A 72,089-nucleotide genomic window follows, 5' to 3' on the forward strand; every position below is an offset into this window, starting at 1 on the left:
AAAGGTAGGAGCATGATGCAGGTTCTGACCAAGAGCTAACTCTGCAGGCTTTGGAAGAGTTTGAGAGAAAGTGGACCAAAACGCCATGAAAGCACTATCCCCATCTTCACCGGATTCAGGCTCTTCGGGTTCTTGCTCCGACCCGCTTTCATTATCCCAAGTTACAGTGTAGACTTTCTTTCGATTCTTTTTTGAAGGGCATTCAAGGGCAATGTGGCAAAACCCTTGACACTCATAACACTTAACCCCTGGTCCCCTTACAATCTTTTTTTCAGTAGTTTGAGCAAATTTTGGTGGAACAGTTTTGGGTTTGTCATTACTCTTATCTTTTGAAATAGGGGCTCTGAAATTCGGCTTCTTTTTCAAAAAAATTTTAAACTTTTTTGTAAGCATAGCCGTCATCTCAGACTCTAAATCAAATTCAGTCTCCGGAGGTTTTGCAGTCTCATGGGCACTCGTGAAAGCCATATTTTCTTTTTGCTTTTTCTTAGAAATTTGGTGGGCTTCATAAGTCTGCAAATTTCCAACCAATTGATCGAGCTTAAAGGTATCAACATTCTGAGCCTCCTCAATGGCTGTCACCTTTGGTTGGAACCTCTCGGAAAGAGAGAGAGAGAGAGAGAGAGAGAGAGAGAGAGAACCATCATTAACCAAAAAGGTATAAACCTTTGTCTTCAACATTTATATATATATATATATATATATGTACATGCATCAATTATTTCATGGAGGTTTGAATTTTTGTTTAATTTTGTTTGAATTTTTGTTTGTGAAAATCTACGTGATTTGTGATTAGATCAAGATAAACATATTCCAAAACCCAATTAATTCAAAACCCTCAACCTAAAATCATCAAACACTTACGAGAGTGATTTTAGTTTGTTTGTTTTTGAGAATAAATAATAAATCGACACAAACGATTTTTTACGTGGAAAAAACCACAATTGAAGAACCTTCAATTGTAATCAAAAACCACAGGCGAAACGCCACAATCAATCCACTACTGAAGAACAAAAAAGATTACAAAGATACAATACAAATTACCCAACTCAGTCAATTTGTCTCTGAATCTTCTGTAACTCTTTTCACCACACCTTCGTTACGGAATTGATCCTGAAGTTGATTCCACACCACAACTCCACTTGTCGAATTAACGACTGCGTAGACTCAAACGCCTTTTGGATCCTACGCTTCAATCTTCGGAATCCACCGAAGGGAACTCACTTGAAACTTAAGAAGCAACCTCCTTGATGTATGAATCTAAATATATAAGTTCAGAACTCTCTCAAGAACATCAAGGAAAACTATGAAAAACCTCCAAAGAAAACTCCAAACACAACCCTAGTTCGTTTAGATTAGATCTCCAAAAAACACCCTCACAAAAACACCCTTATCAGCTTTAAATAGGAATCTGGAACCGCGATCTCCGCTCGAGCTCACCACAGCCCGCTCGAGCGGACGGACCAAAACTGCGTGCGAAACAAACTGAGATGCGCTCGAGCGTAGGATAATCCGCTCGAGCGTAAAATCAGATCCACCAGTATATGTTGCTTGCCCTGAAGAACTACTGAGACCTGCGAAACTACGCTCGAGCTCACAAGTATACGCTCGAGCGTACAGAACAAAAATACAAAAAATTACATTTGAACCAACACACTGTTTTGTCTCCGGATTTGACAACATAGGGACCTAACAGTTTGATTTTGTCTTATTTGGATTTCAATGTCAATTTTGATTTGTGGTTGTGGGTGTAGTTTTGGTTTTGGTTTTGGGTTTGGTGTAAAATTCTGATCTCTCTCTCTGTATTGTTTTTTTTGTTTTGCCTCATTTAACTGTCTAGAAAGAAGAAGAAAAAAGAAGGAAAAAAACAGAGGAAGGAAAAAGAGGAAGAAGAGAGAAAGGAATGAAGGAAAAAAAGGAACAAAAAAAAAAGAGGTGCCAAAATCTGCTCCGACTTTCCCACCCAACACAGAGAAGAGAGAGATGAGCGAGTTCAGAGAGGAGAAAATGTTGGTTCTAAGAAAGAGAATGAGAAAGAGAGATACAAAATAAAGGGGGAAAGAGAGTGAGTCAAGGAGAGAGTGAGTGTTATAATTTTCGAGCCATTCGGGACGGAGCATTTCGAGCTACGAAGCGTTAGTGTAAAATAAATCACATCTCCACCCACCCTGCTACTCCTTTACCCTTCTTTCATCCATTTCCGGTCAACCCCACTCATTTCTAAAACATTACCACTGCTCCCTACTTATTTTCATCACCCAGTCAGTTCTCAACCCACCTCGACCACACTTGGACCATCCTTACCTAACTCAATACCCCAGTTGACCCAAATCTTAATTACTAATACCACTCAAAAACCCCTAGTCCTTCTCATTGCCACCATACACCTCTTGCATCCTACAAAATTATAAGTAGCATGGGAGATGAGGTGCGAGGTAGCAACATAGAGGCTAGAGGGTTTTGGGGGATATTAGTGGCTAGGATTTGGATTTTCTACTATGTTGTATTGGGGTGAGGATGAGCTGAGTGCGATGGAGGTGGATAAGGAAATAGTGAAGTGTTAAGGATGAGTGGGTAAGAGAAGGGTGTGGGGGGTTTGGACCGCAGATAGTAAGGAAATAATGAGAGTGACAAGAGATGATAGAGAAAATGGTAAGTTTCAAGGGTTTTTTTTTTTAGGAAATATTATTTTGCCTTCCAAATTTTTACATATTTTTCAATTTGATCCCCAAATTTCAATTAATATCCAATTTACACCTAAACTTTCGAAATTTTGATCAATTTAGCAGTTGCCGTCACATTTCGTCTACAATTGGACGGAATGTGTTGACAAATTATCTTGAGATTATAAAGAGTGGATAATTCGACAAATATGTTGTACCCGTACCAAGTATTAGAGGTGCAACTTGGGCGGGTTCGGTCAGGTTGGAAGGTTATCCAAGTTTAACCCAAGTTGTGCTGAGTAGGGGTGAGCAGTGGATATACCGATCCTTCAAAACTAACTGAACCGAACCGATCTACCGCATTTTGGACGGATGCGTAATGACGAGTGGACGATTGCGGATTGATTTTTTCGAATTTGCCAATCTGGTGGACAGATGACGGATTTGAGATTCCTTTGGCCACAACCGAACCACCAAACCGGGAGCACCCCTAGTAATTTATAAGACTTTGTGTTTTCAGTTTATTTAAATATTTTGTTTGTGTTTTCAATTAAAAAAGAGTTTAAATATTCTGTTGAAAAAAAGTTTTCAACTTTAATATATTTTTTGGTTTTTAAATCTATCTCTAAAAATAATAAATAGAAAATATGATATATGCTGGTTGGTTTTTGTTTTCAAAAACAAATATAGATGTAACAATACAGAGACATGCAATCTCTACTACTGCTCTGTTCATGGTTTTGGTGGTTTGAATTGTTTTTATATTTTAACAAACCACATATTGTAATACTTTATTTGGATGAGGCATGCTGTGATTGTAGTATGTGCATGAGGTATGCAATGATTATAATATTCTAAAGTTTCAAACTTTCTTACTTTGGATGAGGCATGCAATGATTGTAATATTTTTTTAAGTCATTGACTGTAATACTTTCTTTTCTTTTTCTTTTTCTTTTTTTTTTTTGAGGAAGTGCACAAGTTGAATTATGTTGAAAATTTATAAAATTTTAAACCGCCAAACTGATTCGCATCCATCCGCCAAACCGCCAATCCGCTCAATCCATATCCGCCGGATTGACGGACGGATGCGAATTGATTTTCTTCAATCCGCCAATCTAGAGGACAGATGGCAGATTGAAAGTTCCGTGGCTGCAACTAACCCGCGCCCACCCCTAGTGCTGAGACTTGCCCAGGTCCACCAAGGCACGAATTGTAACCTGAGATTGCCTGTCCAAACCTAACTCGAGTTAAACCCGAATTGCCTGAATTGTAAATGAATTTCAGTTTTTTTTTTTTTTTCGCAACTACATTATTAAATTATTAAAATTTGACTCTATTTACATTTTTTTATTTATAAAAAATTATTAATACCATCAAAACAAATAATTTATATAATGTAAGAGAGATGCCACCATAGTAGTCATTACAATTTATGAGTAAAAAAAAAAGTAAGATTTTATATTATTTGTATATATAATAATATATATTCAATATGATTTATAATCTAAATTACTTTAATATCATGTAATGACTAATAATTTATGTGTATTTAATATTTTTATATATCTATATATGTATAATTCGGGTTTCAGGTTACTCGGGTTGTTTGATAATTTTTTCCAAGCCTGCCCAAATTTAATTCGGGCTTTAGAATTTTTGCCCAAACCCATACCAAATTTGAAAATATCTTGTCCAAGTTCTAAAAAAACTCGGGCTGAGCTCTGGTTGAGCCACCCAAGTTGCACCGCTACCAAGTACCTACCAACGTATGGTATTTCTACATATGTATCGAGTACAAAAAACACGTACTCAAATTTTTTCTTTTTAATTTTTGGCATATCTAAACATATCTAGTATATACCTAAAATGTGTCGTATCTCAGTTGAAACAATATTTTCTTCTACTACAAGGATAAAATTCATTTTATTAAACTTGTTTTTCATTTTTAGTATTGTGCATAGCATGGTTTTAAAATTAAATTATGGTTTGTAGGTTATTTAATATAATAATATTTAATTTTAGTTTATCTTATACATGTACTTTTGGGATTAAATGGGATTAAATGTTAATTGTATGTCGGATTTAACAAATTAAACCATTTAACCAATTTTTGTATTATTTCAAATCAAAAACAAATATTTTTTTGCAAACGTATTAAGCCATACTCATACCTTTTCTTCTTCTTTTTTTTTAAGATTTTACCGTGTCGACATACCCATATCGTACCAATACTAATACTCGTACCCGTCCCTATACTTAATAGGTCTCAAATTATCTTGATTCAATTATGGAGAAACTTATTAAACCAAAAATTTCTTGGCTACTCTATGTGTATGCACACGTAATTCTAACTAGTTTATTATCCAAATTAATTTGAATAGAATTGATCAACTAATAGTAATTTCAAAATTGAATGGGAAAAAAATTTCAAGATTCGGTAAATATCCGGTACGAGTATGACATGTTTATTGAAATACCTATGCTTCATAGTCTCAAGATAATTCTAAATAACAATTTATATATATATATATATATATATATATTTGCAAAGCATATATTATTTAAAATTTGATTTTTTTCATTGTTGTGATAAAAAACTATTTATTAAATATTTAAATTTAATTTTTTTTTTTTATATTTAGGAGGCAAATTGATTTTTAAGGTATAGTTTAAGGGATAAAATGAAATTCCAAATAAATTTTAGTGCAACGTCAGCACATTCCGTCTAATTGTAGACAAAATGTGACGGCATGGGACAAATTGATCAAAATTTAAAAAATTTAAATGTAAAATTGATATTTATCGAAATCTAAGAGTCAAATTGACAAACGCGTAAAGATTTAAGGAACAAAATGATATTTTCTCTTCTTTTTTTTATTTTATTTTTAGAATAGACTAAAAGAGATCTTCTTTTTCTTCACCTCCTACTAATTTTTTATGATTTTGTGTTTTTTTTTGGTTTTTTTTTTTTTTCATTAGTATTTTAATTTCTATGAAGCCTCCACTGAATTGCAAATTCTTACCCCGTTTCCACCACTTTTCAATTTGCACCAGACAAGCACCGAGTCGAGGTGGAGCCATGTTTTTCACTTTTTCCCTCTTGGTAGATTTTTCCACTTGTTCAAACAAAGGAACATTATTATTGTGTTTTGCAACAAAGCAAAACCCACTTGTAAAGTGTGCTGTCGTTTGTTACTAATGGATGGCCCTGGTATTTATTTTAGAATATGCTTATTTTTATTTACAACTCATCCTTAAATTGTCTCAAGGTAGTTGTGTCATTTTCTTCACCGTCATCACCATATAAAAACACATTTTTAATGTCAAACATTTGAATACAATGACTTTGGTATCGTTTGCCATGTGCAAGTGCATCCCCCCATCAACATCCAACAGACTTTCTCACTCTTCATCTTTGAAAATGCATTTTATATCATATATATGTATAGTGGGAAAAGAATTAAATTTCCTACACAATCCAAGAATTATAAGAATGAATAATGACCTACATGCCTTACAACAAGATATATTAACATATGGACTATCTATAATCCTATCATCTGCCATTTGATCTTCCCAAGCTATCCTCAACCACATGATCAGTTGATGGAAGCCCAAAATATCGCTACTACTACAGTGGAACCAATTGCACCGAATCTCTGCCCCATTGTTGTCGTCGTCACCAAAGCCCATTTATATTGACAAAATGCGAAGCTCCTAAAGACTAAAAATGTCACCCACACGTGTGCAGGATGGGATGTATGCATGTATGAATATTTCATATATGATTTAAGTGATAAAAATGTTTTTGGGCCTACAATTAGGATTTTCATCGGACGGACGGACGGACGGACTAAATTGGGTGTTTTTTTTTTTTTTTTTTTTAATTGGACGGCTAGAATGGCTTCGGCATGAACATGAACATGTCCTGCAATGGGGAGAGCTGGTCCTGCTGAAACTCCTGCATTTGAGAGGCAAAAGAGTCATCTAGGAAGGCATCCATGTAATTAAACTGAAAATCGAGGGCATTTTCCAAGTCATTATTCCATCTCGGCTCGCTCTGCACTTCTTTGTCACACATGAAGTCGGGTGACCCCGCATGCTCGGAGCCACTCGAGTCCGTATGCAACCTCGGCACCGAATCCGATGTCTCAAAATGCAGCAAGTCATTAGACATTAGTGGTTGTGATGGTGGTGGCCGCGGCGGCGGCATTGAGATGGCCTCGTATCCCGATAAAATTTCGGGTTTTCTCTCTTCAATTTCTAAATATTGAGTTGGCTTTGGACCTGTCGAATTTAAATGCTTCTCAATAGCACCCTTCTTGTTGTATATTCGACATAACACCCAATCATCAAGCTGCAATGGCAAAATAGGTATATATCGATCAGAGTAATGTCATAAATATGCTTTATAATTATACTTTTCCTTTAATGATAACTAATCCATTGATGATAATAATTGTAAAATTTCACATAAATAGCCCCATCTTGGGCAAAAATAAAATTTTGTTACAGTTTTAAGAGGGGGAATTATTAAGATTCGAAAAAATAATAAATAAAAAAATTGGGGGAGAATTAGACAATTACCCTTAAATTGTTTTTCTTGCCGGCGGACCTATCCACATTGGCTAACCGATATTCATGCATAATCCAATTGGTCTTCACCCCTTTGGGTGCTTTTCCGGCGTAAAAAACCAGAGCCTTCTTGATTCCCGCCGCCTTCGGCCGCCCTATTGGCTTATCGGCTCCGGTCGCCTTCCAGTACCCCGTCCCCGCCGCCCTGTTGGGCCTCGAACCGTTCGGATACTTCCGATCTCTCGGAGAGAAAAAATACCACTCCTTTTCACCATACATCGCCATTCCTGCACAATTAAGCAAATTATTAACAAATTGAAATCAAAATTAGCTGATTGAGAAGATTTTCCCCAAATTTTTCTGCACAATTATTGAAATGAAATCAAATTCTACTGATTGAGAAGATTTGTCCCAAAATTGAGTCCAATTCTGTTTTTGAAACCTAAGATTTGATGGTTGAATTAAAAAAATAATAATAATAATTTGAAGTACCTGGAAGTTGCCATGGATCGAACTTGTAGAGATCGATCTCGGCGATGATCGGGACAGAAATCGGCTGAGCTGCGCATTTACGGCACAGGTAGTGCATCACGAGCTCCTCATCCGTCGGATGGAATCTGAATCCAGGAGGTAACTCCAACTGACTGCTACTGCTCGTCATTCACACCAACCCTTTTTTCTCTCTAACTTCTCGGAAAATTTTTCTTCTCTTCTCTCTCTCTCTCTCTCTCTCTCTCTCTATGTTCTTGTTCTGGATTGAGTCTGAAACATGGAGAATAATCGATGGGGTTGCATTATATAGGGGTCTCACACAATAAAAGATATATACATAAGACTAGTATATTGACACGTGGATAACAACAGGGGACGTATTACTAAATGGGGTCGTATTACTATTTTGAAAACGTGCTTTAGGCCTTGAAAGAGAGAGAGTGAGAGACTTTGAGAGAGAAAGGGTTTTTTTACTAACTTTTTTTTTTATTATTATTTATTTTACTCACTTACGAGTATTGGTATTTACTAATTTTGAAATGTATAAGTAATTTTTGTTTTACATATATTAAATAATTGTTGAGTTTAAATTTTACTAAAATATATTTTTAATTATTAAACATGTACATTTTTTAGCTATAATTTAATAATTAAAATATATTAAAATAAGAAATAAGTAATTTTCAATATAGAAAATTTAGTAATTTTAAATTTTCGTTCTTTTATCAAAACAATATATTAGTTGTTTGCTCATCTAATAATAAAATTATATATTTTTATAATTAAAAAAATGGGCGAATCACAAAATATTATTAGTCAAATTTATATAATCATTTGATAATTCAAAACCAAGTGATAATTTTTATTTAGATAAAATAGTAAAGAATAAAACTTTAACCAGTATCAATAGTTTAGAATTCATAAAACTCCTAACATTTTTGTTTGGGACTGATGATAGGTTCAATTGAGGGAACAATATTGTATTATGATAATTATATTCTTTTTATCATTAAATCTGCCAATATTATACTGATCCGAGTGGAGAGAACAAAAAATTATAAATGGTCAAGAAATTTTTTTAGAGTGAAAATTTGCACTTACAAAAATTCTCATAAATTTATAAATTATGTTCTATCTCATTGATATGATATTTATTTTTAATTTAATGCTTATTCGATTCTTGTTACTAATTCAATATTAACACATAAAATAATTTTAAAAAATAATAGAAAAACAGTGTCTGAATTTTTTTAAAGTGAATTTCTAGAATTATTTTACAATAATTTTTTGTATAATTGAGATTTTTCTAAGTGACTATCAGTTGGTTCGTTTGAAAATTAATTTTTTTTAGAAATTTTACGAAATTACATATAAAAAAAATAAAAGAACAGACTAATTTTTTTGAAATGCATTTTTAACTAATTGAGTATTATTAATTTTTATAAAATTAAATTTCAATAAAAAAAACCTCTTTTTGTAGGATTTAAATTCAGAAAAATGTGATATGTGACATAAGAGTATTTTGAAAAAAATAATTAAAAGTTAATTTTTTATTTTTTTTTGGCATATTCCCAAACGAATCCATAAAAAAAAAGAGATTACTTGGGGAGGAGGGACTGACCGCAGCCTCGTCCATACCAATCCAGGGTCAAATGATGGTGGGACACGTGTGGGTGTCCAACCCCCTTGTAGATGATTTTGTCATTGCTTGCGTCACCTAGTTGGACACAAATTAAAGTCGGCTGTGATCCAACGGTTTTCGTCTCTGCCCATCGTTGACTCCTCTGCTCTCCCAGCTTCCAAGTCGGCGTCTTCACCACGTTCTTCTGCTGCTCTCGATACCATAAATTTATCATACAAGTCTCCACTAATATGGCCCTCTTTGGCAATATTTTTTATATTAAAATAATCAATAATAATAAAATGAGTTAAAACATTTAATAAAATAAAATATTATACTCAAATTATAATTATTTTTTTTTTTCACAACTATCAAATTTAAAAAAATCAATCAATTTTTTAAACACGATTTTTTTTAAATGGTTAAAAAAATTAAAAAAGTTAACTAAAATAATTAATTTCTCAAATGAACCATATATTGACATGTTACCTTACTATGGTTATTTTGGTCATTTAAATGTCATGGAATTGGTTTTTGAGTACTGAGAGTAGGGGCAACACCAACGAGACATAGCAGAGGATTGAAAAAAATTTCAACGATGGATTTGAATTACACGTCAGCCGATTTGCATCAACGTGTGGCTGACGTCATATATCCTGCTTACCTGGCATTCACCGAGAATATGCTTGGTTAACTGGAAGTGTCATCCCCGTGGATTCCATTATTTTTACGTGTTCTGGGGGTTTAAATTTTTTTTTTCTTTTTTATTTTTTAACTTGAACTTTCAGTAAAAAATTCAAAAGCCAAAACTAAGAAATTGAACCTTTTGAGGGTTGTCTTGTGTGGTTTGGTTAGTGAATATGCCACTTATATAATTGTTCATGATTTAATTCTTAGGGTCAAATTGTGATTAAATTTTTTCTTGAATTCTTTGGTTCTGACATGGATGGTCTGTCTTTGATCGGATCAATAAGAGAATTAATCAAGGTGTGCGTAAACTGGCCTGAATACACTTTTATTGTTAAATTTTAAAAAAAAAAACTAAAAAAATTGTTTTGAGAAGAAACTATTTTAATTACTTTTTAATATTTTATAATAAAAAAACGTACCAAAAACATATAATAGAGTTGATTTTTTATAATGAATTTTTTATATTTTTTTATATTTACTTTTACACTATTTCAACTACTTGCAAAATAGGCCTAAAACGTATAAAAAGATATAAATTGAATTTTAGTTGAAAATACATATGTCAGAGTTCAAAGTAAAATTAAAAGTCCATAAAAAATTGAAAAAATTAGTAAAATATCTCTTTCCAACTTTGTATAATAGGAAAGATCGAAGATGTTTTTTTTTTTATTAACTAAGATTCCTCGATAAAATTTCTCTGTAAAAATTAAAATTTCTCTGTGTCGAAGTCATAATTTCTTTGAGTTGAGCAAAATTTTTCTTAGTCGAATTTTTTCTACAAAAATTTTGAGGGACCTTAACTATTATAAAAATATTATATGTCATTTATCTAATAAAATTTAATAGCAGAGATCTTAAAAACAATTCTAAAAAATTATTCCTGCATTTTTTTAAAAATAAATGAAAGAATATAAGTACAAATTAGTTAAGAACTTCTATATATCATTTGTTTTTTCAACCTTTTATATCATTGGAATACATGATAAAGTATTATTTATTTTTATTAATTACTTAATAATTATTGTCAAATAAGAGAACTAATAGTAAATATTTAAGGGTAAATTAAAAATACACCCCCTCAGGTTTGATTAAAATACGATTCACCCCTTGTGATTCTAAAAATTACATTTCATCTTCTGAGATTTTTAATTTTATAACAAATCGCTTATTTTATTAATAAATTATGAAGTCAATTAACAGTTTTTAATGATGTTAGAAATATGTTTCAATTAATAATTTAGGCAATTTTATTATTATATAGGATAGCAATTATGAATTTCATTTTTTTAGTTAATTTTCTTAAATAAAAAAATTCTAACAATGGGATATTTGTAATTTTTTAAAACACAGGGAACAATCTGTACTTTAAGCAAACCTTCGGAGTGCATTTGTAATTTACCCAAAAATTTATGTAAAAAGTAATATAAAATGGTGATAAAAAAATGATAATATATAAAAAAAATTCAAATACTTTAATTTTGAAAATTCTCATTTACTTTAATTTATTATATAGCTAGGGGTGTAAATTTGGTCCAGCCCAGGCTCGAGTTGGCCTATGTCAGGCCGCGTGGGCTCCCGCCAAAATTCGAGCAGGGCCGAGTTGCCAGGCTTGGGTTTGGGCTCGAGCTTGGACCAGGCTTTGAACATTTTTTTCTATTTTTTTCACCAAAATTTTATTTTTTTCCACAAAAAATAACATTGGGCCTCGGGCGGGCCGAGTCTCGGGCCAAGCTTTGAGTGGGCCTTGAGCAGACTGATAGACAGGGTCGGGTTTCAATATGACAGCCCAAGCCTAGGGTCCTGGGTTGCGCCCGAGTCGTAAGCCATTTTTACACCCCTATATACAGCGTTGAAAAGGTCAATGGCATTGTTGTCGTTAAGTTTTTAGGGACATGAGAAGGTAGTGACTAGGGTTTTTAAGGCGAGAGAAGGTAGTGGCTAGGATCTTTAGGGTGGGAGAGGTAGTAGAGCTATGGTTTTTAGGGATACGAGAGGTGGAAGTTATGGCAATCAGAAGTGGCTATAATGAATCCCATATTTTCATTACTTTTTAGTACAATTTTACTTTTGACTGAAATTACTAACAAGGACTCCATATTTTGGGACTCGTACTTTCTCCGTAAATTCACTTTCTTCTTCCTTACCTTGTCAAAAAATACAAACACTCTCACCATTGTCCACCTCCATTTCACCACCACCACCAACCCCTTCCCAACCACCTTAGCCCTTTCCTAGCCTTTATAGCCTCCCTCACCTTTGTTCATATAACTACCCACATATAGAAGGTAGTGTTCAGGAGTGAGGATCCTCTCATTGCAGCTCCTGTGCTTGCGTCCGTCCTTGCAGGCTTTCGGGTCTACTTTTAGGCCCAATTTTGATAATTCGAACCGTTCATATTTTATGATTTATTCAGTATATCATACCTGTAAAAAATCAAGTTGATCGGATATTAGAAAGCATGTGTTCGGAAAACTGTTTATTAAATTTTTTAAAAAATAGTGTTTAGTTCAATTTTTCAAACACATACTTTCTGATATCCGATCAACTTGATTTTTTACAGGTATGATATACTGAATAAATCATAAAATATTAATGGTTCGAATTATTAAAATTGGACCTAAAAGTAGACCCGAAAGCCTGCAAGGACGGACGCAAGCACAGGCTTGCAAGGAGAGGCTCTTGACTCAGTGTTCAGTTGCCTAAAACTGAATAAATGGGATACGCTTCGATGTAGACTATTGGAGAGGTAGTGTCTGACCTTATAACAAAATAACTTTTTTTAATTTTTTTCAATTTAAATCTTAATCTTCTAACTTAATACAAATTCTAACCATTTGTCAATCTTCATTAATAATTTTAGTCTCAACTTCTACCTTAATCATACCAAATTACCTACACCCTCATCAAATATCCTAACCACCATCCATCACAAAATTTTGACCTATCAACGATTTTGCTTATTTTTAGTGTTGTTCATATCTCTCTTTTCCTCTAGAATTGCTCAAATTCTTACAACAAGGACATAATTCAATGGTCTAAGTTTGAAAATTAAAGCAAAAAAAAACAAAAAATCGAAATATTATTGTTCCATTTAAAACTACACATCTTAAACAGCTTTAATTTAAACCTATATTGTTAAATTATCGTAACAAAAACAGAGAAAAAAAAAAAAAAGGGTTGAGAATCTTGATCCCATTACAATATTGAGAAAATAACTATAGTTAATTAATCAAGATTCCCAATAATTAATAGAAACTTAAGCTCTCAGGTGTTGTCAACTACGTATTGCTGATCTCAGCAAACTTATATATATATATATATATATGAACATACATGCATCCAGTTGTTTCTTATCGTTTGAACTTGTTTAAACCCCAACGTATAAAATTTTGTAGAGCAATTATTTATTTATTTATTTTAAAAGACTTAGTTACATAAGGAAATGTGTTGGTTTGAATTCAATTTGTCTGAGATCATCTGCACTTGGTATGAATAAGGCTGTGTTTGGTTCTACACATAATTTGTCTTTTGTATTAATTTAGTATTTGTATCAATTAAACCCTTAAATTTTATACAAGTCCAATTGATATTGAACTAATTTCTTAACGGATATTATCAATTGAATTAAATTGATATGATATAAAAATTAATACAATTAAAATTACAAAGATTACATTGGCACAAGATGAGGTAAATTACAGAGGCCACAAGTATACCCTGCCTTTTTTTATGGTAAACTCACAAACAAAATCACAAACTTAAGCAGTTGTACTTCAAAAAGTTAGATATTTGGTTCTCTTACTGTGCAACTTATTTAGCGTAAAATTTAAAATCACTGTTGAAGTAACTAAATTTGAAAAAAAAAAAAAATTTGGTTCCACATTTTAGTTTTTCATTTTTTTTTTTTTCACTTAAAACTCTCAAAATAAACTTTACAAAAATAAATAAAATAAAATAAAATAAAAAACACCCAACTCTTTTAAAGATGTGTTTTAGATGTTTATTAAGCTAGAGCCAACTATTTTGATGTGTTACTAGGTAGCCTTTGGTTAACTTGAAGATTAACCCATTAATTAATTAATCATCTATAGTACTTTGGAAACTTCCATTTACCAAAATATTGAAAGAGTAATTAATCTTTCTTTTTTAAAAAAAAAAAAGAAAGAAAAAAAAAGAAATAGTCACTAGATGAGCTCTGGCCTAGATAAATATTAAATTTAATCCGGGTCAAAGAAGAGAGAGAGAGAGAGCATAAAAATGAAAGTGTAGTTGGGAATTCTAGTCTACAAAACTCAAGGTTAGGTTAAGTCCTTGTTGACCTCCTCCTAATTTAGAAAGAAAAAAAGGAAAAAAAAAAAAGTAGTGAATTAATAGCAAGATATCTTTGATCAATGGGGCATGCAATTATATATGTGACGAGTCGGATGATGTTTTTTGTCATTTGGAGATATGACGTGCTGAGTGACCTCTTCATATGTATATATACACATATGTGTGCATGCATGGATAAGGATGGGTGTTGGGAGGAACATGGTGATTGCACAAACTTAACCTGGGTAGGGATTACTTGTCTGAACCAATCCAAATACCAAACACTCTTTTTTTGTGGGTCCTAATTAGACCAGGATCTTATGACCAGGCCAAAAGCCTTTCATGGGATTATGCCCCGTAGGATCTTATTCCTTTTATATTCTTTTATATCCAACTGGGGTAGTGACTCTCTCTCTCTCTCCACATATATATATATATATATATATGGGATTTTTATTGATAAGTTTAATTTAGAAGTGTTTTAACCCAAGAAGTTTATGAAAGAATTTTTTAACCCATTTAGTCCCATGTATGTATAGTTTTATTCCATAAAGTCCATTTTCTTAATTTACACTATTTTCTTGGACACTTATACCCTTATATTTAATTTTGATACCCTTATAAATATTTTTTGAACGATTAGCAATTTAATGATGTGAACATTCATATTTTAAAATTCACATTGGTAGGAATGTAAAATTGGCCCGTGGGCGGTCCGAAACCCGGCCGCGAGCCGGGGCGGGCTCCGCCCGTTGACAATGTGAATATTCATATTGACATATTAACATTCACATTAATAGAAGTGTAAAATTGACCCCCGTTCCGTGGCGGCGCGAAACCCGCCCGCGACCCATAGCCGGCCCGGGGCGGTCCCGGTCCGGCCCGTTGACAATGTGAATATTCACATTGACATGTTAACATTCACATTGATAAGAGCATAAAATTGGGTCGTGGCCCATGGGCGGCCAAAAACCCGCTCGAGGCCCGGGACGGGCCCGACCCGGCCCGTTGACAATGTGAATATTCACATTGACATGTTAACATTCACATTGATAGGAGTATAAAATTAGCCCGCGCCTCGTGGCTGCCCAAAACCTGCCCACGGCCCGGCCTTGCCTGTTGACAATGTGAATGTTCATATTGACATGTTAACATTCACATTGATAAGAGTATAAAACTGAACAGTAGCCCAGGGCGGGCCCGACCAGGCCCGGCCCGTTGACAATGTGAATATTCACATTGACATGTTAACATTCACATTAATAGGAGTGTAAAATTGGCCCCCGTCCCGTGACGGCGCGAAACTTGCCCGCGGCCCATATGCGGCCCGGGGCGGGCCCATTCCGGCCCATTGACAATGTGAATGTTCACATTGACACGTTAACATTCACATTGATAAGAGTATAAAATTGGGCCGCGGCCCATGGGCGGCCAAAAGCCCGCCCGCGGCTCGGGGCGGGCCCGGCCCGGCCCGTTGACAATGTGAATATTCACATTGACATGTTAACATTCACATTGATAGGAGTGTAAAATTAGCCCGCACCTCATGGCTGCCCGAAACCCGCCCACAGGCCGTGGGCGGGCCCGGCCCTGCCTGTTGACAATGTGAATGTTCACATTGACAATGTGAATATTCACATTGACATGTTAACATTCACATTAATAGGAGTGTAAAATTGGCCCCCGTCCCGTGGTGGAGCGAAACCCGCCCGCGGCCCATGGGCAGCCCGGGGCGGGCGCAGTCCGGCCCGTTGACAATGTGAATATTCACATTGATATGTTAACATTCACATTGATAAGAGTATAAAATTGGCCCGCGGCCCATGGATGGCCAAAAGCCCGCCCGCTGCCCAGAGCGGGCCCGGCCCGGCCTGTTGACAATGTGAATATTCACATTGACATGTTAACATTCACATTGATAAGAGTGTAAAATTGGCCCGCAGTCCGTGGACGGCCCGAAGCCCGACCGCAGCCCGATGCGAGCTTGGCCCGACTCGTGACAATGTGAATATTCATATTGACATGTTAATATGCACATTGATAGGAGTGTAAAATGAGCCCGCACTCCGTGGCTGCCCGAAACCCGCCCATGGCCCGTGGGTGGCCCGGGGCGGGCCCGGCCCGGCCTGTTGACAATGTGAATATTCACATTGACATGTTAACATTCACATTGATAAGTGTGTATAATTGGCCCGTGACCCGTGTGCAGCTCGAAGCCTGACCTCAGGCCGTGGCGGGCCTAGCTCGTTGGCAATGTGAATATTCACATTGACATGTTAACATTCACATTGATAGGGGTGTAAAATTGGCCCGCAGCCCGTGGGCGGCTCGAAACCTGATCGCAGCCCGAGGCGGGCTTGGCCCGACCCATGACAATGTGAATATTCACATTGACATGTTAACATTAACATTGATAGGAGTGTAAAATTTGTCCGCTGCTTGAAGCTCGCCCGCGGCCCGGGGTAGGCCCGGACCCAAACCCGGGCCGTCCACGGGCTTCAGGCTGCCCGTGGGACGCGAGTCAATTTTACACTCTTATCAATGTGAATGTTAACATGTCAATGTGAATATTCACATTGTCAACAGGCCGGGCCGGGCCCGCATCGGGCCGCCCACGGGCCGTGGGCGTATTTCGGGCAGCCACGGGGCACGGGCTAATGTTACACTCTTATCAATGTGAATGTTAATATGTCAATGTGAATATTCACGTTGTCAACGGGCCGGGTCCGCCCCGGCCCGGGGCCGGGCTTCGGGCTGCTCACGGGTCACGGGCCAATTTTACACTCTTATCAATGTTAATATTAATATGTCAATGTGAATATTCATATTGTCAACGAGCCAGACCGGGCCCGCCCTGGGCAGCGGGCGGGTTTCGGGCCGCCCACGAGCCACGGGCCAATTTTACACTCCTATCAATGTGAATGTTAATATGTCAATGTGAATATTCACATTGTCAACGGGCCGGACCGGGCTCGCCCCGCGCCGCCCACGGGCTTCGTGCCACCCATGGGACGTGAGTCAATTTCACACTCTTATCAATGTGAATGTTAACATGTCAATGTGAATATTCACATTGTCAACAGGCCGGGCCGGGCCCACCCCGGGCCGCCCACGGGCCGTGGGCTAGTTTCGAGAAGCCACGGGGCGCGGGCTAATTTTATACTCTTATCAATGTGAATGTTAACATGTCAATGTGAAAATTCACATTATCAACGGGTCGGGCCGAGCCCGCCCAGGGCAGCCCACGAGTCGCGGGCGGGTTTCGGGCCGGCCACAGGCCGCGGGCTAATTTTACGCTCCTATCAATGTGAATGTTAACATATCAATGTGAATATTCACATTGTCAACGGGCCGGGCCGGGTCGGGCCCGCACCGACCCGGGCTCGGGCCCGGGCTTCGGGCTGCCTACGGGTTATGGGCCAATTTTACACTCTTGTCAATGTTATTGTTAATGTTAATATGTCAATGTGAATATTCACATTGTGAACGGGCCGGTCCGGGCCCGCCCCGGGCAGCGGGCTGGTTTCGGGCAGCCCACGGACCGCAGGCTAATTTTACACTCCTATCAATGTGAATGTTAACTTGTCAATGTGAATATTCATATTATCAACAGGTCGAGCCGGGCCTATTTTTTTGGCCTGTGGGCCGGCCCGGCCCGATTCGAATTTTTCCGGGCACCCACGAGGATCGACATGGACCGGGCCCCTACACATTGACGATATGAACATTTACGTTGACGGTGTGAACATTCACATTAAGAGTATTTTGGTAATTATGGCACCCATAGGACTTATTGAAATATAAGAAAATAATGTGAACTAAATGGAACATAAGTAGATGAAAATGGTATTTTGGTCTTCTTATCTCAAATTGGACCTAATGGAATAGTCAAAAAGAATATGGGTTGGATGGAATAAAACTTTTAGAAAATGGATTTATCAAAAAAGCTCCCTATATATATTAAATTGTGTGCACCCTAATATAGATATCTTGGAATATAATATAATTGAATTTAACAGTTAAAATTATTCTTATAATTACATAAGGGTATTTTTGAAAAGTAAAAATTATAACATTCTGTACAACACCAAATTGAAAATTTTGGATTTGAAACCCCACTTCCTCTCTAGATAACATTATAGATGGATAGATCGATATATAGTGAATGGAAAATGTCTCGTAGCTCAAATTTTGTGGCTCAAAAGTAGCTCAAATGGCCAAAACGACGTCGTTTTGGCCATTTTTATGTTGTTCTGTCCTCAAAACGACGTCGTTTTGGCCATTTGAGCCACTTTTGAGCCACAAAATTTGAGCTACGTAGCATTGTCGATAATGAATATAATATTGACATATAAAATAGTGAACATAACATAATAAAAAAAATATGATCATTATAATATTATTAGGTATAAATCTAGCAATTAAAAAATGACATAATTGACAATTAAAATTAAATAAATCTATCTATTAATCCGAATAATGAAATGCCTTCAAACAGTAGCGGAGCCACAGCAGGCTTAGGAGGTCACGTCCCCACTCCCAGTTTTGATTTTGATTTTTTTTTTTTTTTGGTTCACATACAATATGCAGTTTATTTAGTATTCTTGGAGCGTCATGTGGTGTTATTTATGTGGTGGTCTAAATCAATAATATAGTGTCAAATTTTATGAATGAAACATAATAACTCATTATTGTTAAGTAATTAGAAGATAATAGGTGAATCACTTAATATGAGTTGCGATTTCTTATATCCAAAGTACTACATCATCAAAATCACATAATATTCTAGGATTACCTAATAATTTCTATTCAAAACATATTTTTATAATCAATATTATCTCTCTAATATTTTTCTATCAGATAAAAATTATAGAAATTTGATAATGATTTGTGTTATAAATGATTTTGCTTCTATTTTCTAAAATTCAAAATTTTAATTTGTAATTTTTTGTGCTAAAATTGCATACTTATACTACTATTGTGTCTGAGTTATTTCACATTATTATAGAATTTTGATTAGTTGTTATTAATAATAAATAATTAAATTTTTATACTTAAATTTAGCTCATAAAATTATTATTATTTTATTGTTGATCATAAAAAAAATTAAAATTATAAAGTATCCCCTCTACCTTAATTTATTGGCTCTGTCACTGCCTTTCAAACATGAGTAATTCCCCTAATATATATATATATATATATATATATATGGATTAGAAAAAAGCTTCCGACCCCCAGTGGGGGTGTTGGGGGTCGGTTGTGATTGGCCATCAAAAATTTTTTTTTTTTTTCAGCCACCCCAGGCTGACACGTGGCACGGGGGAGGGGGAGGGGGAGGCGGTTTCACTTGGGGTGCTTCCCACTAAGGGTCTGAAGCAAAATTCATATGGATTAAAACCTTTTTTTAATTTTATCAACAATAAACTTCTTATGATTTTCACAACAAGAAGATATGTCAGCTAAAAACATCATTTAATGATTTAAGTTTAAACTAGTCGTAACCCGTACTATCTACGGGATTTTATAAATTTAAAAAAAAATCATTATTGTGCCGGGGGCAAATATCCAGGCGAGCCCGCACTCCTTGCTTCCGAGCTCCGTTTCTATCCGATCACCTGCGTGCACAACAGCGGTGAGCTACCCGGCGGTGTGTGGCCGGAAAACCCCTCCGACGATCAAGTTAGCACACACTTGAGGATAGATAGAGAGAAGGGAGTGAATGGAGTGTAAGTATTTCTCTTACCAAATGTTCGTCCGCCAGCATGGGGGGCACAGACTTGCTTATATACCTTCTGTGCCCCAAATCTACTCCTAGTGATCTCTCGACACGTGGTTCTGCTATCCCATCTGTCAGCACAAATCTTGCTGAACATCACCTAACCCGACTGCCAGCCCACTCTACTGGGAGCTCGACAGCCAGGCTGCATCTTCTCAGCTGTCGACGGCCATGCTGTGTTCCATGCCCGATTGCTCCAAGAACTGAGATCCTTTCCAGCCAAGCTCAGCAGCATTCCGGCGGAGCCGACCTTCAGACTGGTTGTGCAGGTCAACAAAAGGCCATTCAACCGGGCTTCTGGCACAAGCTTCTCGACCGGGCTAACGGTGCGCGCCATCGACCGAGCAAGTCGTTTACGCGATTATCACCTGCGCAGATCCAAGTGGCTCGGTCCATCTCTGATCAGCCCCAACTCCGGGCAAATCCAAAGTTATCGCGGCCCAACGCACCATTGGGCCTCTAATTTGCTCGGCCTCTAACTCGGCCCATAACCGGCTCATAATTCTCTCTCTCAATTATGATTATCTTGAAATAATTTAATATTTTATCTTGTAATATACGTTAAATTTATAAGTTAACTTTTATATTTATAAATTATTAGTTTAAAAAAATTAATATATATATTTAGTGTAATTTTGATAATTTGTATTAAAAAAAGTTAAACCTGATCAAATGAGATTAACTGAATTATGATATACCTCTTCTTGTTATGAAAATATACAAATTTAAAAGTTATAATTAAAATAAATATATAATTTTATTAGTAAATATGAAGTGAAGTGATATTTAACAATAATTAATATGATGTTTCTATTATTAATCTACTAATTTAAGTTGCATTTCTTTTAATTTCAATTTCATAACTAAAAATACAATATGAATATAATATACACATGGATTTCTAATATTTAAGAATAAGAAGGTTTCAAAATATTTTCAAACTTTCATCATCTTCTTTTAATTTCTTTTATCTAATTTGATTTTAAATTTGAATAAAATTTTGATTTGATATGAATTATTTTAACTTTTTCATTAAATTTTTATTAATTTTTAAAAGAATTTTCATTCTTATCCCAATTTTTTTCTTTTCACCATTTTTTATGGAAAAAAACATAATTTTCAACGTTTCATCTTTTTAAAATTTTATCAAATTATAATTTGATAAAAAAATATGTTAAGAGTTTATGATTCTCTAATTGAAATTATAGTGAATTAACATATTGAAATAGTCAAAATTTGACTATGTGGTTGGTTGAAATGTATAATTTAATTAATTCTCTTCTCATATTTGTATAAAAATTGACACTTATGACTACATCATTATAAGTTGGATTATGAAAAAAAAATTTTGGGGTGTCAAACATTTTCCATTTGTAAATATCCTATATATTAAAAAATGAAAAAAAAAAAGCGTAGCTTTTTTATATGTGTTTATCAGTTTTTTTTTTTTTTGGTGGACATAAACCATTGACGTTTCAATTTAAAAAAATTAAAAAGTAAAAAAAAAATAGACTGGGTTTTTTAGCGATAAAAGAAACCATCTAACTCTTCTATGGCCTCCTTTGGGAAGTGGCTATTTTTTAGAGGCTTTTTGGCTATTTTAGTAGGCTATTTTAGTTTTTGTGTTTGGGAAGATGAGATGAATTTTTAGTTGAGTTGTTGTATTGAAAAGTGTGTTGAAATGATGTTTGAATCTAAAATGACAAATTTGCCCCTAAATTATAATTTTTTAAATTGATGTAAAGGAGTCAAATGGTAATTTAGCCGTTGATGATGACTTTTGAGGCTGTGACAGTGTAGGCACAGCCTACACTGTCCGGCGTTGAGCCTATTTTTTTAAAAAAAAAAAAAAAACTTTGAACAGTTTTGCTTTTTAGCTTATTTCTCATTTTCAGGCTATAATAGCCTCAACCCACCATTCCCAAACAACGCCATATACTATTAAGATAGACTATTTTAATCACATAAAAAAATAAAAATTATATTTAGAAATTATCCTTATATATTATGCTATTATATACAACTATAGTGGTAACAAATTAACTATAATATATATGAAAAATTATATTAAGCTTTCATTTTCAATTAATTGGATTATAATTAACAAACTAACAAATACCAGTAATGGTCTAATGGGATAGAAATAGGATAAAAATAAAGAACACAATGATATTTATAAGTATTAAATTTACGTAATTAAACAAAAATCTAATATTATAGTAAAATCTTGAAGTCTTAATAAATTTTCACATTTTTTATAAAATAAAATGATAATAAAAAATAAAAAAATTAATACCTATTTTTTTACTTCAATTTTATGGTCTTCATTGAAGAAAACAAAACCTGATCAAAATCTTTGGCATGAAACGGACATAGATATTTTGATTGCAACCATAATCACCAATAATTTTTCTCTACCATGCAAACCTGTAAACAAACCCATAAACCTCATTAAAATCGAAACCAAAACCAAACCAACAATAGAGAAAGAAAATCATACAAGAAAAAAATAAAATTAAAAAATAAATAAATTTATAGAGTGGGAGAATGCTACCTCCAACAACTTAAACCTCACCTAATCTAATCCGTTAGCTCCTCTGCTAGAGCCCGCGAAGTTTAGGAGTTAAGATGACTAATCAGATTATTCTTTAAATAAGAGTTGAAAATTAATTAATTTTTCTCAATAAGTGATTTAAAATTTTGATATATATACATCAGAAAAATAGATAATTATATTACTAAATCATAATTCAAATTTAGATATTGTCATTTTTTTTTAAATTCATATCTAAATTCTTATCTTTTTTATTTTTGTGTGGTTTCTATTCAGGTTTTTTTTTTTTTAATCTATTTAAGATGGAGTTGTAGGTTTTTATTTATTTTTTTAATTTAATTTATCTATAGTTTCTATGTTTTTAATAATTATTATTTAGGTAAGTTATGATGTGAGTTAGATATGTGATAGACATGTGAATTTTATTGATTTAAAGTATAATAGTAGAAGATATTTTCAAATTAGATTTGTTTAGATAAACTTTAAAGATTTTTAAAACTTAAAATTGGATATTGAGATGCAAAAAAAATATTTTAACTGAATAAATAAAAATCAAATTTATTAATTTTATCTGTTTGTATATTTGATTTTTAGTTTTTTAGTTTTTTTTTTTTTTTTGTTATGTTATAAGATATAGATAGATATCTAAAACTTTTATGAAAAATATTATTTGGTTTTTTTGGAATGAGAGAAAGAAGGCAAGTTTTAATATTTTTTTAAAAATCGGTGAGAGAGATTAAGATGAAGAGATTATGAAATATTTTTGTTATTAAATAAATAAATCAGTCAATAATTTTTTTAATCTATTTTATAAATTAAAAAATCAATAATTTTAGAAAATTGATTAATTTGTCTCATTAAGTAATTTAAAATTTTGAGAGATATACATAAAAAAAAAATTATATTACTAAATCGTAATTCAAATTTAGATGTTGATATATGTTTTTGAGTTTCATAGCTAAATTCTTATCTTCTTTATTTCTCTGTGTAACCATAGTATATGGAAGGGACACGGGGTCACTACTGTGACCCCCACTACTGTGTTACCTACTGTGCCTACAACGGCATAGTTTCAGCCTCCTTTTTTTTCTTTTTTTTTTTAATGTTCTCACTATATTTTTCGGCGTGATAAATTACACTTTGCCCTAAATCCTAAAATATATAAAAAAAATTAAGAATTAAACCCTAAACCCTGAAATAAAAATAAATAAATTTTAAGAATTAAACCCTAAAATAAAATAAAAAAGTATAATTTATTACGCCAAAAAATATAGTGAGAACATGAAAAGAAAAAAAAAGGGGGGGTTGAAACTGTGCCATTTTAGGCACAACAGTGGGGTCACTGCAGTGACCCCACTTCCGTATGGAAGAAATTGAAAAGGGTGCTGCAGTAATTATGAGAAAAGTCAAAAAAAATTGTAAGTTAGGAGAAGTTAATAAATGCTAAGACTTTTTTTTTTTAAATCAAAAAATTAGAAAATTAGTATTAGGATATTAGATCTCCCACAAAACTTGTAGATTAAACCTCATTTTCCTTATATAATATATATATATATATATATAGATTATTACAAAATAATATTAAAATATTATCTTCGATTTTTAAATCACACATTCTAAAATAACAATGTTCTGTGTTAATTTTAAACTTGGTTGTTTAATTATTGAGAAATGGTATGGTGTGCATCCTTTTAGGGGTGTATACCATATGTATTTTATTATAAAATGTGTAATTTTATCACAAATTTCATAATATCAACAAAAAAATACGTAATCTCATCACAAATTAACGCAACAAAAAGTGTCATAACTAAGTCACAAACTTTTGTAATATAAATCACAATTTAAAATATTTTATTACGCCAATTTATGACGAGATTATACGTTTTGTGATTGATGTTATAAAATTTTATAGTAAAATTATACATTTTTGTAGTAGGGTGCGTATGGTGTGCACTCCTGAATGCACACCATAGGATTTTTCTTAAGTTGTATTTGATTGAAAGATTTAGAAAGAAATTTAAAAAAAGAAAAGGAAAAAGTGTGTAAAAATAAGTGAAATATAAATATATTATATTCACATTTTATTTACTTTTTACTTTTTTGTTTTCAAATCGTTCAACCAAATACAATTTTAATTATTACGGTAAAACTATTGTAAATAAAAAAACAACATAAATCATGATCTATATATAATAACAATAATAATAATAATAGAAGGGTGTATTTTATATAAGTTGTCTAAGAGAAATGAACTAATCCAAAGGAAAAAAAGATAAATTCATTTTTTAATTTTAAATGAACGAAGTTAAAAAGAATGGCTCTTCACTTTTTTCGTTTGACCACACTAAAAAATGGCTCTACGACAAAACGGCTCTTCAATTCTACAACAGCCCTTTTCAGTAACCATTCTATTTTCATATCTCTACATACCAATGAAACTAGTAGTAACAACAATCAGCTGAACCTAATGGATATGGTTTGAAAACATCACAATCATGGGAAAAAAGGGAAGGTCCAAGTGAAATGAACAAAATGGTCCCCTGCTTTTTTGGAAACTTTCTTGGAAGCTTACAGGCTGCTTTTTTTGACCATTTTTGCTTCTCACCAATCATGCCCCTATTTACAATGAAAATCGTCCACAAGAATTACATAATATTAAAATTTTAGATAAATTATTCTGATTTTCTTAAATTTAAAAAGAAATACAATAAATTTTATAATTTTAACATAATTATATTAATTTTTATTTTATTAAGATTAAATGGATTGAAATTAATACAAAAAAAAAAAACACAAAAATAAATATACTTTTTAAAACACATTTATATATACATTTTCAATACTAACATCGATAGTTTAGATTGTTTTTAACAATTTCTTTTAGATATATACAAATACAGCAACATTGTTGAATGGTCTCTAGTTCACAACCTACCTGGTGTTTTTGGTGCTGGTGAGTAAAGTTCGATTGGTGTGGGACCCAGACGGAGATCTTGACTTTAGGGCTCATAGACATAGTTGAAGAAATCATAATTGGTCCCCGGACAATTTTAGGTGGTGTCTCAATAGAATATTATTAATTAAAATAATGAGTCCTGTTATCTTTTTATATATATATATATATCTTTTGAAAAAATTAATGACCCTTCTTTAAAAATAAATAATGTATGAGTAATATTTTAAGATTAGTAAATAAATTCTCCATGATTGGTAAGAATGTGGCAAGTTTCGTTCTTATTTTTGTAAAATATAAAATAAAAATTTGTTTGGTGTATTGTATACAAAAGTTATAAAAATAAAGAAATATGTTTAGTGAATTGCTAAATGTAGTGGCCAATGATAGAAAGTATATGAATGTGGTGTTTGGTGATGAAGTGGCTAAAGTATTACCAACGATTACACAAGAGCGGTCAAATTGCAGCACGTAAGTTGGCTGGAGGTCACAAATGGTGATGGAAACACGTTGAAAGGCCGACGAACAAGGATACATCCACTGAAGGCTTGGGGGGCTCATGACCCCCTCATTTTTTTTTTAAAATTGTATTAGTACCCATGAATATAAAAAGTATATCAAGTACATTCCTTGTAAAATTATGTTTGTGCCCCTACTAAATTATTTTAAGGTACCTTATATTTTTATTTTTTCAAAAAGAACCCCTTCTATGATGTTTTAAAAAAAAAGAGTAATAATATACTTATAATGCTTGTACAAAAATTGTACACATAAGGAGTTGGGATTGTGTGATTCTTTCATTTTCAATCAAAATATCCACTATTATTCTTGTAATTTCATAAATGTCATTGACACGTCATTTTGATGAATTTTTTTATATGAATTTTAATTAGGATGTTTAGCCTAGTGGTTATATGACACCTTTTACAGTGTGAGGTATCGAGTTCAACTTATATACGAAGTAGTTTGATACCATTTCTAGTAATTTGTTTAGTTCTCCCCTATTATGGGAGTTAGAAAGTACCCCTATATCAAATTCTTCGATCTGTCACTACCGGCGCAGGTTACAAAATGTGATTAGAGTTCGTCGGAGAGTCACCGAAAGTGGAAGGTTGGTTGAAACTTACTAGCAATAGATCGGTGCTTGGTAATGGTAGGAGTGGTAGCCAAAATAATTGGGAAAAGAGCAGAGTGTGAAAATTTATTTAAAAAATACGTGAAAATAACTTTTTTTTTTTTTTTTGTATTCAAAAATTTTCAATTTTGATTTTAAAAAAATAAAATAAAAACAGTATACTAGATAAATTTTGGTTTTAATTGCTTCTAAGAAAAAAAAAAACAAAAAGTGAAAACATTAGCAAATGAAAATGAAGCCAATTTCGTTTCCGAAAATTTTTGAAAATTGAAAAGAACAATAAGTTTGGAAACTTTTTTTATTATTTTTAAATGACAATATATCTCAAAATATGAGAAATTTAAAAAATAAATAAATTAAAAAAAATAATTTGTTTTCACTAAACTAGAATATTCAATGGGAGTGGGACCGGCAGACCGCCCATGAACCATGATCTTGACTTCAGAGCCCGCAATCGGCAACCTTTCTTTATTAGGTAATTAATTATCACGTGTATAGAATATGACGTGACTAAATTACATTTTCTTATTTTTTCTTTATTATTATTATTATTATGAAAAATTAATAAATCTTAAATAGTGATTTTATAAACGGATTATTTTTTCTTTTTTTTTTCTTTTTTTTTTATGAACTTAAAAGTCTCATTCAAATGTGAATTATATAAAGAGCTAAACATAAATACATGTGTGTTATATGTTGAGCGACAAATGTAAATTTTCTTATAATGTTGAAATTATTAAACGTAACATTTTAAAAAAATTCTTTTTTTTTCAAATGTAAAATTCCAATGTGACACTCAAAAAACGTAACACTCCTAAAAAATTTCTTAGTGTATTTTTCTCAAACGTAATAACATAACATTTCAAAAATTTCTTAATGTATTTTTTCTAAATGTAACATTCTAATCAATGTAACACATAAAAGTCATTATTGTATTTTTTTTCCAAATCTAACACTCCAATCAATGTAACACACAAAAACTTTTTAGTATATTTTTTCAAATGTAATAACGTAACATTCCAAAAAAATCTCATTATTATATTTTTTTTTTCAAATGTAACACTCTAATCAATGTAACACACTAAAACTTCTTAGTATACTTTTTTTTTTCCTCCAAAAGTAACACTCTAATGTAACACCAGAAAATCACACTAACAAAAATGTATATTTTCATGTTTAACAACTAATACTTCAATTACTAATCCCTCCAAAAAGAATATTCTGCACCTCACATTTTCATTCTCATCTTAAAAACAAATAAAAAAATCAAAAACATGAATTAGAAAAAAACATTCACTTAAACTCAAACTAGCATTCGAACCCGTGCAATGCACGGATTAAATAAATAATTAAATATAATTTTAAAATTAAATAATAACGTAAAATTTACGTAAAAAGTATAGAAAAATAATTTAGAATGAATTAAATTTTAACCATTTTATTACATTATATATTGCAATTGTTCTGTCATTAATTGTAGAGTTAATTATTTAAAAATTATTTAAAAGTCCTATTTACAAATGTTATGGTAGCTTAGGTCCTATTTAAGATTTTTTGAACCAATAAGTCCTATTTAGTAAAACTGAGAATATTATCAGTTTTTTTTTAATTTTTAAAATTAAGAATATTTTCAATTTTGCGTAGTGATTTTCCAGATAATTATTTCACTAACCGATTAAAAAAACAAAGCATAAGATTAAATGTTTTTACGCTTCTACTTGTTGGTTTAATTTAACTATCCAATAAAACTGAGAATATTAACAGTTTTTTCCAGTTTTAAAACTGAGAATATTATCAATTTTTCATTTTTAAAGTTTTTTTTTTTTGCACATCAATGTTCCATCATCATGCTCCTTTATAGATACAAAAATTTTAGTTTTGCACAAAAAAATAATTTAGTTTTCTCAATTTTTTCAAAAAAAATTAGTTTTTTTTTCATTTAGTTTTTTCAATTTGAAAGTTGATGTTTTAAAATTTTGAAAATCAAAATAAATGTCAAATCACTATGATCCTTCATAAATAATTATAAATGATCAACAATTATTGTTTGAATGGTAATTCGGAGTATTACTCAGGCAAAAGATTGAACCCTTTTTTCCCAAACTAGGTCGGCCCAAGAATGGGTTCGGAGAGATCGGCGAGAGAGATCTAAAGAGATTGGGGAAGAAGATGATGAAGAGGGTGATCTGAAGAAAAAGATCAAGATTAAGCCTAAGAACATGAAGGACCAGAAAGTGAGCTTGGCAAGAGAAGGGTGGAATCTGAGTCTGTGAATGTACGGTGATTTCTCCATCTTGAACTTTCATGGGGTTGATGGAGTGTTATCAATGTGAGACATTTGTTTCAATGGGAATTGAAGGTCTAAAAAATCTTGATTAGGACTTAATGGAGGATAAGTTCATAAATTAGGACTTGTGTGTAAATGCCCCTTAGTTGTATAGTTTAAGTTTAAAAAATAGATGTCATGAAATAAAAATAAATTTCATTTGTTTTATGAAAAAATAAGAAATAGATGTCATAAAATAAAAATAATTGGTAAAGATGAAAAAATAGAATAAATTACAAAAAAAAACATATATATTAATGATAAAATAAAAATAAATTTCATTTTTTAAACCTTTTAGTTTTATTTTATTCTATATTAAAGTTTGTCGTAAAATTTAAACATATTTTTGGAAATAAAACAATATACATATATATATTGATAAAATCATTAAAATCGGTCAAAAAACTAACAAATTTACACAAAAATTAATTAATTAAAACTTTTAAATTTTATTTCATTTTAAAAGTTAAATTATTTTTAACTAAAACATACACAATGCTACAATATAAAATGGGAGAATATGTTTACTTTATATAACTGATGAAACAACCCACTTTTTTCTTTTTCTCCCGATGCGGGATTGTATAAAATAAAATTGAACAATTGTTCAAGCGGGAAGTTTATTTTGAATCAAACAATATCAGTCATTTAATCTTTAATTAGGTCAATCTTTAATTTATTTCGAATCAAATAAATCTAATTAATATATTTTGATAAAACCGCTAAGATCGCGGTTGAACCAACCAATCAGTCAAATCGAAAACGATTCAACCTAATCGGTTAGGTCAAAAAACCAACAAACTTATACAAAAATTAATAAACTAAAACTTTTAAATGATGTTTTAACTTTAAAATTTAAATTGTCTTGAATTGAAATATACACAATACTACAATATTAAATATGAGTATATGGTTCATTTTATATAAGTGAAATAACTCATTTTTTCTTTTTTTTCTCTATGTAAGATTGTAAAATAAAAGTTAACAATTGTTTGGGCAGAAAATTTATTTCTAATCAAGCAATTAGTCGTTTAATCTTTCATCATGTTAATCTTTAGGGTCACTACCAGATAGGAATGGCAAAGGGGCGGGGCGGGGCCGGGGATCACCATCCCCGTCCCCGACCCCGAAACTACAAAAATCCCCGTCCTCGGCCTCGATCCCCGACGAGGAACTCATCACTCCTCCACCCCCGCCCCAACGGGGATCGGGTTTCCCCGACCCTGGAAAATCCCCGTACTCATCATCAACAACAACATCATTCAGCAACATCATCAAAAAAAAAAAATTCATCAACAAAAACATCAACGGCAGCAACATCTTAAAAAAAAAAAAAAACCATCAACAACTTCATCAAGGAAGCAACATCATCAACAACAAAAAAAAATAGAGACAGATCTGGCAGAGAAGGGACGAAATCGACGGTGGTAGAGGAGGATCTTCTCAGATCTGCCATGGCAGAGAAAGGAGGAGGCGAGAGGCAACGAAGCCGACGGAGAAGGCCGCAAGAGGCGACGGAGGAGGAGGCCGCCAGATCGGATGGTGTCACTGTAACTGCGGTGATTCGGAGGAGGAGGTCGCGGTGATAGGAGGAGGGAGAGGAGGGAGATCGCGGTAATAGGAGGAGGGATATTGACGGAGGATTTTAGAGAGAGAGAGAGAGATGAGGGGCGGTGATGGATGATAAAATCAATTATAAAATCAATACAGAGGGGTTGGTTTTATGTATTGATGAGAGGCGGTGATGGATGGATGATTTTATGTATTGATAAAATCAATACAGTGTGTTGTGTGAGCGACGGACGAGGGTTGGTTTATATATATATATATATTGAGATGGGTAAAATAGTAATTTTACTTCGGAGAAATTTGGGGCCGGGGATGGGGACGAGGACGGGCCGGGGCTTGAACATTAATCCCCGTCCATGGCCCGAAACTGATCGGGGATTTAATTTCGAATACCATCCCCGTCCCCACGGGGATATATTTTCGGGAAAAAACCATTATAATCCGGGCGCGGGGGATCGGGTCCCCATCGGGCCGGGTTTAAATTGCCATCCCTACTACCAGAGCATCATTGAAGGACACAACAGGCACTTCCAATATCATTCTATGGTAGTTCAATTGAATTCAAAACCGGTCATTCCCTCCCAACAAAACCTAGGTTTAAAGGGGTGGGTAACTCCAATTCAGTCTAATAGGCTCGCCTAACGGGCCGATATCAGAATGCGCCTTACCTAGAATTCCCCAATCTTGAGGGTCACTACCAGAGCATCATTGTGTGGACGCTACACCATGTCTAGATCTGCCTCAGTAAAAGACACCATCAATCCCTGGTACTCGTTTGTCCAAGGTCTCTTTTGTTGGACTTGATACACATGCTATAAGTGTCTCACCTTTTGTGTCTCCACTCGCATAGTATTCTCATTAACCTTCGAGTGAATCATATTGATCACCCGAGGTTCTGCTTGCTGCGGTTGTGGCGGAGATGGTGCTGCTAGTGCCTGGTGCAGTCTCGCCTGCTCTTCTCTCGTTCTGGCCTCATCTACTAGGTCCCTCAAGTGACCCTGTCTGGCTAGATCTTCCAAATGCGTCTTCAGGGCTCTGCACCCCTGAGTCAGGTACCCATCCTCATCATGGTAAGCACAGTGCTTCCCAAGGCTTCTCCCTATAAACTCGCCAGGAATCTTCTCCGACGCTCTATAATACGGTTGGTTCCTGATCCTTTCTAGAGCTTTATAAACCGGGATCCAGAACATAGTGGTGACTGCCTGTGCAGCCCTCAGCCCTGATTATTGCCTGTTAAATCCAGTATTACCTCGGTCTCACTTCAGCGAGCCGTTTCTCTTCTCCTGTTTCGACGCCTTTGTTCCCAACGTATCCTCTTCTACTCTAGCATATTTCTCGATCCTTGCCATGAGCTCCTCCATACTCTTTGGTAGAGTCTTTTCCAACAACTTCCGAAATGTGCAATCATCCTCCAGGCCGTTCTTAAAAGACACAACCGCCAACTCCTGGTTGTATCCCGGTATTCAGTTAAACACCTCATAGTACCTTTTGACATAAGCCTTGAGGCCTTCACCTTCGTTAATTTTCAAAGCCATCAGAGAGTTTACCCTTAGTGGCTGCAACTTGTTTGTAACAAACCTGGCCACAAACATCTCGGTCAGGCCTTCCCAACTCTTCACAGTTCATTTCGGCAAATTGTGAAACCAATCCGATGCGATTTTCCCAAAGGATGAGGGAAACACCTTGCACAACAACGGTTCGTTCCCAGTATACAAAGCCGTTGAATTTAGATATAAACCGACGTGAAAGTTCGGATCGGACTTACCGTCATAAATTTGGAACCTCAGCATATGGAACCTTTTTGGGTCCTCAAACCTATCCAACTCCACCGAAAACGGCGTTCTCGGTTTGACAGGGGATGTGACCTCAGCATTCTACCACTTTCTTTAGAGGTAGTCCCTCAGATCCCCCTTAATTCGACCAGGAGCTCAGTTGTCAACAGATTTCAGTCTTTTTGGTGTGTTACTCCTAGTGTCATTGTGTGTCCTCTTGGACTTCTCTTCATTCACCGTATCAAAACACAGGACCTTCCCTTGGATATTCCTGGGTTCTTTCACATATGTTCCCCTGGTACGAGGTGTCTTATGCGAGTCACCTCTGACCGGCTCTCATCGCCCGACCTCCCGTAAAGGCCAATGCGAGTGCTTCTTTTCTTTACCATATTGCGAGATTGTTGGGATTGTTTTCTGCCCCCATTTCTAGGCATCAGTCTTGGCCCCTGGCATCGGCGTGTCCTGTAATGGAAACGGTGGTTGCATGACATTGTTCTGCATCATGAAGTTGACAACCGATTGTAGATTTGCCAACTTGTTGGCCATTCCCTTTATCTCGCCGTCCCTCCTCAAGCATCTATCATTCCATACTTGGAGGTCGCTCTCGTTGTAATACTTATTTTGGCTTGATTTCCTTGGGGTGTTACCCTCCTTGTCGACGTCCTTCTGCTTGAGATTTGGATCCTGTGCACCTTCATTACGGTTTTCTTTCTCGATGTTAGGATCGGTATGTTTTCCACTTCTGCTATGGATGTCGTCCCTAGTCTTGTCTCCCTGTCCGTCGTTGGCCATCTATTCTTCTTACGTTCCCACAGACGGTGCCAAATTGTGGGTGTTGATTTCTGACCACACTACCAAATAAGAAACTCAGCTGGAGAGCAGCGACAGAATAGATTAAGCCCGAAAAACCTGTCACAGAAAAATAAGAATCCGGCGGTGGTTCGTCCAGCCGGGGGCACTCCGACGATCAAGTCAGTAAACAAATATCTCTCAAAAGATAGCAAATTGTGCTTAACTCACGAGAAAAAACCTACTGCTCACAGTATATCACCCATACCTGAGACCCACGGGAGTGCCTTACTTTTATAGCCAACATTGACCTGATCCCTGTAGAAGCCTAACTTGAGTGGACTTAGGCTCAATGTTGATCCTGGACTCTCAGCTAGATAGGAATAAACTCCCTAAGAGCTTTATCTTTATTTAGACTGAGATCCTCTCCTATTCTAGGACTCTTGTCCCTTATCCGCTCATCTCGAATTCCGATATCTTCGCATATAACCTTGCCTTAGCCTAAATCATCTCGGCATCAGGACCAGGCCACGTGGCACCTCGGCTAACACTTCAGCATTACCTTGGCCACGTGCTATCACTTTGGGTATAAATAGAATCCTCCTAAACTCAAGCTCAATCAAATAAAACAAGGCCCAAACTCTATGGTTTGGTCTCAGTTCAAAAATAAAAAACTCTTGGTTTAGTCTTGTAAATAAACTCCCTTGTACAGCTTGTATTAAAATTAATTTTTTTCAGGTAAGGAGAGAGCAAGATTCAAACCTTTGATCTTCGAATTGTTGGACTGCCCCTTACTCGAATTTAGGAGTATGAATATCTTGATATTTTTGCACTTGTGACTTGTAACTCGGTATGTATATGCAATTGAAGAAAACATTATGTCTGTACATTGTAGTGAAATAATAACAATCATTAGATTTAGAGTGAACCACATAAATATTGTGTTTTTGTAATTTACAAATTCTTGTTTATTTATTATTCTCTATTTTTTGTGTCTCACTGGTTTCAGTTAGTTATATTTTTTTTCCTTTTTTCTCTCTTTTTTTTGGGGATGTTTAAATACTCATTTTCCAATAGCAATGGGTTACACTTGATTTTTTTTTTAAAACGAGATTTACACTTACATTTACACTGGATTGGGTTAGATATTGATTAATTCGATTCAATTTATCATTGAATTTTTTAGATTTGGATCTTTTGGACTATCAGATCAAATTGAACCTTATTGGATTTGAAAATTTCAGATAATATTTAGATCAAATCCAATCAATTGGTAGGCCTAAACTTTCATGTCTCACATATTGTGATGGATAGCATTCAATTCTTTTTAGGATAATGAAGTTCTTATTTTAATTGAAAGAAAATTCCCAACAGTGCTGCCATACATACAAGTTAAAGCTCACCAGAAAAGAATTTGGAATAAATTTGATACATTAAGCACCTGTTTGGTAACATTTATATGTTTAATTTTCTATTTATATTTATAAAAAAATTTAAAACTGTAAACAAAAACTTGTTTATTTCTGTTTTCATTTTCAACAAAAAATGTAAAACACAAAAAAATTAATTTCACTTGTTTAATTTTTATTTTTTATTTTTACTTCGTTCTCCCATCCTTTTCGACCACCAAAATTGTTCATTACTACCACTGGACACCATCGCTGCCTCCTCCACAAAACATCTCCGACCACCACCTTCTTCAACCGTTAGCCACCTCTTGTCGCCGCCTACCACTTATGGCCACCACTTTCAATAGTTGACAGCCACTTATGGCCACCACCTCCAATGGCCGGTAACCACTTTCAACCATCATCTTCAACCATTGACAACCATCTCCTGTAGCTATCTTTTTTACTTGTTTTCAAAACAAAATTTTAAATACTTTTGGACCAAACAATTTTTTTTTTTCCCCCAAAATAAATATAAACATTACCAAATGACCCGTAAATATCTCTAATGACCTAAAAAATTTCCAATAAAAGAAGTATGCAAGAATCAGTTTCAAGTGTATCAAATAAAAAGATGCTGCTTTTTTTAGGGGTTTATCTTTCTGGCCTTATAAAATACTGCACAATCAACCAAATAGTTTGTACTTTAGAATATCATATGTCTATCCTGCTATTATCTATTTTATAATAAAAAATAATAATTGGACATATAATATTTAAAATTATATCATTTTTTCATGAAGTTTTTTTAACCGTATAAATTTTACGACTAGTAATAAAATTAATGAGATTCATCATTTCCCTCAAGCTTCGTGGAATGACAGTTTGATTCTTAATCTCCATGATCCCACTGTTTGGAATAAATCAGAAATATGAATAATGTGATTCCCTCCAGACCAGAGGAGGCTGTTTGGGCCGTGGGTCTACTATCAATTCCGTTTTAATGATTCGAACCGTTTATTTTGTTAGGTATTTAGTGTATTTCATTCACAAAGAAAATTAGGTCGATCCAATAGTTATAACTTGTTCAATTTATCGTGTTTTTCACTATAAAAATAAACAACAATTGTTTTTTTTTTTAAATGAACCGTATATTTTTTTGATTACAAAAATAATTAATTAAATAAGTTACAATTATTGGATCGACTTAATTTTTTTGTGGATGAAATATACGAAATATCCGACAAAATGAACGGTTTGAATTATCAAAATGAGACTTGTGGTGGGCCCCATGAGTCCAAACAGCCCCTACAGAGGGAATCCTCCTACAATTATAAATACACTTCTTGAAATTTACTTAAAATACAAATAGACCTATGTGATTTTAGAAATTATAAATACCCTTTTTTCAAAAGGTCATTTAACAAAGTTGACAAAAAAACAAAAAAAAAATTGTAGCTATCCTCCTATACATCAATAAAATTACCAAAATTGTTAATTGTAATATATTGTTGATATCATAAAAAACTATTAATTGACTTGATAATTAATTGGTGAAAAAAGTTATTAGTTATGCGATTAAAAATTTTAAGAGGCATGATATAATTTTCAAAACAATAAGGGACAATTAATAATACTAATAAAATAACCCTTTTTATTTGATACATGAATTTTTTATTTTTTATTTTCCTATGTGATTATTAGTACTAATAAAATTTTTGTTTGAGATTCAAACATAAAGTTATTTTCATATAGGGAAATGATTTGGAGCCCTAAAAAAGTCTCCCCTAATCCCCCTAATTCCCAAAACGACGTCGTTATGGGGAAATTTTTTTTTTTTTTTTTTTTTTTTTTTGCCTTGGTCTCAATTTTCGGGGGATTAGGGCTCCCTAAATTAGGGGATGTAGCACGGCCCTTTCATATATCCATCATCTACAACCTAAATGTTTAAAATGCTTTAGTTGAGCAGTAGGTTCAGCATGGTTGGGGCATGCCTGTCACGGGTCATTACATTTGATAGATATTATTCAGTAGAAGCCAAGCCATTCCCATTCCATAATCACTTCCAAAATAATCTAGTACTGGTCCCTGCATATACGCCATGTTTGGTGTAACAACATCCATCTAAATTAAAAATTGATAATTCAAAATTAGAGGTTATAAGTATTTCTCACTTAATTTCTCAAAAATTAGATTATTTAAGTCACTTTTAAGCTTTTTTTTTTTTTTTTTGTGTGTGCGCGTGCACGCGAGCAATTTTTTTGCAAAATGAAATGTGATAATGAAGAAACTAAAAGCAACACTTTCTCTGTTGGGGAAATTACCAAGCATGATTTTTGAAAAATTATTATATAAAGGTGAAAAAGTTTATTATTACATTTATAATGTTTACTATTTTTTTTGTAAATATTTTTCTTAATTACTATTGATATGTAATTCCCTCTTTTCTATTTTCTATAATCAACTTTTTTCAGTTTATATAAATAACTTTTGCCTCATAAACTTTAAGCAAAGCAGAAGTTATACCAAATATTTTAACAAATATTTTTAAAATAAAAAAAAAATTATGAACAACTGTGTAAAGTACAACAAATAGGGTTTTTACTCCATAGGTTATATCATATTCGTCTAGAAGAAAAATAAAAATTGTATTACACTAAACGAATTGAACGAGCTAGACAGTATAACTATTTAAATTTGGTTTGATAACTTTAACGAGTTTTAAAATTTGTTCAAATTTGGTTCATTAAACTTTCAAGTCGATTTCAAACGAGTTTTGATCAAGCCGAGCTTGAGTAGTTTGATATTTTTATATAATTTTAGGCTTATTTAACCAAGCCGAACGAGCAATTGACTGTTTAGATTTGGTTTGAAAATTTTAGCAAACTCTAAAATATGTTCAACATTAACTTGTTTATTTAACGAACCGAGCTCAAATGAGCTTTTAACAAATTGAACACAAGTTGAGCTTGAGTTGTTTGGTTCTTTTATCGCCATTAACAATATGTAAGTTATAACATTTGTAGATTTAATTATCCCAAATATCATAACTCAATTATATGGGAATCATAATTAAAAAAATAATAATTATAACCAAATACTACATAAGATATAATAAAAAATCTCCACAATCATAAGCAAAGACATAAAATTATAACAAAGTGCATATGTAATACGCCCAAAGCATAGAATTTCCCATCTTATAAACCGCATCAAAACAAAGAACAATCACAAGGCTGGCTAACAAACTTCACGGATTGCATATAAAAATAAATATTAAAAAAATAGAAAAATAAATAAATAAAATCACACCAACTGCCTTTTGTTGTTGTCATTGTTGTTTGGACTTCACCTACTGCTTTTTGCCTGCCTCAACCTCCTTTAGTACATGTCTTAGTGTATGTATGTATATATATGTGTATGTATAAGGTGTTATCTGAAATTTGAACCTGGGTAAGGGAGAGAGGTCAGAGATGGAGTGGTCGCTGTGGATGGTGATTGTGATGGTGGTGGCGGCAACGGCAATGGTGGAAGGAGGAGGAGGAAGCAATGTTGCTAGAGAGAATAATAATGTGACATATGATGGAAGATCTCTCATCATTGATGGCCAAAGAAAATTACTCTTTTCTGGTTCAATTCACTATCCTCGCAGCACTCCTCAGGTAGTTAATTCAATTTTCTTAACAATAATGTTAGGAATTTAAAATATTTACTTAGAAAAAAGATGTGCTTCAATAGGGAGCCTCGTTATATAATATTAAATTTACATCATCTAACAAAATAGTTAAAATTGAATCTACATATTATTTGTATCTCGTCAAGAAGTGAAGATGGTTAAAATAAGTCGTATCTCGTCAAGAAGTGAAGATGGTTAAAATAAGTCTGGTTATATAAAAAAACTAAAGAAGATGCTACTATTAATAAATTTTTATTTCAAATTGGTTGGTTTGTTTTTCTTTGTAGAGGCAAAATTATTGTGTCAATTAGGTTGATGACTGACAGTGTATTTGTACAGAAGTCAAGGTTTTGTCTCCCACATTCCCTTATAAACCAATCAAATAGTTCAACTTCAAATTAGTTAGTTAAAAATTTATTCGGGTCCAATTAAATAAGTTAGTTTTGAATACATTTTAAATTTTTTCAAAATTTTTAAATTAAGCTTGAACAATTAATTGGTCATTCGACTCAATTCAATAAATTTAAAATTATATAAAAATATCAAATTATTCAAATTCAATTTAACAAAAACTTATTTGAAATCGGCTCGAAAATATAATAAATCAAACTTAAATAAATTTTAAAATTAAACTTAAATAATTAATTATTCAACTTTTTTCTAACTATAATATAATATATATATATATATATATACTCTTTATTTTACTTAATTTATTTTTAAAATTATTACTTATTATATCTATTTATCCATACAAACTGCCGTTTAAAAGCTCCCTGAGCCTGTCTCGTCCATCTTTCTTCCTCCTCTCCTTGTTCTCTCTCTGTCTCTCTCTCTCTCTCTCTCCAAATTTTTACAAAACCGGGATGAAAAACAATAAAGTAATACTCCTCCATATACCCATCTACATCTGTCGATCCTGCAGACTCCTCCATGAGAGAGAGAAGCTTGAGGTGTGACCCTCACCTAGAAAATCCAAATGGGTGGACAATCAGGTATCTTCACTTTGGTCTCTTGAGCCATCTTTTTCAATGTTACTAGTTTGGGCTTTTAAGGTTGCTTAGAAAAGAGATAAACATTAAACTGTAGGGCTGAATTTCTGATCTTGGAATTTCTTGTTTTTTGGACTTGTGATTCTTATGTAATAAAAATGTAGTTTGGGGACAGGGGCCAGCAGCAGGTATGAGAATGAAACCTTTCTCCCTGTTCGGATTGGTTTAAACTGCAAAGATAATGATTAAAACAATATTAATTCTAAAGAATTAGTCGAGGGCAAAAATCTTAAGACTACTTTAACATGTAACAGTTTTAATTTATAAGTTAAAAAATTATTTAAATAATTTATAATATATATCAAAAAGTTACAAGACTTCTTTTTTTTTCTTTTTTCTTTTTTTTACACATTTTTTATAAAAAATTATTTTAAATATATTAATTTTTTTACTTTATATTTTAATTAAAAAAATTAAAAATTATTAAAATAACTTATTCTTGAACGAGGGCTAGTTATTGAATAGAAGGTATTATTGTGTTTGAGTGCCCACGGGTTACTAGTGGTTTACCCCGTCATTAAACTTCAGGTCACCCGAGATTAGTTCTACCCTACCAATTGGGCTGGGCTGGGCTGGGCGAAGACCATTACCTTAGTCATGTTATTCAGTTTTCATGAGCCCATATACTTATTTGAATATTGTTCAATGTGTGCCCTAAAGCTTGTTGTTCAATTAAAATACTGCTTTTAGCATTTTTTATTTTTATTTTTTGGTTTAATGTGACTTTTTATGCCCCAAAAAATAAATAAATCTTACAGCCATTGGTTTAATATGTGTTAGGGTTGTGGCCCTTGTATTTCCTTTTCTGTTGTCTTTTTTTCTTTTTTTTTTCTTTTTTTAAAGTGAATAAGTCATAACATAAAACAAGAAAATTTACAAGATTCTGAAGGTATACCCTACGTCCTACCAAAGCTATACAAAAAAAATCAACTAAAACAAAACAGCTACAAATATACTATACTAACAGAAACGAGGAGACAAAATAAAGAAGTTGGACCATACAACTTGTTCAATGTCTATATTTAAACCCAAAATAGGAAGAATGAACAAGTTCAAAACCCCAAACATCAGCAACATATCACAAAATAAAGCGCTGCCATCAAGCTCCCCGCTCATATCACTCCAAAACAGCAAGCACCAGGGCAGCATATCCCAAGAGAGTACAGACGTTGCACCTGAATCATCCTTCAATAGCACCAGCAGTGTACGTCTAGGTAGCAAACAAGCTTGCCTCCATAAACCATGCTCGGCAGCATACAAAAAGAACAAACCTATCCTTGTTATGTTTTCCATAGCAGCACATGCATATAGTCCCCACCCAAAGATAATATTTCCCTGCACAACATATAGGGATAGGGAATCAAAACCAACAGCTACAATCATCTAGGACTAGACAGCTATAGACTCTAAACAAATTAAAAAGAAAGGAACTATTACAATATTTAAACGAAAGACACAGTATTTTCCATTCGGAGATTTTCCACTTAGACTGGCGCAACAGTGCAGCCTGGTCTTTGTGTCTCCATCACTCCCTGAAGCCTCCAGCTGGCCAGAACAAAGTTGCTGTCCATGTGACTTCTTTCCCAACCGATTAGAGTAACCTGGAAGTAACAATAGTACACATGTGAAACAAACAAATAAGCAACACCCATAACACAAATTATAACAAAGATCACAGTTTAGGAGGGCTGAATCACTCAACCCACAATATTCACACACTTCAACAAAGCATAACAGTGTTAGGGGCTTGGTTAAAATCATGGTACAATGAGTGAGAAAAAAAAAACAACTACAACAATATTTGGACAGTTAAACTTTTCTGTTGTTATTCTTCTTAAGTTTTGATCTTCCCGTTTGTATCAATTCTCCATATCTTTTGGTTTTGAATCAATTGACTAGTTGGACAGGTTTCTTAATTGCTGTTTGGCATCACACACACACCCACCCTGCCGCGCCACTGTGCGAGGATGTTGTGTTTTGTACTTCTCTTTTTTTCACATGGACATGAGGGCATGGGAGGGAGGGGAAGGCAGGGGTGGTGGGGTAATTGGGGGGAGAGAAGGTTTTGGGTTAGGGAGAAAGGGGATGGGGTATTAGGGTAATTTTATTCTGGAAGTGGAGGGTGTAATTAGCTCATTTTGCTTTTCCTAGTAACCCTTTCCAAAGACAAACTCTAACAATGGGCTATTTGTACTTTTTCAAACAAAAAGAAATCTGTTTTTTCTATAAACCTTAGGACATGTATTTTTAATTTACCAAGAAGTAAATTATGGGATGAAAAGGTGTGATTTATAATAGACTTAAAAAAGAGGGAATAGTTTAATTTACTTGCAGTGCTGGGAAACTTGTCAAGAATGAAATTTCTAACAATGACTTTCGTTTGGTATTGGAATCTATTCAAAACCTACATATGATATAACTATTTTAGGTTAAATTTCTTCACAACAAAATGGCACCGTGTCATAAAATCATTGTTGGCACCAGAAATGGCTGCTAGAGTCAAAAAGTGATTGCTGGTATTAGAGACAAGTGGAATGATATTCTTGAACTGTCCTTTCCTATTTATTTTCAATGTGGCAAGTGCTACGGGCAAAAAAAATGAGACACAAAATACTCGGTAGGAGTGGGACTCACAATAAACTGCACCATTTGTGAAGCCCTCCATGTGAGTATTTTGTGACTTTTCTGTCAGGATGTAGCATATCTCTTTCAATAGGGATGTGGTCCTAAAAGATGGAAAATAACTCGCTGGGAGTTAATTTAGTCTCTCATTTTGAGGATCTTTTACGGATAAAACATTTTACTAATATGCATTAATCAAACTAGATAATACAACAAATTATACTAAAAGGTTGTATGTAATATTTTACAATCAATTAAATGAAGTGCACATTTATTATTTTCTTTTCCTTCACTTTCTCTTCTATCAATTAATTTAACTTTTTACTTTTCTTTTATTTTTATCTGTTTGTTGTACTTAACTAAACTTGAAATGTATTTTGAAAAACAATTCTCTTCAAACGAAAAATGTTCATTCTTTGCTTTTTTGTTTGATTAGAAAAATAAAGTAACAAGTAATGATTCAATCTCATTTGTACGTTGTCGCAAGTGCCACACCATGCACGGGAGCTTCAAAATACACTCAAATATTTCTCTCTACACTCAATTTATGTATTGAGACCCTTGTACTTAAAAGGAAAAAACGATAGAATGGTGGGTGTGGAGATTTTTTTTTTTTTGGGTATATTTAGGACCTCCTCGCATGAATACACAAACAAAAGTAAATATTGGGTATAACTGTAACACTATGTGGTGGTATAACAATGATACCTCAAATGGAAAGAAATGAAAATGATTAAATGGATTTACTTTGTTTTGCTAAGTTATTTATATGGATGTTCTACTAGTTAGCAGCCAAATAAAAAACAAAAATTTAATAGAGAGTATATAAATCTATGGTAACAGGAACCTATTTTTCTTTCGCAGATGTGGCCATCTCTGATTACTAAAGCCAAGGAAGGAGGGCTGGAAGTTATACAAACCTATGTGTTTTGGAACCTCCATGAGCCCCAACCTGGTCAGGTCAGCTACTGTCTCAACTCAGCCCCAGACGAAAATCTCTCTCTCTCTCTCTCTCTCATGTTAATGGTGGGTTTTGTGTTGAACAGTATGATTTCAGTGGAAGATATGATTTGGTGAAGTTCATTAAGGAAATCCAAGCACAGGGGTTGTATGCTTGTCTGAGAATTGGACCCTTCATTGAGAGTGAATGGACATATGGGTTGGTACCATTATACTTTCTGCAATGAGTGGAGCCTTCCCTAGCACCATTTCTGTCTCTCCACCATATCTTTCTTGAGGAATTGTGGATATAAGAATTTTTGGAAATTGGCATAGATTACCCACGCTTAGCTTTTATTTTTCATGCATGGCCATAGTATGGTATGTCAGAATGGAGTGGTTTGTTTAGTAAGAAATGCAGCACAAAACTTTAATATTGTTTGAAATTATCTACAGCCTAATGTTTGCTTTCAATTGTTAGAAAGTGAGAAAGAAAGGTCATTGACTGGTATTGTTTTCATTTGAAAGAATGGACTAATAATACCACACTATGGTCACCCCAATAAAGTAAACTCGAGTTTCAAAAGCCACCACCTAAGCCAGTGAACCAGGCAGCTGATACCTTATTTTGCTCAATACTGGTATGACTTTCACTTTTATTTGACAAAATAGTGGCCTTGTGAGATCCAATTGTTTCCTGTGATGTCATGCTTAATAAATTAATCTTTAACTATTATTTAAAGCGACGTAATGGTGGTGGGTGCAGTTCAAATTACGTTTAAGCATTTTCCCTGACTACATACAGAGAGATTCATACACAGGTTATCATAAAGTTTACTTGAAAGGATGCTCTTGATTATATGATGTGATAATGGGAATGCACTGTGATTGGCTTTTAATTTTGGGTTCACGTGCATATGACAATCATTAGGATTGCCTTCACCTTGCACTGGACTGAGCTGATGTGGTTTTGTAGGGGCTTCCCATTTTGGCTCCATGATATCCCTGACATTATCTATCGATCAGATAATGAGCCCTTCAAGGTACTCTCTCTCTATGTATATCTGAAACACACTCAAACACGTGCTAGTTTGTGTATTTGTGTGTGACCTAAGTATTAACTCCTCAGCAATAAGGTTAATGAATATGTTCTATAGAGCACTCTGCTGAAGACTACATTTATATTTTACTAGTATTTTTCCTGATCTTGTATAGAGCACTCTGCTAAAGAAATGCATAACAGATTCATGCGACCTTATTTCTCATCTCTTTTTTTCTTTTTTCCTTTTTTTTGGTGGTGGTAGTTTTACATGCAAAACTTTACCACAAAGATAGTGAACATGATGAAGTCAGAAGGTTTATATGCTTCACAAGGAGGTCCAATTATACTATCACAGGTGAAAAAATAACTTTCTCAGATATTAATCTACTTGGTTTTTCTGCTAATAAGACTTATGACTGTATATTTTTTATTCTCTGCATCCTTGAAAAAATAACTGGTATATTTTTTACCACAAAGATATTTTTTGTTCTCTGCTAATAAGATATATGCTAATGTAGATTGAGAATGAATATCAAAACATTGAAGCAGCATTTAATGAAAGTGGACCTTCATATGTCCGTTGGGCAGCAACAATGGCAGTGGGACTCCAGACTGGTGTACCATGGATCATGTGCAAGCAAAGTGATGCTCCTGATCCTGTGGTTGGTCCACTATTTTCAGTTTGAATTAGTGGTTTTAGCAGAAATATAAACTAGACCCGTGGCAAAACCATACCCTTAACAGTTTGAGACTTTGATCTATAATCTAGAAGTGTTTTAATGGATGTATTGTTGAACTTCAAACTTGCAGATCAATACATGCAATGGGATGAGATGTGGAGAAACTTTTCTAGGACCCAACTCTCCAAATAAGCCATCAATGTGGACAGAGAATTGGACATCATTGTATGGTTTCACCACTGTTTTTACATTCCATTGACTGATTGGAAAGGGGAAAAAAGCAAATAAAAGCAGCTCCTTTTTTAATCGTTTTGAGCAATGGTTAAAATGATTATTTCGATTATGTCCAACCGGCTAAATTTATTTATTTATTTTTCCTTCTGAAGCTATCAAGTATATGGTGGAGAACCATACATAAGGTCTGCTGAAGACATTGCATTTCATGTCACACTCTTCATTGCAAAAAGGGGAAGCTATGTGAACTATTACATGGTACATTTGTCTGACATTGAAATCCAATTATAGTTAGTCATTGATTCTTAATTGGTTGTACATTAATCTATCAGTATCTATATGAATGCTCGTCATTATTCCTCCATAGCTACAAAAGCTTTTGAATACACATCCTCCCAACATTCAAACCAAACATTGTACATGCATTAATCTAGTATCATGGTGGAACAAACCTTGGAAGAACCAGTGCTGCCTATTTCATAACAAGTTATTATGACCAAGCTCCCCTTGATGAATATGGTGAGTAATTCGCATTTTATCATGCTCAACAATTTTCAATGTAAGAAAGAAAGATCAAATATTTCATCAAATGCAGGCTTACTGAGACAACCGAAATGGGGACATCTAAAGGAGCTGCACGCTGCAATGAAGCTCTGCTCCATGACTTTGCTGCAAGGAGTGCAGACTAATTTCTCTCTAGGTCGACTTCAAGAGGTATTCCCTTTACACTTGAGGTTTCTCTTGCAAGTTAGTTAGTTTTTACAACAATATACAAGATAGTAGTAATAAAGAATAAGTTGTTTAATGTATTACAGGCTTATGTTTTCCAAGAAGACTCGGGAGGGTGTGTAGCCTTTCTGGTAAACAACAATGGAAGAGATAATGCAACTGTCCTATTTCAAAATGTATCATTTGAATTGCTTCCAAAGTCAATAAGCATCCTACCAGACTGTTCAAATGTAATTTTTAACACTGCAACGGTAAGCTTTAGTATTACGTGGAATTTCCATAAGCAATTATGGTCTATCTGTTTTGGAATCACACACAGCTTAATAGTTGGGGTAAGAAATACGGAATTCAGTATTACTAGGTAAAGTAGTTATGCCTCTCGTAACTTCTTGGCATAGAGTATTAGTTTTTCATAATTACGGTTAACTTTTCAATTTTCTATACATGCTTAATAGTTATACCTACCACCTGCCCTTGAGTGAAACTTGCTTCTTTAGATTATGTGATAACGGTTGGAGCCCACATTGTTACTCTCGTTTTTGGAAACTGATGTATGATATTCTAACTTGTAACGAAAAGAAGAACAAAGCATGAGATACACCGGCTAATACTTTCTTCTCTCAAGTACAAGCGTAAATTGTTACATGGTCTTCAACAGAACTCAACTCCAAAAGTTACCCATTGAGGGGAGGGTGCTCTCACGCTTATCTACTACATATTACTTTAGTACTCAAACAATGTGGGACTTGCTTCATACCCTCACTCACGCCCAGTGTGCTCACTCGGCAACACCTGCGGCGTGCAAGCCAAGGGACACACACCCTACCCATCCCTAGTACTCGGGCTTTGATACCATGTTATACAGTGGGGTGGGACATTGGCCCGTTGACCCGCTCAGCCCAGCCCTGCCCAATTTTTCTAGGGCTTGGGAAGGTTATTTTAGCCCATAAGGCCAGTCTAGGCCAATATTTTCAATATGAAATATTAATAGGCTGGGCTTGGGATTTATATTTTTAACCTGGCCCGGCCTGACCCATTATTTATTTATTTATAATACATTAAAAAAAAATTGAGGTCTAGAATTTATCTTTGTTAATTTTATTGAAACTCACATTTGTGGTGATGTGTGATTGAATTTATTTAAGAAATCCTTCAATTTATACACAAAATTTTTCAATTTATAATGCTATTAATATATTTATTTAAGAAATATAATTTGTGATTGAATTTAATTATGAAATGTTTTAATTTTTTTTTTTAACATATAATTTGATGAGTGAGTTTGAGATTTGTAATTATTTTTTGGATCGGACTTAGGCAGATATAGAGGCCTGATGTTAGGGTCGGGCCAGGTTTGGACAGACACAGAGTCTCTTATTAGTGTTGGCCTGGCCTGAACCTGGCCTGACCTGACGTGATGTTTGTCCACCCCGTAGAACTTAACCCCAAAAACTAGCTATTGAGGTGAGGGTGCCTTCACGCTTATTTACTACATATTAATTTAGTACTCAAATGATTTGGGACTTCGTTTCACATAAACAACCAATCCACTATAAATTTTGATGCAGCTCAAACAGAGTACATGAATGGGATCACTGTGGAGATGATAATGATATCCTTTTTCATAAATTTTAAATCCTCACATACATAAATGCATTTGTAGATAAATTAGGTACTCTAAAAGATTAACTTCCTACTAAAATATAAGGTCTTCTTCATTAGTGAAAGCTTATAATAATATGCACAATTAAAATTCTCCATTTTCCCACTTGCATTACTTTCAGGCTTTGCATAGCACTCCAAGGCACATATGCAATTCTACTAGGATATCTCTGTAGAGCTAGTCTGCCCATTCCTTGTTGGACTTGTATATGTGCAACGGGTAGATCACTATAGTGTGCCCGTTACATAAGATACCGCCTTTTCTTGCTGACCCTCACACCATAATTCATGTGACTCTCATGATATATAGTTGTTAACACAAATTAACATCAAGAGAATCTAATGGAACTCCAGTGCAAAGTCCACAAAGGTTTTTCACTCTTTGTTTTGTCATGCATAGGTGAAAACAGAGCATAATGAGAGAATGACAACATCGATCGAATTATTTGATTCTGCAGAGAGATGGGAAGAATTCGAAGATGTCATCCCAAACTTTTCAGATACCTCAATAAAATCAAATACATTGCTAGAGCATATGAATATGACCAAAGATGAATCTGATTATCTTTGGTATACCTTCAGGTATTGTCATCTCTTTGGAAACATGTAAAAATGCGATTGAAATAATAGGTTGGTTTGGGTAATGAAATCATACACTTCATTTAATTGTGTTGTACATAGGTTTCAACAAAACTCAACATGCACCAAGCCATTACTACATATCGAATCTCTTGGACATGTTGTTCATGTTTTTGCCAACAAAATGTATTTTGGTAAGTCATGTTTATGCCTGTTTATGGAATTTATGAAAAGAACATAATACTTCTAGATTTTTTATATCTTCTATTCATTTCAGCGGAATGATCATGATCTGGAGAATAAAACCATAGAAATAAAATGGATAATTTACACTGACCTCACTTGAGGTTTGGAGAAAATACAAGCCCCACAGTTTTGCGATAATTACATCAACCTCCCAAAAAATTAGTAACTCCAGTTTAGCTCCATGAAGTTGTAATTCTTGATCTTGACTAGGCATATTTAATCCTTCACAACTAAAAGCTATGTTTATGTTATTTTCAGGAACTGCGCATGGAAGCCATGATGTCAAGGGACTAACTTTTGAGAACTCAATATTGTTAAATAATGACATAAGCAATATATCAATACTAAGTGTAATGGTTGGATTGCCGGTAATATAGTTTGTGTGGATGTATTTATTTCCACCATTTTTGCCATATTAAACTTCTTCTCCTCTTCTCTCAAGTATTAACTGACAATTGTGTTTGACTATTATTTCAAGGACTCAGGACCTTTTCTCGAGAAAAGATTTGCTGGATTGACGAGTGTGGAGATTCGATGCTCTGAAGAAGTTTACAATTTTACCGACCATGAATGTGGATATCAAGTAAACTCTTCTATTCTATGTAGCCGATGGAAAAAAAAAAAAACACAAAAACTCTTCTATTCTATGTAGAACAATTCATGTATCAAAGTTGAAGCTCTTCCAAAATTTTGTTCTCAAGCATCATCAAAATTGACTTGTCATTTCAGGTTGGGCTTTTGGGAGAGAAGTTGCACATATATGATGAACAAAACCTAAGTAATGTGGATTGGAGTAAAACTAGAATCTCCACTAATCAGCCACTCACTTGGTATAAGGTATTCAATAATGCAAGTAGGTTTTCATGTTTATAGTCACAAATAATTTATTTAAGGATACATTGTATTATTCAAGAAACAAAAAAAAAAAAAAAAAAATTAGTCTAAGAACATGCATACCATTAATTTACTGAAATGAAATTAACACTGAATTAAGTTTCAACATCCATTACTTTCATGAGCTTGGTTCAATTTCTATGATGACTTGAAGAAAGTGAAAAAAGATCTTCAATTTAGCCAAAGGTTAAAACTGAATTTTCACAGTCATTGATTCAACTGGGTAAACTACTACACAATAATACCTTTAATTTCTTATCCTTATTATCACTTCTTAAAAGATTAGTCTAATTAAGTACATCCCTAGAGAAAATGATACAAAATACCTTCTTTTTTTTTATGTGGCATGCACAATTACAAGATTGCATATTTTGATAATGTAGTAGGCTATGACTCACTCCCCCAAAAATTAGCAGGCTATGTTTGATGCACCCATAGGAGATGACCCAGTTGCTTTGAACCTCAGCACCATGGGCAAAGGCGAAGCTTGGGTTAATGGACAAAGCATTGGTCGCTATTGGATCTCATTTCATACCTCTAAGGGAACTCCTTCGCAAACACTGTATGTTATGTTACTTTTCATACTTTTAGATTTTTTTAAGCGACAAATTCTCACAAGAGAGCGTTTGTTGATCCCCCCGTGTGCGTATTTATCTAGGGGTTCTGGGAATTCCATAGTGACAGTGTGCCAGCCCAAGAGTAAGGGTCTATGTACTTACATGGCCCAAAAAAATAGGAGTAATATGAAAATTCACAAAACACTATTGATTGGGCATACCACCGCATGGTGTTCCCGGAAGACTAGACAATTTATGCCCATGTGTAATACCCCCGCATTGCTGGGCTCTCATGAGAGAGAGGTGGTTGTGGAACTTCAAGTACCAAATTGACACAAATGGTAAACTATGGGGACTTCTACCGTAATTTTCCGTATTCTGTAACTAAACAAATTGAATGCCAATTGTTTGTGTTATGTACCCTCTCTCTCTCTCTCTCTCTCTCTCTCTCTCTCTCTAATAGTTCTTGCTTTATCATTTCTTTCATAGGTACCATGTGCCTCGATCCTTCTTGAAACCTTCTGGAAACCTCTTAGTTTTGTTTGAAGAAGTTGGAGGGGACCCTCTTCAGGTTTCCTTGGACGCCATTTCTGTCTATGATGCCCACATTCATGTTGATCACCTCTCTCAATTTACAAGGTAATAAATCAGCTATGAATGAACAATGTATCTGTGTGTACCCTTCTGCAAAACATGTTGCATCTCTGTGGTTCAGATTTATTAGTAACATTTGAGAAAACTGTCTTTCAAATTGTATTTATGAGAAATTAATAAAATCACTAATTTATTGATTGTGATCACTAAATTTTTTTTCCGCTTGATATATCTTAAGGCCATGTTTGTTTGAATGGATTGGGGTTAGATGAGATTAGTATTTTCCTAAGACTGTTAACTTTCGAATTATCAATCCAAAGTATGTCCAGGTAGACTATTACCCCCGGACTCCAATTTCATTTAACCAAGAGTGGAATTATGAATTTTGTTAGGTTATTAATCTAATCAAAAAGTCTATGTGCTCCAAACAAACATAGCCTATGTGTTGTCACATTAGGGCATTCAGATGACTGTCATACAGAATGGAAAGGTGGAATTAGGAATACAAGGTCCCTATTTCAATTATTTGAGGGCTATAATCTCTGAACTCTCTAGTTTAATTCTTGGCTAAGCTAATGCTCTTGTTTTTCGCCTGGTGATTAGGAGTGGTGCTCTTCATTATCGCCAAGTTTGGGTGTCTAATCTAGGTGTCTCTATTTACACACCACATTTTGTCTCAAGACACATCATTAATTGGTTATTTTTTATTACAATAATGACCTTGCCTAAAATGACCAAAATGGCCACAAAAGAATATCAATACACATCTTAGTTGAGTACGCAACATCCAAACCCTAACCCTAGCCACCATTGTTACAGCCACCGCCATTTCACCACCACTATCTCGTCACCCCTTTCCAGCTCCAACGAATCCCCATGATCTCTCTTTCTCGCAATCTGCAAAGTGGTGGGTTGCGGGGTTGGTGATGGAAGGGAGGCACGATTAGGCTACGAAGGAGACAGTGGCGGAGCGCGAGTGAGAAGAGGGGTTGACAGCGGTGAAGGTGATCTACGAAATGAGGCGATGACAGGGCTAAAAATGTGTGACGCCCCCAAAATAATACAATAAATAAAACCCATAAGCGAAATGATAATAGAAATAATATGCCTTCATTCATCAAAGTTCATATACAGAAAATAACGCATGCGATATACATTCACAAACTGTTCATCCTGAATCTACAGCATGTGTTGTAATGATGTAAGAACTAAAAACTAAACATCTTTCCATGTCATATGCCCTATGGGCTTACATCTTTTCAAGTCATCGCTTGGTTATAGCAAAACTGAGCCTAGTTTTATACAATTAAAGCCCTTGGCTATACAAAAAGAATACAACAAAAGACAAAAGCTCTTACTCCCAAAAGTCCCTCTAAGCTATTGCCTTGGCGGAAGCATATCACCAACACCTGAAAATGGTTTTCCCAAATAGGGTGAGCTAAAACCCAGTAGGAACAATCTAATACAATATATGAGATTTAACAAAGAAATAAGTACAATGTGCATATACAATGCCTGTGACAAAACATTCACATTTTTATATAATCATAAAGTACCAAGTTCATATCTCAATCCATTTTCTTTTAATTCATCTCAATTCATGAGCTAATTTCATTATCCTTCAACAACCCAACTGAGATTACAACTCAGTGGTTCTCCAATCAACACGATTACCACACAAACACTTCAATTTGCCATTTTACGAAAATTTCGTCTGTGGGATCGACACCCATGTATACGCGCGGTTTCTGGACTTTCACCCAAGACACTCCAGCCAACTTAATTTCAATAGAGTCCATCCCCTATCTCCTCTCAGACATGGAGTACATCCTATTTCTCCTCCCAAACATCATACATATATAATGTATTTAAAACATAGTTATATTCAATAACAACCAACAATAGATTAGTTTTAATTCACATAATCCTCATGCAATTTCTACAACAATCATAGCTATTCTCCACCGATAGCCCAATACAATTATTTCTAAACAGATATTCAATTTCAAGACAGATAATTTATTTAAAATTTTCAAAGGTGTGAAGTAATACATATCCAACTCTACCATTTACTTCAATATTCGTCCAATTTCATATTTACAACACTAATTTCATTTATTTATACAAAATAAATATTTGAATCATTTTAGGGCAAACTCCTTTTTTTCCAAATATTAGCCTAAGGTCAAAATCAACTATTTTGTAACCATACAACCTTACATTTAACCTCATAACCATTTCCACCACATACAAGCGTTTGATAACGTTTACGTTTTTAGATTATGTTTACAAAAATTTTATAAATTGGTTTTTGTTTATTTTTAAAAAAACATAAATTACAAGCGTGTTTGGCTTGAACAAAATGTTTAAAAAAAATTAAAATATAAACTAAAAAATATGTTTATTCAGGCCTAAAATATTTATATTTGTATTTATTATTTATGACAATAGGATCACACACATTTATAATTGAAAAAAAAATTAATTGGAAAAACAATATTTGAAAAAAAAATTATTTGAAAAAAAAAAATTGAAATTTGAAAATGTAAACTCATTTTTTGATTTTATGTTTTTTTCTTAAATTTATAAACTGAGACAACCATTTATAAACCAAACAAATTATCAAACAAGTTTTTATGACAGTTTTTAAAATTTTTGTAAATATAAACTGAAAACTGAATAGTTACCAAACAGGTCCTTAGAAACCCCTCTTTTGATTTTACAACCCAAACCCCAGGTTTGTCCATAATACACCCAAAGCCCACCATTGTTACACAATCACCAAATAACTAAGTTAAAAACCATATTAAAGCGTAGAAAATCTCTATCTCAAGCTTAGAAGACCAAAACAACAAAGGAGAAACTTCAAAGACGTCAAAACCAACTTTTACTCAGATCAAAACGGAGCTCTTAAGGCGTTCTACCTTTTTCTCAAAGGCACTAGGGTAAAGATCCCACTGGATATAGGTGTAATATTAGAGAGAATATGAGTCTTAGAGAGAGAAGCTCAAGATCTAGGTTTTTGGAAAGTTTTAGAGAGAGAGAGGAATGAAAAAGTGAACTAAAAAGTCGTTCTCACAGACTGATATACATGCAGTTAGAGATGGCAATTTGAAACCGGCCCGACGGGGACCCGACCCCCCGACCCCGATGGGGACGGTTTTTCCCCGAAAAATACCTCCGACAGGCCGAGAATGGTATTAAAAATTAAATCCCCGATAATTTTCGGGCCGGGGACGGTGATAGCTCCTCCAGACCCGGCCCCGGCCCGGCCCCGCCCTGAATCTCCCCGAACCATCTTTATAGATATATACATATGCTAAGCTTTATTATATTATAGATATATACATATGCTAAGCTTTATTATATTATATATTATATATATGTGTTTAGGCTAGGCTTATCAGATCTGTCTTTCACTTTGACTTTTCACTCTCTCTCTCTCTCTCTCTCAACTCTCTCACTGAACTCTCCACTCTTTTCTCTCTCACTGAACTTTATCAAGTCTTGAGTGAATGATCCACCACACAATCACTTCGCTGCTACGTGAGAAAAATGGAGTGAGAGGGAGCTGCGTGAGAAAAATGGAGTGAGAGGGAGAGAGAGAGAGAGAGAGAGCCGATTCTTCGCCGGAGCCGATCTCCTCCGCCGAGAGAAGAGACCCTCCTCCGCCGACTCCTTCGCCGATCTCCTCTTCACAGCGTCGATATCTATCCCTATCTCTTTCTCTGTGTTATACACACATATATATGTATATATGTATATATATATTATAGATTGAAGCTTAGATCTTGAGATCTATTCTATGATGATGATAATATGTTGTTGATCTCTTTTTTTTTTTTTGGATCTGTTGGTGTTTTTTGATCTGTTCTGTTCTTTTTTTTTTTTTTTTTATCTGTTGTTGATGATGATACATGATGATCTGTTGGTGTTGGTGTTGATCTCTCTGTTTCTCCATGTTGATCTTTTTTTTTTTTTATCCTTCAGCTTCAAAGCAGTTTTCCAAAAAGAAAAAAAAAAAAAAAAAAAAAGTCGGGGGTTGTTCGGGGTCGGGGAAACCCGATCCCCGTTGGGGGCGGGGACAAGGGCGGATATACGTTCCCCGTCGGGGATCGGGGCCGGGGACGGGGGGATTTCCACCATCGGGGATCGGGGACGGTGAGTGTGATCCCCGGCCCCGCCCCGCCCCGTTGCCATTCCTACATGCAGTTCGTTCGAGCGCAAGAAGTAACGCTCAAGTGCTAGACACATAGTTCCGCTTGAGCGCAAGAAGTGACGTTCGAGCGCAGAATACACACTTTCAGAAATTTTGCAGACGAAGGACATCACTTGAGCTCAAGATTGGCTGCTCGAGCGTCCACCCGCTCGAGCGTAGGAAACGCCACTCGAGCGTAGCATACACTCTTTCAGTATTTTGCAAGTCTGCAAAAATACTGAGAGTTTGCAAAGCCCGCTCAAGCACAAGAAGTGATGCTCAAGCGAAGGAGTAAAAATCTGGGCAACAAAGGTTCAAAAAACAAGTAACCAACCTGTTCAAAGCAAGACCAATACAATCCAATAACCAAATTTAAGGAAGAACAAGAGGGAAGAGACATGAACAACCATACGAGGCTATGAAATCCGAGTCCAGCATACAGAATGGGTCGGGTCTAAACCAAAAACGTTATAACCTCCCCTCTTTAAGGAATTTCATCCTCGAAATTACAAATCGAGTTCAAAATCATTATTAAACCATTCACAACAATGTTAATCTAACAAGTTCAATACTATGACCCACTCTCCGGTCATCCATTCTCGTCAACTCGATACACAAGTTCCAATATTGAAAGTGCAATTTACAATTCCCAAAAATTTTACAATGTTTACATCAAAATTCAAGTTTTCAAAATTTACACGACATAGACAATGCTTCCAAAAATGATACAACACACACGGTATTCCACATTCTCAAAACATATGCAATGTTTATATTGAATCCATGTTTCCAAAACACCCCATAACTTATACAATGTTCAGCAACATAATCTTTCTTTCAAATACTGAGGCAATTAATATTGGAAAGTTGTTTGGTATTGTATTTTCCAAAACTAATTAGGAAACACTAGAATTGTATTTTCCAAAACTGATTTTATACCCCAAAAAATCTTGAGAGAATTTTCAAACTTTTTTATTTTTGTAAACACTGCAGCATTTTTACCCCTTTTTCAAATAAAAATGAAAAAAAATAACAATTCAGTTTGTAAAAATAATTTCAGATCAATAAAAAATTTTACAAACTTCAATAATTAAAATCATAAACTTTTTTATGAAACAATAATTATTTTGAGAAGATATCACTGATGTGTAGTTTCTTCCCCTTTTTTTCTTACTGAAATTCTTTCTTGAATTTGTTATTATTTCTATATTTTCCAATCTCTAGAAAATTTTAAAAATCTAAAATTTGGTAATGCTAGATTTAAATAGGGTTTGATGTAAATATTTTGGTGAAATTAAGTGAAGCTTAAAAAGCTTGAGAGAATGACTTTTGTTTTCATCCCATTTCAAATATACCAACACAGTTTCATCATTTTTGTCAAGAACAACTTCCATCCCATTTTCAAGCTTACCAAACAGCTTCATGATGTGCCAAGAACTACTCATCAAAGTAAACAAAAACATAGCAACAACATTGCATCGAAGTATAGAAAAAAATAGACCAAAAGTAAGATTCAAAGAGGCATCCCAACATTGTAAGATTCAAAGAGGTGTGTTCTATCTCAAGAAGAAGAAGAAGAAAACTAACCCTAAGATTGAAGAACAAAAGTAAGGAATAGAAAACTTACCACAAATGATTGAAGAGAAGATTTTATCTTCTAGTCCCAAATCTTTACCAAAACAAAGAAACGTTGATATTCAGCACAGTTCTTCGTTCGATTCGATGTTGTGACCCTAGCCCCAAAATTTGTCTGCAGAGAGATGAGATGAGACCAAATCTCTTGAAATAGAGACGAAAAATAAGAAAATAAGGAAGGAGGATTACCAGACAAAGCTTATAGAACAACGTTTCTTGAAATAGAGATGAGACCAAATCTCTCACACTTATTCAAATTAGGAAAAGCTTGGATGGAAACAACGTTTTTTTTAGAGTGAGAGAAAACCACAGCAGCTTCCAAATTTGAGCCCAACCGAGCCGAGCCTTACCAAGCTCGGGCTCGGCTCGTTAAGAAAACGAGCCTAAATTTTTGGCTTGAGCTCATTTATTAAGCAACCGAACTGAGCTTGAGCCGAGCCTAATCGAGCCGAGCTCGAGCCTATTCACGAACAGTTCGGTTCATTTGCAACCCTAATCAAAATCTCAATGTATATTCAAACACCAACAAATAAGTCCGGATATTTTTCTCGGGCTTCTAATTCACGCTCCCAAGTTGCTTCTTCAATTCCGTGATATTTTCACAATACCTTAACCAATGGGATTGTCTTGCCTCGCAAAACTTGGTCCCAAGTATCCAAGACTCTCACTGATCTCTCCTCATTCGAGGCATTCTTACCTACCTCTAAGTCGGTCCAATCCAACACGTGCAATGGATCTGGCTTATATTTCCGAAGCATGCTAATATGAAACACATCATGAATCCCGAAAAGTTGTGGCGGTAACGCCAAACGGTAAGCTACCTCTCCGATCCGCTCAACGATCTCAAAAGGCCCAATAAATCGAGGGGACAACTTCTCACTCTTTCCAAATCTCATCAAACCCCGCCTAGGTGATATCTTCAAAAAGACATGATCTTTCATCTCAAAAGACAAAGGTCTCTTCCTACAGTCGGCATAATTTTTCTAGCGACTCTAAGTCGTAACTAACCGCTTACGAATAAGTGTCACATTCTCCATCGTTTTTCGAACCAACTCCGACCCCAGCAAAGGTGTATCACCCACCTTGGCCCAACACACTGAAGATCTACATGGTGGGCCATACAAGGCCTCAAATGGTGCCATGCTAATACTCGATTGGAAATTGTTATTATAGGCAAACTCCACTAAGGGCAAATGCCTCTCCCACGACCCCTTGAAGTAAAGAGGACAACCTCGAAACATATCCGCAAGGATCTAAATAGTACGCTCGGACTGCCCGTCAGTTTAAGGGTGATACACTGTGCTAAAAGTCAGTCTAGTGCCCAAGGCACTCTACAAGCTCTGCCACAACCGAGCTGTAAAACGCAGATCTCTATCTGAAACAATCGTCACAGGGCCCCGTGCAACCTCACTATGTCCCTAATGTAAAGGTCGGCAAAATAATCTATTGAGTCACTTACGCGCATAGGAATAAAATACGTCGACTTAGTCAACCGGTCAACTACCACCCAAATGACACCATTACCCCCGTTGAGTTCTAGGAAAACCCACAACAAAATCCATAGTGATATACTTTCACTTCTACTCGACTATAGGCAAAGGTTGTAACAAACCCGTTGGCCTCTAATAGTCGGCCTTCACTTGCTGACAAGTAAGGCATTTCAATACGAACACAACTACATCATTCTTCATATCTCTCCACCAAAACTGGCGACTAAGATCGTGATACATCTTTGTGCTTCCCGAATGCACCACAAGGCGCGAATGGTGAAACTCTCGAAGTACCTCCTCTCGGCAAGACTCCGGCACGAAAAGACGGTCACGGTATCTAATACTCGCATCGAGATACACATTCAAGCATTTCTCCACCTTCTCACTAGAGATCCTCTCCCGAAGGGTTTTTACTTCAAGATCACTCTTATACGCTTCTACCACTCGGTTCACAAGTGTAGGTTGTGCAACTATTGTAAACAAAGCTGCAGACTCCATGAATTCGCCAAAATGCAAGTCAAACTCACCAAGAGTACCCAACATCTCCCATTCCCGAATAGCGATACAAGCCACACTGCTAATTGATTTCCTACTCAAGGCATCGACTACAATATTGGCCTTCCTCGGATGATAATGCAACTCAAAATCGTAGTCCTCTATGAACTTAATCCACCTCCTCTACCTCAAATTCAAGTTTTTCTGTGTAAATAGATACTTCAGACTAGGGGTGAGCAGCGGATATACCGATCCGCCCAAACCGACCGAACTGAACCAATCCACCACATTTTGGACGGATGCGTGATGACGAGCGGACGGTTGCGGATTGATTTTTTCCAATCTGTCTAGTTTTGGACGGATGGCGGATTTGAGGTTCATTTGGCCGCAACCGAACTGCTAAATCGCCGAGCATCTCTAGTAATTTGTAAGATTTTGTATTTTCAATTTGTTTATATATTCTATTTGTGTTTTCAATTGAAAAAGAGTTTAAATATTCTATTAAATATATTATGTTGAAAAAGAATTTTCAACTTAAATATATTTTTGAATTGAAAAAAATAAATGTATTATTTATCTATATATTTTAGTTTTTAAATCTAATTCTAAAAATAATAAATAAAAAAGATTATACATGCTGGTTGGTTTTTGTTTTCAAAAACAGATATAGTGTAACAATACAGAAGCATACAACCTCTACTACTACTCTGTTTATGGTTTTGGTGGTTTGAATTGTTTTTATATTTTAAGAACCACAGATTATAATACTTTATATGGATGAGGCATGCTGTGATTGTAATATGTGAATAAAATTTCAAACTTTCTTTCTTTGGATGATACATGCAGTGATTGTAATACTCTGTTAAGTCATTGACTGTAATTTTTTTTTTTGTTGAGAAAGTGCACAAGTTGAATTATATTAAAAATTTATAAAATTTTAAACCGTCAAACCGATTCGCATCCATCTGTCAATTCGCTCAATCCACATCCGTCGGATTGGCGGACGGATGCAGATTGATTTTCTCCAATCTGCCAATCTAACGGACGGATGGCGGATTGAAAGTTTCGTGGCCGCAACCGACGCACGCCCACCCTTACTTCAGACTCTTGCGGTCAGAAAACACCTCAAATTTCTCCCCACACAGATAGTGCCTCTAAATTTTTAAAATAAAGATCACCGCCGCCAACTCTAGGTCATGAGTAGAGTAGTTTCTCTCATGTGTTTTCAACTGCCATGAGCCATAGGTAGTACCTTTCCCTCTTGCATCAAAACACAACCCAGACCTTCTTGTGAGGCATCACAATATACCGAATAGCCTAATCCCCTTTCCGGAATAATCAAAACTAGAGCAGTGGTGAGTCTAACCTTAAGCTCTTGGAACGACTTCTCACAAGACTCACTCCACACAAACTTGATTCCCTTCTTCGTCAGTCTAGTCAATGGTAAGGCTAATCTAGAGAAATCCTTCATGAATCGACGATAATACCCGGCCAACCCTAAGAAACTACGAATTTCAAAAGCATTCTTAGATTGTGCCTAATCTTGCGCTGCCTCTATCTTGGATGAATCTACAGTTACCCATTCCTCAGATACCACATGGCTTAAGAACTTAACTTCCCTCAGCTAGAACTCACACTTCCCAAACTTAGCATACAGTTTATGAGCTCTAAGCTACTCAAGCATCACTCGCAAGTGTTCATCGTGCTCCTCCTCAAAGGGTGAGTAAATCAAGATGTCGTCTACAAAGACGACCACAAAACGGACTAGGAATTCATAAAAGATCCAGTTCATCAAATCCATAAACACAGTTGGAGCATTGGTCAGCCCAAAAGGCATCACTAAAAACTCGTAATGGCCATACCGCGTACGGAATGCCGTCTTTAGAATATCCTCATCCCTTACCCTCAACTGATAGTAACCCAATCTCAAGTCTATCTTAGAGAAGTAACAAGGCCCCTTCAACTGATCAAACAAATCATCTATACGAGGCATTAGGAACTTGTTCTTAACAGTTACCCGGTTCAATTTTCGATAAACTATACAAAGTCGCAACGCCCCATCTTTCTTTTTAGCAAAGAGAGCTAGTGCTTCCCAAGGTGAAGTACTAGGGCAGATAAAACTCTTATCTAGAAATTCCTAGAGTTGAATCTTCAACTCACTTAATTCAGCAGGTGCAAATCTATATGGTGCCATAGAAACCGGTGTCGTGCCAGACACTAAATCAATAGAGAACTCGATCTCTCGGTGAGGTGGTAAACTAGTAAAATCCTCGGGAAAGACATCCAAGTGTTCATAAGCTACCACTGGCAACTCCACCAAGACTTCATCACACTCACTACTCAAGAAGCTAGCAAGAAAGAAACTAAGTTCACCCTGTCCACGCGGATCGTATACCGGTGATAAGACTCTATCCATCTGGTCCTCCAAGAAATAAAAACAGGCACCGCTTAGGGTACATATAGTAACCCTCTAACGGTAGCAATCTATAACAGCCTGGCATGACGATAATCAGTCCATACCCAAAATAACATCAAAACTAGACATATCAAGCAATACGAATGCAAAAAGTAATCGGCGATCGGCAATCTCGATGTCACAACCCCGACATCCCTGTTTCAAAATAACCTCACCATCGATAGGTGACTCTACACAGATAGGGGATGTTAACTGAGCTAACTCTAACCCCAAAACTGATGCAAATGCAAACGAGATAAATAAATAGGATGCACCCATATTAATTAACGCATTAGTAACTGAATTGCAAAACAAGAAAGTACTTCACAACAGCGGGCGTTGGTACTAGATCCGACGTGGTAACAGTATACACACACCATGTAGGTCTCTGCTCAACTTACTCACCTCTCGGAGCATAAGCCTAATGCACTGACTGAGCCGAAGAGGCTCCCTGATTGGCCCTTGAGGCCTGTGCTGACTGTGCAGGTTGGTGGCTCTATGTCTGCCTCGAACCAGACGCACTAGATATGCCACCCAACTGTGGACAAAATCTGTTCAAATGCCCTGTCTGCCCACATTGATAACATGTGAGCGGCTCAACTGACCACACTTGAAACAAGTGAAATCTCCTTCACTACCTCTTCCAGGACCCAAACTCGGCATGGGAAAGGTGGACCTCGACTGAGCTCCTTGGGTCGATTGGGGATTAGCACCCCTCTACCTCTTATTGTTTCCCTAATTGTCCTAACTCCTCTTGGAGCCCCTCATTCTCTTCTCCTTCATCTTCATAATCGTCTCAAAATGGGTCACCGCCTCCATAAGGGGCCCATAATCTCTAATCATGGACCCGGCCACTTGAAACATGAGCCCAGTCCTTAACCGCTTCTCGAACTCCAAACAACGGCGCTCTTCAGTCACCACTAACTCAGGTGCAAACCTAGAAAGGCTAGTGAATGTGGCCTCAAACTCAGCCACTGGTGTGTTCAACTGCACTAGCTTGGAAGACTAGTCTCTTAACTTTTCCATAACCGTGGGAGGTAAAAACTTGTCCTGGAAGACGTTGACAAAAGCCTCCCAAGTCACCCCAATGCACCCACGTGTATACTTCCACCATTGACCCGCATCCCCTTTCAGCTGAAAAGACACCAAGGTTACCCTCAACTGATCGTCCTTGATGCCAAGCATCTCGAACGTCTTCACTATTTGCTCTAGTCACTCACCTACCTTCAGTGGCTCCTTGGGATCACTTAAAAACTCATTCGGATTCGACCGGAAAAACTCTCACTTCAGAAACGATGGCCCTACCTCAGCTACTTGGGCCTTGACTTGATTCTCAACTCTGAGAATGTCTATGGATTTCCGCAATGCTCTGGCCATTTCGCAGGCTAAAGCGCCCATGGCCTGTTGACCAACTAGTTTAGCCACATTGGCTTGACCAACCCCTTCTTCCTGTGCCGGAATATTATCCGGTAAAGGCACTCCATGCCTTCTAGGTCTACCACGTCTACTACCTCCACATTCACTTTCTGACATCCTAATAAAGGTAATAAAAGAGATTAGCGCATTTACAAATGTGCAGAAGCTAACTCACTCGCGCTCTAATGCGGTGGACAACAGTAATTCACTCCACATAAGTGCATAGCCACATAAACACATATGAATTTCATTTCCGGACAATGACCATCCCGCGACGTTGCCAATGTTCCAGTTAGAAATGACAGTGATCAATTGCCTTTCCAATAGTACTCCCAGGAATCCGTGGACTCGATCAACCTCCTAGAAATTAAATTTCATGCCCATATAATCAGGTAAGCATGTTATCACATAAGCATACAATACATACTAACGTCTCAGCTAAGCGAGACAAACCCATTATGGTAATAACCATTTCCTACGTACCCAAAGTATTCAAACCTAGTATGCTCAGATACCAAGTTATGACGCCCTCAAAATAATACAATAAATACAACCTATAAGCGGAAGGATAATAGAAATAATATGCCTTCATTCATCAAAGTTCATATATAAAAGATAACACATTCGATATACATTTACAAATTGTTCATCCTAAATCTACAGCATGTGTTGTAATGATATAAGAACTGAAAACTAAACATCTTTCCATGTCATATGCCCTATAGGCTTACATCTTTCCAAGTCATCGCTTGGTTACAACAAAAGTGAACCTAGCTTAATACAATTAAAGCTCTTGGTTATACAAAAAAAAATACAACAAAAGACAGAAGCTCTTGCTCCCAAAAGTCCCTCCAAGCTATTGCCTTCGCGGCGGCATATCACCAATACCTGAAAATGGTTTTCCTAACTAGGGTAAGCCAAAGCCCAGGCCCAGTATGAACAATCTAACACAATATATAAGATTTAATAAAGATATAAGTACACTATGCATATACAATGCTTGTGACAAAACATTCACATTTTTATGTAATCATAAAGTATCAAGTCCATATCTCAATCCATTTTCTTTCAATTTATTTCAATTCATGAGTCAATTTCATTATCTTTCTTCAATCCAACTGAGACTACAACTCAGTGGTACTCCAATCAACACAATTACTACACAAACACTTCAATTTGCCAATTTACGAAAATTTCATCTGCGGGATTGGCACCCATGTATAAGCATGATTTTGGGACTTTCACCCAGGACATTCCGGCCAACTTAATTTCAATGGAGTCCATACCCTATATCCTCCCAAACATGGAGTACATCTTTTTTCTCCTTCCAAACATCATACACATACAATATATTTAAAACATAGTTATATTCAATAACAACCAACAATAGATTAGTTTTAATTCACCTAATCCTCATGCAATTTCTACAACAATCATAGCTATCCTCTACCGATAGCTCAATACAGTTGTTTCTAAACAGATACTCAATCTCAAGACAGATAATTTATTCAAAATTTCCAAAGGTGTGAAGTAATACATATCCAACTTCACCATTTATTTCAATATTCGTCCAATTTCATATTTACAACACTAATTTCATTAATTTATATAAAATAAATATTTGAATCATTTTAGAGCAAACTTTTTTTTCCCAAATATCAAGGCCAAAATCAACTATTTTGTAACCATACAATCTTTTATTTAACCTCATAACCATTTCCACCACATATACTTAGAAACCCCTCTTTTGATTTTACAACCCAAACCCTAGGTTTGTCTATAATACACTCAAAGCCCACCATTGTTACACAATCACTAAATAACTAAGTTAAAAACCATATTAAAGCGTAGAAAGTCCCTACCTCAAGCTTAGAAGACCAAAGCAACAAAGGAGAAACTTCAAAGACGTCAAAACCAACTTTTAATCGGATCAAAACGGAGCTTTTGAGGCACTCTACCTTTTTCTCAAAGGTAGGGGTGAGCAGCGGATATATCGATTCGCCAAAATCGACCGAACCGAACCGATCCGCCGGATTTTGGACGGATGCATGATGACGAGCGAACGGTTGCAGATTGATTTTCTTCAATCCGCCAATTTGGCGGACGAATGGCGGATTTGAAGTTCCTTTGGCCACAACCGAACCACCAAACCGCGAGTATCCTTAATAATTTATAAGACTTTATGTTTTCAATTTGTTTAAATGTTTTGTTTGTGTTTTCAATTGAAAAAGAGTTCAAATATTCTGTTGAAAAAAAGTTTTCAACTTGAATATATTTTTTGAAATAAAAAAAATAAACGTATTATTTATCTATATGTTTTAATTTTTAAATCTAACTCTAAAAGTAATAAATAAAAAATATGATATATGCTGGTTGGTTTTTGTTTTCAAAGACATATATAAATGTAACAATACAGAGACATACAATCTCTATTATTGCTTTGTTTATGATTTGGTGGTTTGAATTGTTTTTATATTTTAAGAACCACAGATTGTGATATTTTATGTGGATGAGACATGCTGTGATTGTAATATGTGGATGACGCATGCAGCGATTGTGATATTCTAAAGTTTCAAACTTTCTTTCTTTAGATGAGGCATGCAGTAATTGTAATAACTTTTTTAAGTCATTGACTGTAATACTTTTTTTTTTTTTTTGAGGAAGTGCACAAGTTGAACTATATTGAAAATTTATAAAATTTCAAAACGCCAAACCGATTCGCATCCATCCGCCAAACCGCCAATCCGTCAATCCGCTCAATCCACATCCGCGGGATTAGCGGACAGATGCGGATTGATTTTCTTCAATCTGCCAATCTGGCGGACGGATGGCGGATTGAAGGTTCTGTGGCCGCAACCGATCCGCACCCACCCCTACTCAAAGGCACTAGGGTGAAGATCCCAATGAATCTAGGTGTAATAGTAAAGAGAAGATGAGTCTTAGAGAGAGAAGCTCAAGATCTAGGTTTTTGAAAAGTTTAAGAGAAAGAGATGAATGAAAAAGTGAACTAAAAAGTCGTCCTCGCGGACTGATATACACGCAGTCTGCTCGAGCGCTAACTCGAGCACAAGAAGTGACACTCGAGCGCCAAACACAGTGTTCCGCTCGAGTGCAAGAAGTGACGCTCGAGTGAAGAATACACATTTTCAGAAATTTTGCAAACGAAGGACATCACTCAAGCTCAAGATTGGTCGCTTGAGCGTAGGAAACGCCGTTTGAGCGTAGAATACACTCTTCCAGTATTTTGCAGGTCTGCAAAAATACTGAGAGTTTGCGAAGCCAACCTGTTCCAAGCAAGAAAGGCTCGAAAAACAAACAACCAACCTGATCCAAGCAAGACCAATACAATCCAGTAACCAAATTTAAGGAAAACAAGAAAGAAGAGACATGAACAACCATACGAGGCTACGAAATCCGAGTCCAACATACAGAACGGGTCAAGTCTAAATCAGAAACGCTATAGAATGAGGTAACGGCAAACGCGAGAGAGGAGGGAGAGGTTGAAGATGGCGGCGGCGATCTGCGAGGTAGTGGGTCTCTGGGAATGGAGGCGACTTACCGGACTAGGAAATGGGTAGCAACAGTTGTGAAGACGAAAGAAAGGGTTGACGACGGTGGCCATGGTTGGCGTTGATGGTGGTTGTTAGTGATGGCTGTTGTCGCTGGTGGTAAGTGTCTAACAGTTAGGGATATTTTTATTTTATTTTATTTTTTTAATTTGAGGTGTGTATTAAGTGGTGTGAGATTAAGGGTAAAAATGGAACATTGTGGTGCATGTTGAGAAAAATTATATTTTTTAAAATTATTAAAGGTGTGAACTACGTAGTGGTGTACCTTGAGACTAAGGTTAGGTTTGACATCTTCTAAAAAAATCAAAAAATCAAAAAGTCACTATCCTATTTAAGTCGCATCATTTTACTTAAGTTACATCACCTCTCTATTACATTATTTCAAACTCAATTTATATTTTATGAAAAGTCAAAAAGTACACTTATTTAAAATATTTTAAATAACTCTTAAATGTGGTGTATGAATAGAGGTACCCGTCTAATTTATCTAGGTCGAGATCCTATAGGTATCTAATTTAACTTGAAAGGGGTGGTGCTTGAGTTATTAAAAAATGAAGAAAAATTACATAGGGAGGTGATTAGGGTGCTACGCCTCACAACCTAGGTAGCTTTGGCCCTGTTGATATATTCTTTCCAAAGATGTATTGTGTGGGTCTCAAAGGCTAAAATAAAGGGGTCTAAGGTAGACAAGGGTAAGAAGTTTCACTCTTCCCTCACCTTTCTTATCCCACCACACCTCTGGAAATTTTAGATCTGAAAACCCTAACTTTGAAATTTTACCACACAACAACCTCTGAGACCATTAAGAGGCCCATCTTAGATTTGAAAATTTTAGCATGGGATCCTTGTAGTTATTGATCACTTATTTTAAAATGATTAAAGAATTGAAATATAAAAAATACATAAATATAATATTTCAAACAATTTGGTTGGTATCAGTGTAATATTCAAATTGATTGAAGACTAAAATTTCAACAATCTTAAGCGACTAGTTCTATTCGACTGTTTTTTCCTACACTTGCCTTTTATAAATAAATGATATGACAAATTTAAAGAAACAGAAAAGAAACAGGAATATATATGGTCATGTGCAATAGAAATCTGTTTGCTAGGCAGACAAAGAACATGAAGTTATGATTTTTGTTGACAAGTTGAAGTGGGTGACATGTTTGTATCCATCTTTCATTAGAAAAGTAATATCAAATTAAATGCTTCTACAAAGCTATAAAGTGGTTTCCCGAAGTAGATCACGGGGGGTTTGTTTTAGATTTTCAAAATTAACTTATAATTTTTAGTTTTAAAAAAATTATTTTGGATTGTTTGGTTAAATTTATTTCAAACAGTTTCTAATTCTAACAGTTTATTTTAACTCAAAAAAATTGATTCTCAGAAGCTGTTCACCCCTTGCTTCTGATTATCAGCTTCTGCTGTGGACATATTAATTTATGATTATACTCTTAAATTTTCTTATTTTTTATTTTTTATTTTTTTAAAAATAGAAAAAGACCCAAATGGGCTATAAATTATTATTATTATTTTTTATAAGAAATGTAGACAAGTAGTAAATAACAAAAAATAAAAATTAATTGAAAAAGTTATTTCACAACTTATTTAACAAACACCACTCAACAATTTAAATCTATAATCCAACAGTTACACCAAACAGATTGATAACTTCTGATTAAAATCATAATCTATAATCTATTAACCTATAATTTATACGTTGTTTTAACAACTACACCAAAGGGAGTTACATCTTTTGCTCAAAATTGGGGATTTTTAAATAATAATAATAATAATAATAATAATAGCAAAAACACATCCGATTTTTTTTTTTCCGAGAAATTTGATGTTTTGTTTAAAAAATTAATAATATATAGAAATATGGAAAATGAAATTTCATCTCAAATTCTTATAACTATCAATTGAGTTCTCACTCCTTTCAACAAAATGACAAAATTAAATAAATAAATTTTCATACTCTTTGACACCTTAAAATTACGAAGAAAAATAAATTCATGACAATTGTTTCAAGAAACTAATGTTTGGTTTGAAATTTTTAAAAATAATTTTTTGAGTTTTCAATCCAAAATTTTAAATTTTAGTGAATTTTTAAAAAAATTGAATCTTTTTTTTTAACTTTTAGATTCACTTAATCTAAATACACTTAAAAGGTATAAATTTTGTACAAAAATCTTAAAAAATTGTATTAAATACAGCAAAATATGAAAATGTATTGATATTTTTTTATTCAATGAATTTTTGAAAGATTTTTGCACCCTTTTTTTTTTTTGCTGCACTTTTTAAAGGTATCTAGATAAAGTAGATCTAGAGCAACTCCAACAATGAGGCATTGGAGCTGCTATTGCTATAAAATAGCATGGAGTTTACTTTTTTCATCTCCAATGGTGAGCTATCAGAGCTGCTAAATTACACATTTACTATATCTTTCGTCAAATTTGACACAAGTTTTACTTATAGTTAAAGTTATTAGCGCAACAATATTGAGAGGTTGGTGGTTGACCATGTGGATAATCGGGTGGTCGACTACCAAGAATGCAACTTAGCAGAATTTTGAAGCTCGCCAGCCGTTCATGTAAGAGGAGCTAATTTCAGTCCGCTAAATTAATTAGGCCCAATAGCCCAAGATTAGTGGGCCCGAATTTATCGCAAGTCTAAGATTAGTGGGCCCGGATTTATCGCCATCAAACGGGATGAATCGCTCTAGGCCTTGAAAGGGTTCGGATCCACGAACTTAGAGACTTACTCGGACCCGGACTCGAAAGAGTATTGAGCTATCCTAGAGATCCGTGGCACTCGGACTCGAAAGGATTCGGATCCACGAATCTAGAGATCCGCAGCACTTGGCTTCGAATAGATTCAAACGCAATCTAGAAGCCGCTCCGTTAATGAGTCCCAGAACACTTGCGGGCTCGGAGCTTTCCGGGATCTACGCATCAGAACCATGGGCGTAATGGAGTTCGAACAAAGGATATGATCCCAAGGACGGTGAGTGGAGATAAATTCACTCTTCGGTTAAACTAGCCTATACCTGGGTCGAGGTGGCACGACCCCGAGGGGTCCATGAGACTCGGCAATGTTTTGCGGCAGGACGTCCTCTAGGACTACCCCTGACCCTTTTGGGATGATTGGGGATCATTGGTTAGATGTGGCTAAGAAGAAGGGTTCGCCGAGAGGTTGATCTCCTCTTCGGGGTTTTTCCTCATCCTCGGAGAGGTCACCTCCTCGGACAAGGTGGTTAGAGAGAATATTCCCCATGTGCCTTGCACATGGGCTCCATCTTACATCATGAGGTGCTTATAAATAGCACCCACCCGTAGCTTTACAAGGGATGGATTTTGGAGATTTTTCAACTCTTGGGAAAGAACTAATTTCCCCTCTCCATTATCAACCTTGAGAGTGAAAGTGGGAGATCTATAGGAGAGCCTTGCCATTATTCTCTTTCTAGCCATTTTGCCTTCTTCTTCACCCAATCTCTTATCTTCATCATCTCCTTTACTCTTGTGTTCTTGAGTTGAGACCATTGAAGAATCTAAGCCTCTCACATTTCTTCTAGAGAATTCGAAGTTGTTCTTCAAGGATCTTTGAATTTTCCAACTCCTTTCTTGAACCCTCTCCTACATTATGGTGACTTCACTGGGGAGGTGGATTGGTTAATGGTCTCAACGAGATCTGGAATCCACACAACTCCAACAAGGATGGCGGGAGAAGATGAAGTTCGCCAACAAGGATCCTCTAATGGTGATGATGACAGAACCATGGCTCCAGATCAACCACTTTTGCTTGAGACTATTCAAGGACTTCAAAATACTCAGCAGGAGATTCTTACCACTCTTCAGAATCTCACTCACACCATGTTGGTGATGAGTTCTAACTTTGCACCAGCGCCAAACGGAAATCAAACTGGTGGTGGAGTTATTCCCGCCGGAGCGCAAAATCAAATCCAAGGAGAAGTAGGCCCCAATCAGCCTATGGCTCATGGCAACACAGCCACAGTAACACATGCTCAAACCGCAGTAGGCGGCAGCAGTTTACCCATGCCCGGGCTCCATAGCGTACCAATCCAAGATCCAATGGTGACTAGGGGAGGTTCTGGTGTAATGAATGGCGCTCCGGCGACTGTTGGTGTCTAGGAAAACATGAGGAGCATGATGTGCAAAAGGGAGCTCTGCCTGTACCTAATCTTGTTACGCCACCAGTAAATGTTACCCAAGCACCAAACGGGCCTCCTTTGGTGCCAACAACAAATTTGCAAGCACAACCCGGTATAGCGGCGTCATGCAGTGGACTTTACGGGCCTCAATTCAATGTCCCATCACCAACTGGCTTGTCTATAGGCGCTGATGGCCAGTATCATCAAATGTCCTCACCAATGATGAATTCGCAGCACCAGAATGGCCAAGTCGCCCCTAGCTCAGTCTTTGGGTGCATAAGCCAAGTTCCGGGAATACCACCATCAAACTCTCTCCCTCAACAGTTTCTCACTCTCGCCGATGTGCAAGCCATGTTCGATCTCGAACGGGGCAAGAGGACTTTACCCTCTTTGCCTGATCCGGATATCAAGCCGCCTTACCCCATTGAGATGCTGAGCTATCCATACCCTAAGGGGTATACAGTACCGAAATTCATCAAGTTCGATGGCAAACAAGGAAATGCTCGAGAACATGTTGTGCGATTCATTGAGACTCTGGGTATTCATGGTTCAAACCACGTCCTCCGACTGAGAGAATTCTCTAAGTCCTTCACCGACCGAGCATATAGTTGGTACGTTAATTTGGCCCCAAACTCTGTCCGAAGTTGGGAGGAAATAGTTAACAAATTCCACTCTAAGTTCTTTCAAGTGGCGGAGAAGGTGACCACACTTACATTGTGTAAAGAAAAGCAGCAGGAAAGTGAAGACATCCTTGACTACGTCAAAAGGTTTCAGGACAAGGCCGTGGATTGCCATGAAGCAGTGGAGGAGAGTTATTTGGTTCAAATCTGTCTAGAAGGGGCATTGAGCAGGTACAAAATGTTTCTAGTTAATCATAAGCTACCCACCTTCTCAGCATTAATAGAAGCAGCTTAGAACATTAGCATTCCTCAGGTTTAGGAGTCCGGATTTAAGGCCAGTTACAAGACTAGCTTCAAATCGTCTCGTGGACCTATTGTTGCTGCTGCCTCTGCCCTAGATACTTGAAAATCACAAGGAGGAGGTCATAAAGGCCAGAAGAGGAAGCAATATAATGGTGAAAAGGGGAATGTTTCTTATCCATGTGGACTCGTGGAGGTAAAAGCTTTAGTTAAGGAATGGGTGGCTGACGGAGAGCTAAAATTGCCTTATGTTGAAGAAATGCCATCAAAAAATGACCATGAGAGCCCTGAATTTTGTGTCTACAATCGTACATTGAAACATCCGACAGAGAAGTGTTGGACTCTCAAGAAAATCTTCAGAGATAAAGTCGAGGCAGACGAATTGAGGTTCAAAAAGTAAAGGACTCAAGACATCCGAGAACAATCATATCCTCAGCACCGAGACAAGGGAAAGAATGTTGCTATGATAGCTTATGAAGGTCTGATGATCGAGGCTATCGCCAATCTCGATAACCATGATTATTATCTGGACGACATTCTCGAGCCCGAGGGTGAGCAAGTTTACTATGGAAGTGCTCTCGATCCAGAGGGCAAAACCTTCACAACTCATGTCGACGATCCCTTTGATCCAGAAGGAGGAGAAGAGTACTACGGAAGATGAGGACACCATGTTTATGTGGCATCTTATTTTGAAGAGACCGAGGAGATGGTTAACTACGAGCCTCCAAGAGTGGAAAAAGATCCGGATCACTATGCCAAAACCTTGCAAGACTGTGTAAAGTTCAAGCAGTTCTTTGACCAGCTTGGACTTTCCAGGGAGGCAAGAATAGAAATCACCAAGTCTATCATTAAATAGCCGAAGCACACCATGAGGAATGCATGTCGACTGAGAGATTTATCCTGAGGAAGACAAAAGAGCAATCTAGTGCCATTACTTTCTCTGAGGCTGATCGGAAGTATCCTTTTTCTCACAACCGCCCGCTTTATGTGACTGCTTTTATTAACGGGGTTGAGTTCAAAAGGGCCTTTCTAGATAGTGGAGCCTCTATCAACATTATGACTCGCGCTACTCTAAAAAAGGCCGAAATCTCTGAAGAGCGCATTATGAAGCAGCCGATAGTCATCACTGGCTTCGGTGGAGAAAGGAGAGTTACTATCGGATGCGTAACAGTTGATTTAGCCGTCGGAGAGATTCGCTCAGCCACCAAGTTCCATATTATCGATTCCGAGGCAAACTACCACATCACCCTAGGGAGGACCTGGATGCATAGATATGGGGCTATACCATCAAGTTATCATCAATGTGTTAAGGCTAAATGGGAAAAGAAGACGGGGACAATTCAGGCTACAGAAAGGCCTTTCGAGGTCCATGAAGCTCATTATTCTGATGCCATCTACTTCACCGAACTGGCTGTCGAAGAAGTTCCCACCACCTCTAAGCCTCGGGGGGTCAAAATTCCTCGTTGGGAGGATATCAAAGATGACAAGGAGCCAAGGGCAAAATCAAGTAAACGAGCAATCTCTAGACCAGAAAGTCCGCCTATTCCTCGGAAGGCGATGAAAGTCCGAGAAGGGGGCAAGATGGTGTACTATTTATGAAGGTGCGGGGAGTCG

The 72,089-nt window shown here is 35.5% G+C and overlaps 2 protein-coding genes across 12 annotated transcripts; one reads left to right on the forward strand and one right to left on the reverse strand.

Moving 5' to 3' along the window:
* Positions 1-6,077: 6,077 nt before the first annotated feature.
* NAC102 (NAC domain containing protein 102) lies at positions 6,078-8,172 on the reverse strand. Its single transcript, XM_028236229.2, has 3 exons — positions 7,731-8,172; positions 7,251-7,525; positions 6,078-7,020 (listed from the first exon to the last, which is right to left on the reverse strand). The coding sequence occupies exons 1-3, from the start codon at positions 7,897-7,899 to the stop codon at positions 6,559-6,561; spliced, it is 906 nt and encodes a 301-aa protein (XP_028092030.2). The 5' UTR covers positions 7,900-8,172; the 3' UTR covers positions 6,078-6,558.
* A 29,775-nt stretch (positions 8,173-37,947) lies between these two features.
* MUM2 (Glycosyl hydrolase family 35 protein) lies at positions 37,948-50,334 on the forward strand. Of its 11 annotated transcripts, none has more exons than XM_082890294.1 (19): positions 38,004-38,279; positions 42,832-42,927; positions 43,014-43,126; positions 43,883-43,949; positions 44,211-44,303; positions 44,467-44,610; positions 44,759-44,853; positions 45,015-45,120; positions 45,297-45,381; positions 45,458-45,576; positions 45,678-45,821; positions 47,654-47,835; positions 47,935-48,026; positions 48,337-48,446; positions 48,557-48,661; positions 48,808-48,915; positions 49,389-49,534; positions 49,631-49,870; positions 50,019-50,334. In XM_082890294.1, the coding sequence occupies exons 1-18, from the start codon at positions 38,091-38,093 to the stop codon at positions 49,860-49,862; spliced, it is 2,226 nt and encodes a 741-aa protein (XP_082746420.1). In that variant the 5' UTR covers positions 38,004-38,090; the 3' UTR covers positions 49,863-49,870; positions 50,019-50,334. The 11 variants fall into 11 exon arrangements, with proteins under 11 accessions (XP_028092044.2, XP_082746452.1, XP_082746420.1 ...); XM_082890291.1 differs by having other exon boundaries at positions 38,008-38,279; positions 45,678-45,842; XM_082890311.1 differs by lacking the exon at positions 38,004-38,279 and adding an exon at positions 39,067-39,288 and having other exon boundaries at positions 45,678-45,842.
* The last annotated feature ends 21,755 nt before the right edge of the window (positions 50,335-72,089 follow it).

The sequence above is a fragment of the Camellia sinensis genome, chromosome 1 (genome assembly GCF_055761805.1).
Source record: "Camellia sinensis isolate YWXY chromosome 1, ASM5576180v1, whole genome shotgun sequence".
In the NCBI taxonomy this organism is placed as follows: domain Eukaryota; kingdom Viridiplantae; phylum Streptophyta; class Magnoliopsida; order Ericales; family Theaceae; genus Camellia; species Camellia sinensis.

Excerpts from the sequence above, each read along its gene's own strand:
- NAC102 (XM_028236229.2), bottom strand. The coding sequence starts at position 7,899 with ATGACGAGCAGTAGCAGTCAGTTGGAGTTACCTCCTGGATTCAGATTC. Across the intron at positions 7,526-7,730 it reads CGATCCATGGCAACTTCCAG|GAATGGCGATGTATGGTGAA; the intron begins GTACTTCAAATT and ends TTAATTGTGCAG. Across the intron at positions 7,021-7,250 it reads GCAAGAAAAACAATTTAAGG|CTTGATGATTGGGTGTTATG; the intron begins GTAATTGTCTAA and ends TTGCCATTGCAG.
- MUM2 (XM_082890291.1), top strand. The coding sequence starts at position 38,091 with ATGGAGTGGTCGCTGTGGATGGTGATTGTGATGGTGGTGGCGGCAACG. Across the intron at positions 45,843-47,653 it reads TAATTTTTAACACTGCAACG|GTGAAAACAGAGCATAATGA; the intron begins GTAAGCTTTAGT and ends TGTCATGCATAG. Across the intron at positions 48,027-48,336 it reads TGCCAACAAAATGTATTTTG|GAACTGCGCATGGAAGCCAT; the intron begins GTAAGTCATGTT and ends TGTTATTTTCAG.